This window comes from Vicugna pacos, chromosome 14, assembly GCF_048564905.1.
Source record: "Vicugna pacos chromosome 14, VicPac4, whole genome shotgun sequence".
Taxonomy (NCBI): Eukaryota; Metazoa; Chordata; class Mammalia; order Artiodactyla; family Camelidae; genus Vicugna; species Vicugna pacos.
In genome coordinates, this window is record NC_133000.1 from 53819371 (window position 1) to 53891459 (window position 72089).

The following is a 72089-nucleotide window of genomic DNA, read 5'->3' on the forward strand; positions in this document are numbered from 1 at the left end:
TCTCAGGATCAAAAAGAAGCAGCCCAGCCTTGGCTTCTGATTTCTGTGCATTTCTCCTGTTGAGAAGTCCCTTTATGAAACAGCTATGGTTCAGAAGGGATTTGAGGGAAATACAGAACATTTGTTTTAACACAAGCACTTAGCCTGACACACTTGACTAGCCCTGAGGGACTGAAGAGTCAACAAATGGAGGAACTTCACAAAGTGAGTTACTTAGGGAGGCTTAGAATGTAACACAGAGGACAGAAATCATTTCAGCTTTACTGAAGTCCTGCTTTACACCAAAATACTTTCTATCATCTGGGTAAAAAAAACAGTTGAAAGTGAGTCAAGGAGAGGGCAGTAAACAGACAAACAGAGTAAAAGGCTCAGGAAAGCATATCCAACACAGGGTAGGATAGAAAACCCAGTATGTGTGCCAGTATGGCCCTCTGAGTCTCAGTGAAGAAATGTCTAACTTAGGTCAGCAGTTCCATCAGTGGTTTCTATTTTTCCTCTGGTCACAGGCTACCAGACATAAATGCAGTGAAGTTCGTCAAACAGTCTAGGAAATGTAACATTTTGAAAGAGAGAACCGGCAAAAATTTTATGAAACTTCATTTTGCAGGTGGATTTAAAAAGTCTGAACAGGGGTTGCAGGTAATCCTACAATGCTGCATCAAAAAGCTTAAACAGGTGAAGGGGAAACACTTCGATTTGAGACTAAAATGGAATCACTGCTGATGTGCTGGTTATTTAACGTTTTCTCCAATATAAATCATTTAAACTAATTTGCATTTGGTTACTCCTAAAATTCACTGCATTGAATTAAAAAAATGGGAGAGAGACAGAGAGCATCCACTGGTATTGCTTTATTTCTTGTTGTTTTCGCCGTTCCTCATATATATGATGTGTGAAAATGTTACAGTTTTCAGTATTCCAAAACTCCTTCTTCTTTTCCCACCCTTTTTTCTTATCTGAATGATATAAAATATTGAAGCCAATGTTTGCATTGCTTAGTTAATCAAATGATTTACCTTTAATTTCCATTTAATTTTTTTTAAACGGAGGATTGAAATCAAGGATCAGCTGAAATGACCCTCATTCCCAATTTGAAGACTCTTATTGACAAAGCTACAACCACAAATATTTCTGTTACAAAATTTTGCAACATCACATAATTAAATACCTATAAAATTCTGATTTATTGACATAGCCTAATTCTAACACTCCTTACATCCTTGTTAAGATAATACATTTTATATTTCACAACCCCTTAAACTTCCATAGTGTGTGTTCCAGATGAGTAATATATGCTCAGCTAGAATTATTGTAAAGGCCAGTTCTACTTTCTTTTGAAAGATTAAAAAAGAAAATTCATGTTTTTAAATTAATCAGTTGTTAGTTAACCTCTGTAAGATGTCTCTATTTTGCAATGCATTACAATAATGTCTGTGAAGAGCTCATTTCAAATAATTATTATCAGGAAAATCTCAGAAGGACACTGAGTCTCATAGTTCTTTAACTATCACTAGATGAAAGGAAAAAAGTGCCATATTATCCTTTGGGTTCTTCCTTACTTTTTGTTGCTATTGTTGATTGGATTTTTGTTTTTGTGGCTTTAGGCACGGTGAACCTTGTTAATTTCAAAAAAAGTACTCCTTGGTGATTCAGGTGACTCAAGTGAAGTGACTCAAGGAAGTGAAAATGTTCATGTTGTGTTTGATGCCTTTGAAATTTTCTACGTCAAGATGGTTTGCCCAAAGACATTTTCCCACTTTCAGTAAGTTGTTTTGCCACACCTGCCAACTTATTCCTTAGACACATTTCTTTTTATGGTGCTTTTTCAAAATGCTTTGCCTAGTTCAGTTGAAGCTTGTTAAACCTCTTACATTTTTTAAAGCAATCACCTTAAACTTGATTTTGTTTTAGAGTCAAAACTGATATGTCACTTGATATATTTCAGATGTTATCAAGCAAAAATTCTGTACTTCCCTCATGACCATGTAAGTTCACTCATCTAATCATTGCATTTGGAAAAAGTAAGTGATTATCGTAAGTTTTTCTTTCTCCCTTTCTGTTTTTTAAATTTTACCCTTAAGAGATCTAGGTCAATTATCTTTTAAGTTTTTAAGAATTAGTAAAGTGTACTTTATTTTCTGTGGTAAGAGAGTGTTTTCTTATCATGTCTTTCATACACATCACACATTTTTACTGTATAAGAGAAAGTATAGCTTTTATTTGCTGCCTACTCTATGACAGGCACTATAAATGACTTAAAATATACATTTTCATTAAATCCTAAGGACATCATTCCAATATATTAAGCCTATTTAATAATTAGAAATGGAAGGTATTGAACATGTAAGCCAATTTTTCAAAATCACAAAATTAGTCATCGTCAAGGATAAATCTTTACCTAAACTTTACATAACTGCCAAAAGTATATTATTTTCTTACTTTTATATTATTATTTATGTGGTTCAACCTTGATCATAACTTAGTAGGAAATGACCACATAAGAACATTTCCTGAGCTCCAAGACGCAAAGGGAGATAGGTACTTAGTGCTGACATAGAGAAGTGATATGCCTTGAAGTAACTTTTCTCAGCTTAGACAAAAATGAGAAACTGATTCTTCTCATTAAAATGTCACTGAAATATTTTCTTATGCCAAATCACCACAAAGAAGACATACATGTAAATGTCAAGTAGGCACAGAAAAGAAAGCATTTAGATAAAGCAGAATTCAATTTCTAAGTAAGCAGTCATTCCAGGGATAGTAAGTAAAACAAGTAAAGAGGACCCTCACTGTTCATGGAGTCTGTATCTGAGAAATCCCCTTTTTACTAAAATTTATGTGTGACTCTCCCTTCACTCTTCCCCCCAGTGTGCTTTTCTGGTCATTTTTGGACATGTACAGAATGTCAAAAAGTTCTAATTAACCAACACCCGACACTCGTTTCTGGCTGACGTCAAATAAGATGATGGCTTACCTTCTCGTTTTACCTCTCATCCTGCAAGCAAGTGTCCTTTCTGTGGTCTGTTTAAGTGCCACAGTTCTTCCACTTTTGTGCCTTTTGTTGATGATTTTACTTTTCTAAATTGCCCCACGTCTCGTGCCGAAGTGCTATCCATTGTCTCTGAGCAGAAGAAAGCTCTGATGTACCTTGTGGAGAAAATACATGTGTTAGACAAGCTTCATTCAGGCATGAGTTATAGTACTGTTGGTTGTGAGTTCAGTGTTAATAAATCGATAACCGTATTAAATAGAATGTTTTTAAAAGAAACACACATAAAACAAAGTTTTGTGTTGATTCATTGACAAAGATGTTATGACAGGAAGCTTGTAGGAAACTAATTCTGAATTTCTCCTAGGAATGATGGTTTCGTGTTCACTAATTCATTTTTTGCAGAGACTTTATAGAACATAACTACAGAGAATAACAAAATTTGACTATAGTTGGCATTCTTCAAAAACATCAGAGTGTGTAAATCTAGATTTAAATGTACTAAAACAAAGAACTAGAACTTTTGAGATTATGCATCCTTTCAGTCCCCAAACAAGTACATTCTATCAGCTGCAATTCAGTCAAGAAAGAGAAACCAACACACTATTTAAAACAAACAAAACAAAAACAATAAAGATCAGCAGAACTTGAATCAGGAAAATTCCAATCCAGAACAGTAACTAATGATACCATGACCTTATCACAAAGTCTTCTCCCTTCTATCTTCTTTTTCCCCTCATCCTCTATTCTTTATCTCCATCTCATAGCATTAGTATTCATCAGAACTTGTTGATTATTCCTTTGTAATGTTCCCTTTTTTTATACTTCATCTTACTATATATAAGCTAGTCTTTATTATTTCATACCCACGTTATTAAAATTGTTTCTTGCCTTAAATATTCACTTAAAATTATCCTTCATCTCATCTTAAATTATTTGTTAGTGTGCGTAAGAAACTTAAATGTCTTGAACCTGATTTTTTGAGGACATATACAAAAACCTAATATGTGTATCTTTATATAATTGTAAAATGCCACTTTGTATATGTTACCTATTTGATAAGAAATCTCAGTGATTTACCACTGCATTCAGAATGATCCCCAAGTCCGCTGAATGCGTGTGTCAAATGCAGAATAAATTGGGTCCTTGGTGCTGATGAACCAGATTCTCCAAGTGGTGGCCTATGCTGTATGGAAACTCCTGTGTGGTATCATTGTGTGATGTCAGGAAGCCACAATTACCTAGAGGGGAGCCCTGTGCTCACATGGGTAGAAACTAATTAAATGGCAACTATCTTTTAATATGAAAGACTAGAAACACTTGGCCAAAATCAAAATTAGCTTAGATAATCTGTTATGAAATATAAACTGAAATAATCTGAGTCAAAATTGAAAATTCAGTCCTTCATCAAGGTATTTCTTAATTTACCTCATCTCTCCCAGTCCCTACCACCTGCAAACTAAAGCATTGCAAGTGAGAAACACATATTTTATGAGTCATACAAACCCAAAACTAAATAAAAGACTAAGTGAAATATATTAGAAGTCCAGTTCCCACTGGCAGTGATTAGCCTGTTTGCCCATTTCTCCCAGGGAGATATACTGAATATTGTGATTATTCACAACAGTCACATCTTACATGAACTACTGGGTTTTTTTCCCATTTAATCTTTAACGTAACTCAGTTAAACATACATTTTAAAGATTTGGAAGCCCAGGTTTAGAGGCGTTTAGTGACATGGCTGGTAAGAGGCACATTTACAAATGATTAAACTCAGCGTAGTTGCTACCATGGATCACTATTTACAAAGCTCCTTTTCCAAAGTAGATGGTAACATTTCTGAAGCCTAGTAGTATAATGAAAAACCATATGACCCTAGATTACCCCACAGATGACACCGTATCTTGAAAAACATGTGTTTGAACGTCTTTCACCCTTTGCTTTCAGAAGCATACATTATCATACGATTAAAATGGTGAACTATATTAAACACTAAGGCCTATTTTTCTTTATAATAGATAACACAAAGTATGAGTGAGAGAGTGTTTTGCATTTATATTTATGTTATATACTTCTTAGGAAACTCTATAACCCTTTTGTAAGATCAAGGTTGCTATTTCCTTTCCATGCTTGATACAATTTTCACAGTTAAACATTGAGTAATTAGAATTCTGTTTTTTTTAAATAGTTTTTTTTTAAGATGCAGTAAAGCAAGCTCATGCAATCAAAATACTGGATAAAATTAAAACCAGATATGATATTGTTCTGAGTACATTTTTAACATAAAATGTTTCTCAAGGATGAATTTCTGTTTTACTACTTGTAAAAAAAGGGCACAAAAATAAGAAACTTTTCTAATCACATTATCAGTTAGCATATGCACAATATATAAACAGTAATTAAAAGTCAGAGATAGAAAAGTATGAAAATATGGCTATGGCTTTTGGACTTGCTTACTCAAAATATTTTAAATGTTCATTTTTTGTATCTTTCAAAATTATTTGTTTACAATTTTACAACAGGAATTGGTATTCATTTCATATTTTTTTGTATTCAGGTTGATATTCTTTAAATATACATATTAGCTTAATGGTGTGGTTTGGTAACATGTAACTATTGATAGTGTCTCATTTATCAGATAATCTGATCTCCACTCCATATCCATAATCCATTTTTCCCAAATAAAATTCCTCATTATTATTTTTATTAGATTGATGCTCTGTTCAGCATGACATGTTTATAACAACTGTTATTTACCATTAGACCAAATGGACCCAACTTCTGTATCTCTGTTTATGATCTAGTCTCAAATTACATGGTGTCTTACTCTTTTAATGGAAGCAGTCACAAAGGCCCTCTCAGATTCGCCAAGAGGAGACATAGATTCTTCATCTAGATAAGAGGGTGGTAAGATTCTTAAAGTTCATGTGGAATACAGCCATTTTTGGAAAATACATTCTGCTGTAGTTGTCTGTCTACAACTGGGACCACAGAGATCAGCTGTAATTGAATAAGGGTATCTAACTGTTACTGTTTTCCCTTTTTTGTTTTTTTGGTTTTTTTTTTAATGGTTCTTTGTTACTAGCTCTTGGGCCATAGCATATTTTCTTCCTTTGCTCTCTCCTAGCATTTTCCTTTCTGTGGGGCTGACTTTCAAACCTCCTGTATTCTAGAATTAAATTAAAAGTTACTACATATTTGAAAGTTCAACATGACTACTTAAAAAAACATTCTCAATCAGGGTATAACTCTCACCATTTTGCGTCTATGTAATTTAATCAATACAGGCTTTAACTTTTCAAGGATTTTTCCATATTTAGTATAATCTATAATCTACTACAAATTATTTTCTTAAAATTGCTGTATGTTGTTTGACAAATGTGGCCACATTATATAGAAAAAGCACATGATTATTGATAGTAAGTATACCTGAATATATCATTTAACCAGTCCATTAAATTAACAGATTATTAAAAGTATTAATATACCAAGCTAGCTGCAAACTGTTGCCTCGCCAGTTAATAGTAGGGAAAAAAAAGCATTAATTAAGTGCCTATTTTGTTACAGGGTCTGTGCTACATACTGTGAACATAAATAATATATAAATACTCTTTCCTTCCTTCCTTTTCTTTCCCTCCTTCCTTCCCTCTTTTCCTTCCTTTCTTCCTTCCTTCTTTCTTTCTTCTCTCTTTCTTTCTTTCTTTCAACAAGTACTTGTCTGCTGCATACTATGAAACAAGCATTCTCCTCGGCATTGAGAATACAGCAATTGATAATATACACAATATTTTCTGTTCAAATGGAGTTTATGCATTTTAACAAATTAGAAAAGTACATATTTTTCATAAGTGCCATGTGGTAAATGGAATAACACGAAATAGAAGATGAGCATGTGAGCACTAGGATATGGGGGGACAATGGGGATTTTTATCCTTATGAAGCTTATGTTCTTAAGGGAACAAACACATGATAGATACTTTCTGTGCACCATGGTTGGTGTAGATATATTTGATTTGTCACAGAAGCATACAAGAGACACAAAATGCTAATTATCCTGTTTTATATGTTAATTTTTCTTAGCTTCAGTGTGTTTATCTGTAAAATAATATATCTATTCTAAGTTTCCATAATAAAATTCTATTCAGAATGTATATATTTAATTCTAAAATAATTATTTGATATTTAAGTTGTTCTTAAAATGTAAAGTCTTAAGGATCAATGCCTTTGATACTAGCTTTTGGTGCAAGGTAGCTTAAAATCATCAGCACTTTGTATTTTTTTTAAATGATAAATTATATTTTATTTAGTTGCAAGAAATCACAATACAACCTTTTCTATTGTTTACTAGAAATAAGGTCATTCTGAATTTCTAATTGCACTTAATGTTAACATCTAAAATCACTTCCTGAATATCAAATCAGTTCTTTTCTAAAGGCAGGAGTATACTACTATACTAAAAAAAAAAAAAAATGAAATTTTACTCTGTCACCCCTCTTTGGAAGATTTTCTTGTACTAGAAAAAATAAGCAATCATAAGTATAATTTTCTATAAGCATAATGTAGGTGATAATGTAAGTACCTTTAAGTCTTCAATTTTAGATATTGATTATATTCTCAGTTATATGATATGGTGCTATGTGAAATTATTTTTATATATACCTTTATAATAATAAAACTTTAAACAAAAATAGTAAATTAACATAAGCATCGATATATAAAAAGGTAATTATCAGTCTATGCATCCATGAGAGAAAATGTTCATTAATGCTTCCCTTGCAGATCATAATTGAAGAAGATAAGAAAAATCAATAACATATTTTCCTCTAGTTCTGCTGGTGAAACAAAATATTTAGGGCAAATCTACATGTGCAGCACTAGTGCAATTTTAGATAAGTTAGTCTGGATCTATTTAGGTAATTATATTATATTTACCATCTATTTATTCTCGGTTCTCTTCAGTATGTTACACAAAATTGACCAAAAAAAAGGATTAGTTCACTGCTTGCAGAAGGTTAAACTATTGTTTGGAAACTTGAATCATGAAAGAAAAAATATTTGGACAAATGATAAATGCGTACAGGGACTTTACAAAATTTATGTACAAGGATCATTTATCTAATAATTCCACTGTTTTGAACAGTCACAAATAGTTGTTTCATATTCTCTATGTTTAAGACCTGAGGGAAATAGAGAAAGATATATACATTTTTTCCCATTTAAGGTGTGAATTCTCTAGTTGATGTAAGGCCTAGTACAACATTATTAGCAAGACTTTTACAGTTAGCGAGATCTACAAAGAATCAAGTTTCAGGAAAGTCACTTCACGTCTCTGAATCTTTGTTCCTTCATCTATAAACTGGAGATAATCATGATAAATATTACACAGTGCTAGGGGAAGCAAATTGATAATCACAAGGCCTAATATTTGATAATTGCTTAGAAAGTGTTTTATAAGTCACACTATTGTTGTTATCAATGCTGGATGCTCTTTAATCCAAAACAAATTTAAATTTAACATAATGCAGTTTTCCCATAAGAGGCAGAGATGACCATCAAATGTTGAGGGTTGAGCTGTGTATTAAAATGTAACCAGCTAAGAAGTCAACTGAAAATATCATTTTACATTATACACAAGTATTTGCAGTGATAATGATTATGATCATTTGGCCTAGAAATAAAACCAAAGATGGCTTTTAATATAGAAAAAAATGAAACATTTTTGGAGATTATTCTCTTTATCCATTATGGTTCTTTGATCATTTTGTATGTGTTTGTATGTTGGAAGAGAAAAAGAAAAGAAGAAATGTTGAAACGGGACAGAGAAAAGATAATTGTTCTTATATATTCTCAGAAACCACTGATTCAGGAAGGAACAGACTGATATACAGAGATGTAAGTAGAATATACTCAATAATTCATTTCAGGAAAATCAGTAGTTAAACCTTTTTTTTAATCTTTCTGTATAGAAAGGAGTTTTTCAACTTATATAATTGATTACTGTCTCAAAAACAATGGAAGTACATAAGCTCCATCTTTCTACCTGTGAAGGAAAGTTGGCTAAGTTACTGTGGCATAAACATCTTTGACTGACAGGCTATTGCTATCCATGGGCATTATGAAACAATGAAATAATGACAAAGGAATAAAATAATAGATGTTATTACGTTGCTAAAAATGTTAATTGTTGCTAAAATGCAGTAGGTCTGGTTTGAGACCAGAAAATACACATTTTTCATAAGTTCCCAGTTGGTGCACATGCTGTAGTGAACCAACATTTTGATCAGTGAAAGCTGGGAGATACCATCCGGATCAGTCTGAGCCCTAGTATTCTTCTCCCATTCGAATACTTAGAATAAATAAATTCTTACTTTATCTTCATATTCTTATGTAAAATCACTTACAAATCTTTTTAGTTTTTCTATTTCTTGTTTAAAAAATAATGTGGCCTAAAGTTGGCAACCTCCTGGGTAATACTTGCTTAAGATAATGGTAAGTGAACCAAGTTACCAAGCACATGAATCAGGTGGATTTTAGAGTAAAAGATATATATAGTTGCCTCAAACACAATTTGGAATAAGCAGAATATTATGTCATAAACAGAGGTACTTGCCGCATTTTTAAATAATTCAAATACATGTTTCCACTCTATTATAAGAAAATCTGTGATGGTTTTTAAAGCCCTACTAATTGACAGAATTTGGAACAGTCAATGATACAGCTGAGCTGGAATTTGAGGAACGGCCATAAAAATAAGCAGTGATGTCCCAGAAGAAGCTACAGTTAATCTATATAATGAATGCTTGGTCCTAGTTCCCAACCAGACATTTCAATTCTAGGTCTTCTGCCAAATAGGCAAGTGACAGTAGGATTGTTTAGGTATTATTTTCTTCTTATTTTAGGACAAGGAAACCTAGGTTTAAATAGATTAAATCATTTGTCCAAGTTCCCAAAGCTAGCAAGAACAAAGTCAGGATTCAAATCTTGGCTAATTCCAAGTCCCTTATTCTTTTGAGAAATGTGCTTGTAGTCATTGGAAAGACCTCTAATGCACTGATGTATTGAATTAGGTAGCTTCCAATTTGATTTCTGTGAGGAATTTAGGGCCAATGTTTGTGCTTGTTTTAGTTTCCTAAAGTTTTGTCATCTGACACAACTCTTTATTTCTCTTACTTTGTGACTATTTAAATAATACAATTTATTTTTTACCAAAGCATTTTAATTTTACAGCCGTTTTATTGCATCCCACATCAAATCTTGGTAAATTTAATACTGGTAAGTAATTATTTCTTTTAAATTTTGTCTTTGCAAGCAATGTATAATAATAAATTTCCCTGACTTCTTGATCTCCTTTTTCACTATCCATAATAGATTAGTACTGATAACTTTTAACTTCAAAGAAAGTGAAAATCTTAAATGCATTTGGTTTCTTTATATTTCATAATACATTAGAACATATTTAAGGGGGAGGGTATAGCTCAGTTGTAGAGTGCATGCTTAGCATGCATGAGGTCCTGGGCTCAATCCCCAGTACCTCCATTAAAGACTGAAAAAAACAAAAACAAAAAATAATTTCTCTCCCCCAGAAAACACCTTTAGAGCCTTTTAAAGAAAATAACAATTCTTTTCTAAGGCTATTTTATCCCCCATGTAATATATATATATATATATTTCACATATCTTGAAGTAACAATAGTTTTCTTTCCCTTTTTATATCATATTAACAGTTATTGAATCAGAAATATGAATATTAAAATTCTACCTATTTACCAGTGCTAACAGTGATGGATTTTCCCTTCATTGCACAATGTAAAGAAATAGCGAAAGAGAAACTTTACTGCCATGCAACAGAGCTCCACTTTTAACCCCCTATTTGTTCAGAAGGGATTTTATTCAAAGATCTCATTCTCTAATGTGGAAAGGAAGAATATTATATAATAGTTATTTCCCACGTATCTGACCAAGAGAATTAAAAAGTTGATTTTCAGTGTGCAGTTAGGAAAAGAAAAAAATCCGTAGTCATCAGCAAAGCCAAAACCATTCAGAATTAATGCGTCTTTACATGGTAATTGGAGTCGTGACCTTAGCATAGAGTAAGAGATAAATATATTGACTTTCATCCATGGAAAGTGTTGGCTTCTAAGATAGACTATTTCTAAGTACGTCTGTGCTATATATAAGCGCCTGCTTTTCTCTAGCAGCAGCATTAGGCCTGCTAGAAGTGTTCCTTAATGTGGTCTAATTGACCGTCTGAATGTGAGGCCGAGCCACCTCATCGCCCCTTATGCTCACCATCCAGGCCACTGTCCCTGGACAGAGAACAGTTGATGGTTTCAATTATGCCGGGGTCATAAGATCATTGGCTGGTTACCTTTTAAATGATCACAATCATGTTTCCAAAGGTTCATTCTTATCGCTTTATATGGGAAGTCATCACTTACATATGAGAGTAAAACAAGGAAGAACTTAAGTCTTTTTATAAAGCTAAAAGTCTCTAGAGAAATTAAGAATTTGACGGACTTATCTGAAAAAACAGGAATCATATAAGTTATTGCCATGTATTTGGGGCAGCACACAACTATATTTGATTATGAAAGCATATTTTAACTATAGTACTTTTACTTTTGTCATATCCATATTATTTGTATATCTATTTATGAATAAAAATAATTTTTAAGAAACAAGGCATCTTTTTAAAAGATAGGTAATCTCTTTACAGAAATAAGGGATACTTTAACAATGTTTATATTGTTGGATATGTACATATAAGTTAAGCCCTAAAATTAAACATTTAAACAGAAAGTGAAAAATTTATGAGAAATATTTTAAAACAACCTTCATATTCTCTTTATAGTCCAGTCTTTTTATCATATTATCTTGGCAAACATTTTTAAGTTGTTTTAATTAAGTACAGTAGGTTTTCTTAGTTATCACTGATGGATAGTAGAGGAAATCTCAACTTTGTATGTGGGGAGGGAGGGGGATAATTTGTTTATTTCATATGATAAATTCTTCTTTATAAAACATGTATTTTTAGTTGAAAAACATATATCACAGTCTAAATTTAGAGTGCCATCTAGTGATGAACAAGAGTTTCATCAGCTACAGAATTCAAGAAATTTTAATGCTCCCATATTAACTTCAATATATATATTCTGTCTTAACCTGGGCGATATGACAGGATATTCAATGTGAATCTAGTAGAAAACATAATAACTTGATAAACTTTATTTAAATTGTAAGACACTTTGAACTTTAAAAAGAGTTAAAACTCATGCAATATGTTTAATCTTAGCAGCAGAGAAGTTATTTTCATGTAGATTAAGAACCAAACAGATTGCAATGGTGTTTGTGTTAAAATATTTGCAGTTAATTGAGACTAACTGCCCATATTCAGGGTCACAAATAGTCCCCAAAAATGTTTGTTGATGGATTAAATCAGAGAATGAATAAAGGATAAGTGTTTCAAAACATATTGTTTCAAATGTCAATATAAAGCAGAAACAATGACAATTTAAAAAAATAAAACTTCTCTTTTATAAAATTTGTCAGCTTTGAGTATCTGCTCCCTTTACTGAGTGATTAAATGATTTTTCTCTGAAGTTTTAAACTAAACATTGTCTTTGAAATTGAACATAATAATTGATGAAAAGGAAAGCAAGGAACATAAGGGTTAGCAAAGGAATGGAAAAGGAAAAAGGGGAAATGAGAATGAAATAAAGATCAAGGAAAATAGAGCAGGAAAAGGCAGGGAGGGGAAGATAGCTTTATTGATGATCTGCTCTGTGCCAGGTATTCTTACAGATGCTGTAACACATATGACCCCATTTCCTCCCACCCCATTTTAGTAGGATGCTTAGGTCAAGTAACCCACTCAACTGTTTCAAAATTTAATTTTTTATATTAATTTTAATAGTCTTTGCAAGTAAGTGTTAAATAATGCTCATTGTCAAAATCTATACCATAAATGTTTTAACAAAGCAGTTGTAGCAGCATTTTGTAAGTTTTTACTTATTTAGAGGTCTAGATTAAGTTCCAGAAGATCTACATTCAGATCATGAAAAATAACAAAGATGAAAATTTTCAATCTTGAGCCCCCTTCAGATCTAGTTTATTATGTTAAATTAGTATTAACGCTCACTGTGGTCTGGCTGATCTCATGTTGCTTGATTATTATACTTTCTCTGTCTGCAAACAAAGGGATTCTTTTGCTATAGATTAAAATCAATGAACCAACTAAGAAATAAACAAACAAAAAATCACATGAACCATCCTGGAAAGAGTCAGGACCAATTGGTCTTTAAGATCTATAGGGTCCTCCACTATCCAGTGTCTTCCCTCTATAATCACTCAGGTTATTACGTGGTGAAAGAGCAACAGGTTTCAGAGGACTTCTGTTGGTCTCAGGGACACTGTGGCCACTTAACCCCAAATGACCCAGTGGCTGTGTCCTAAATTAATATTCTGCCACAGCCACTGGTTTGAATGCTCTCCAGTTATGCTTATTCATGGATTCTGTCCATGGTAAGAAGTCATTTTTCTCCATCAAATTAACATTTAAAAAAAATTTTAAAAAACCCATGGGATTCACATAATGTCCTAAATGAAAGAATAACTTCTCTTTTATTTGTAAAGAGTTCCTTTATCTGACCAACTTTCTAGAAGAATAATACAGTTGATGCTTTGGGGGCAGTTTCTTGAAGGGTACTGATATGAAATCTATTATATGCTAGACAAATGGCTTCAACTCCTATCAAGCGAAATCGCATTGTTCTAATTTAGTACCAACTTCAACATGATGATATTTCTGTGGAGATTTGCCAATAACCTGCTGTCATCATAGGAAGTGACTTTGGCTCAGGCATTTAGTCAGTGAGCAAGTCATGGGGTACATTCCAAAATGAGCAAGGCAGTCCCTGCCTTCAAGGATGTGGAAGATTTTCTGTGGACTATTACTTTATCTCACCTTGAGAAAAGGAAAAAGGAAGGTCACACTAAATATGTTTTGTCTTAGAATAAACTGTTTTTAGTAAATGAATTAGGGACAGCTTTGTACTTGTCAGTAGAAACTGGCCTTGAGCAAATTTTATTCCCTAGTAATAGCTGATATTTGTTGTTTTCCAGTTCACATTTCTAACTCTAATTTTCTTTTGGGGAATCACTGCTTCCCAATTTGTGTAACCTTGATAGAGTTATAAATCTAGGTGCTTGTCCTCACAATGAGGAGTCTTAGGGGAGTCTCCAGAGGGTGCCTCCACTGGATCAACGTTTTTTCCCAACCCTTTCATCCATTTCTAGGTGATAATTAATAGTTAGTCAATCAGATGCTCTACCTAAGGATCTTAAATGTTTACCATGTAATCATGAACAGAGAAAAGGAAATGGCTTTGAGGTCATTCTTTGCAAACAAGAAACTCTGAGCAAGCCTTCTGTCTCAACTGTATTATCATGACTCCTTGCTAATCATACAGTGTTAACATGAAGACTGAGCCTTGGGAATGATGCTTTATGCTTTATGTTTAATCAGAAAATGACTCACTGGAACCTATGGAACCTCACTCTGAATAATTTATGGAGTTCCCAGAAGTAGGCAATACACCTTCTAAGGGGAAGGGAACAGATATTAAAAAGAAAGCCATTTCAGAGAGGCAGTCTTAAGAATTTCCTGCCAAATATTTCTGATTTCTGGACTCCAAAAACATGATATGACTGTACTCCTTGACCCCTTAGAGTTGAATGGGGCTTTGTGACTAAGTAAGACTGAGTGTGAGCAGAAGAGATAAGTGCCATTTCTGGGCCACAATATTTAATTGCTAATCAAGATCCTCTAGGACATCCTTTGCCTGTTACATAGCAACCAGATAGTAACCAGTAAAGCTAAAATGGTAGCTTTTCTGACATTCAGGGAACTATGCTGAGCAGTCATCTGACATCCCATGAAGGATGTGTTAACTGGGTCAGGAGTCCACTTTTGTTGTTTTGGCTACTGAGATTTAGGGGTTGGTATTCAGTATAAAACATCATAACATAACATAGTATATCCTGACAAATACAATCAGCTATTGTCACTGCTAACGTGTGTGAGGGGCTCAGCTGAGCTGGATAGAAAGACCTGAGTTGTCAGCTGTCAATGAAAACATGCCATTTGCAGCAACATGGATGGACCTAGAGATTATCATACTAAGTGAGGTAAACCAGACAGAGAAAGACAACTATCGTATGATATCACTTATATGTGGAATCTAAAAAAAATGGTATGAGTAGACTTAGGCACAAAACAGAAACAGACTCACAGACAAGGAATTCAAACTTATTGTTACTAAAGGGAATGTGGGGGAGGGATAACTTATGAATTTGGGATTAGCAGATAGAAACTACCATATACAAGGTAGATAAACAACAAAATCCTAGTATATAGCACACGGTACAATATTAAATAGCTTGTAATAATCTATAATGGAAAACAATATAAAAATAATAAATGTATGTGTAACTGAATCACTATGCTATATATTAGAAACTAATACAACATTGTAAATCAACTACACTACAATCAAAACTAAACAAGACAAAAAGCAATAAGCCACAATGAAAGTAGCACTCAAGACTTTAATTAATTATCATGATAGTATATCAGGAGCTTAAACCAGAGAAAGCACCAACCCCTTGACTTCCATTTTCCCCTTGTGGAGGGTTTGTTGGATCAGCCCATAATATCACCAACAAGGGAGCCTGAAACAAAAGGCTCCTTTAGTTTTATCAACCCAGTGACGAGGGACAGAGAAGCAATGGCTAGGAGTGGAAAATTATTGAGTCAGAGTAGAGAAAAGTGTGTCTAAGTTTTCCCTCCCTCTCCCCTGTCAGAAGGTCTCAGCAGAGGCGCACCTAAGGAAGGCTTTGGCCTAAGGCCCCAGATAAAGAGGCCTCTGATTAAGGCAACTGGATTAGGAATGCAGATACACATAAGAGTATGACTGACCAGGAGGTCTGAGTCCTTGACTAAACTCCCTTCAGAGACTGCAGTGCACTAGCTGTGCACCAAGCCTGGTGTGGGGAGGGCAGCTGTCAGGTAAAGACTTTGTAATTGTCTATCATCAGACCTGAAAAATCACACACTGGGTTTTTGGCCAGGAGCTGAACTCCTCATTATATACTTATAAGACCAAAAATGCATCTGTTTTGACATTAGAAATAGAGATTTTGTAATTATTATTATTTTTTTAATGACCAGAGTTGTTTTTAACCAATCAACTTATTTCAGTTATCTATGGCTGTGTAACAAAATGCCCCAAAACCTAGAAGCTTAAACAATCATTTTAGTTGCTCATAATTTGAGGGTGAGGAATTTGGAATGAGCTAACCTGAGTAGTTTATCTGTGATCCTTTTGGTATCGGCTGGGGTAGTTGTGACTGAAGGATGTGCCCTTCCAAAATAGCTTCTCCATTCACATATCTGTTGCCTCAATGTTTGTTAATCTCTTTCTCTCTCTCTCTCTGAAAATTAAATCCCATATTTATGATGTCTCATCTTCCAGGGTGCTTTGCATATTCTAGGCTCTCCAGGTTTCTCACAGCCTGGTGACTCCAGGGTAGTTACATTTGTTTTATGGTGGCTGTCTTCCAAGAGATAGAAAGTAGAAGCTAACAAGTCAGTAAAGCAGGAGACAGAACTAACATAGAATCATGCCTGCCTTTTTTTTTTTTTTTTGTCAGTGTGGTCACAAGGCCCACCCAGTTTTGAGTGAGTAGAGAATTAAATTCTACCTCTTTCTGGAAAAATGGAAAATCACATTGTAGCAGCACATATGGAATGGGAGATATTGTTGTGGTTACCTTTGGAAAACAAATCTGCCGTGTATCCCATGTTGGTGAGTTTAGGAAGAATGAAATACTAACTAGCTCAAAGAACATCTGTAGCAAAGCATTTATATGTCCTAAGAGTAAAAGTATATATACAAATTACCATAAAGCAACATATACAAAGGGTATGTTGTATAAGAAGAAATAGGAAAAAAATGTTTACTTTGAAGGGATAATGTTTATTTCTAAGGGAGGCTTTATTTTAGTTTTCTATTACTGCTATAACAAATTCTTACAAATTTAGGGGTCAATAACATCTATTTTTTATCTCACAAATCTTTAGCTTAAAAGTCTAGGTGAGTTTAGCTGGTTTCTCTGCTCCAGGTCTTATAAGGCCAAAACCAAATGCCTTCTAGGTGTTGGGAAAGGATCTTTTTCCAAGCTCATGTGGGTGGTGAACTGAATTCTGTTTTTCGGTATTGTCAGATTGAAGTCCCTGTTTTCTTGTCTGCTGTTAATGAAGCCAGATTTTGCTGCCAGAAAACACACACATTCCACATACTTTCTGTGGGGTCCCCTCCAGCAATGAGGAGATGAGTCACTGTTATCCCCTGACTTATTCTCGTGACATCTCTCTTCAGTTTCAGGTGGAGATGTGCTTGCTTTTTAAGGGCTCATGTGATTATAGTGCACCCACCCAGGTAGTCCAGTATAATCTCATTATTTTAAGGTCTGTAAGTGTTAAGTATGCTTGCAAAACTCCTTTTGCCATGTAATATAACATATTCTTAGGTTGCAGGGGTTAGGGCATGGACACGGGGGATGTTCTATGTACCACAGAGATAACGAAAAACATTTGATATGTGTCTTGACAGATGAAGAAGATATTTTAGTGCTATAGAAGTTGAAGATATGGCAGAATGTGGACTGTCTTGAATTTATGCAAAGAAGTTGGAATTAAATCTGTTTTGACTACAGTTATATCAATGGTATTGGAGTAGAAAATAATATAATTTCTTCCTGTTTTTTAGAGTTGAATTTATTGCAGATGTGGAAGAATCTTTAGAGGAAACTGGTTCAAGACTTAAATATCAGGAAGAAATAATAATGTTATATACTGTGGCTTACTTATAAGATTGATTCAGAAAAAGAACCATTTCAAGAGGGTATGAATGAAAGTATTTGGTGATCAACTTATTCTGAGTTTATAAAAGGATCTTGATTGACTTACACATTTTGTTAAGTTTATCTAAAAAGATGAATAGGTCATGGAAAAATAACACTTTTGGTTGAAATTATAATGATTTTGAGATGTTTTGGGGCTATCTTTAAAGAGATATCCTTAAGGTAACTAGATGTATTAATAGGTCCTGAATTTAAGAGAGAGAGAAAATATGCAGACGGACTTGTAATTTTCTATTTCCTTTAAAATAATATAAATAATAAGTACATTAATATTTAGAGGACCCATGTATTCTAGAAGTCTACAAGGAAACATTGGAGAGCATTTCCCACCTTGTCTTAGTCCATTTGGGTTCCTATAAGGAAATGCCACAGAATGGATGACTTACAAACAACAGGAATTCTTTTCTCACAGTTCTAGACACTGGAAAATCCAAGATCAGGGTGGCAGCACAGCCAGGTGAGGGCCCCCTTCCTGGTCCACAGCCAGCACATTTTCCCTGTGTCCACAAGGAGGGAGGGCAAGAGAGTTCTGCAGGATCTTCTTCTCCTTCTTTTTTTTTTTTTTTTAAAGTACAAATCCCACTTATGAGAGCTCCACCCTCATGAACAAACAGCTTCCCAAAGGCCTCACCTACAACTATCCTCACCTTTGGGGGTTAGGATTTCAAAATATGCATTTTGAGGAGCCATAAACATTCAGACCATAGCGTAATTTTCCCCCAACATACCCTTAGTGGCATATTACACACTTTTTCTTCCTATAATAATTGTGTTTCCTTCTAATTGGCTGGTTTTAATAATGCTTAAGCACAAGTATGCCTTGAGGGTTTTATAATTTACCTTTTTAGCCTTTAAATCCCTTTCTTAATTAGAGACTAAGATTTTGGTTATGAAATTAACAATGTCTCTAGATGTCTTATTTTACAGCATAAATGGAACTTGTTGTCTATTAGAATTTATTACAAAATGGAAAAAGCACTGTTAAGTGGGATGAGGCAGGATCCTCAGTAGAGTTAAAGGGTAAGAAAAAATATTAAGAAATGAAATAAAGTTTGATATTTATACTTAGAAACATACAAACACACACACACATCCCTCACTTCAGTTTAAAATTATGAAGATGTAATAAAAAGAGGTCACAGAAATAATGAAAAGCCCAACATATTTATGTAGTCAATAGAATTTTGCAGTGGGGAAATTCTTTTAACCCTTCTCAAATTGTCCTCTGACATCAGGGTTATTCTGGCATAGATGTTCATAAGGTAAATTTCTAAGAAAGCTGTTGCACTTTTATAAGTAATAATATTGTTTCCATGTCCCATTATTCTGTTTGCCTGCTTCCACATTTATGGAGCAATTATTTTATGACTTTGTTAAACTTTTCTACAAGACTTTCTTTCTGAAAGAATGTATTGAATAGGAAAAAATGTCTATGTTCTAAGACCTAATATGTATGTATATATGTATATATATATATATATATGGAAATATATATAGAAATAAAGATTTGAACCATTATTGAATAGTTTTATCTCAGAAAACAGATAAATTTAAATATGAAATGTTCTAAAATATGCATTATATTTATACTTGGAGGGGAGAAATGCTATTCGTAGAAACCCAAGAGTAGAAGTACAGGTGGGATAACTGTTTAAATCACTTTCACTCTGTGACCTTGGCAATGAAAAGACAGACTCCGATGATGTAATGCTTAAGGTTCCCTTGGTCACTTGAATGTGATGACAAGCATTAGAGAGATGGTGAAACTAGTGTATTTTGCAACCTGCAACACCAGGCCTATTCATGCACCCCTAGACCAACAAGTGGATTAATCAAATGCACAAAGAGAAGATGTTTGCAGTAGGCTCCAAGACTGGGCTTAGGATACAACTTCCCAATGAGCAGCTGGCCCAAAGAGGCTCTTCAATAAAAGTCTCCTGTGCCAAGTTTGGGATTAACAGATACACTCTACTATATATAAAATAGATAAACAACAGGGGCCTACTGTATACCACAGAGAAATACAGTCAGTATCTTGTAGTAACCTATAATGGAAAAGAATTTGTAAAGAAAAAAAAATATGTATATATATGAATGCATATGTATAACTGAATTGTTCTGCTGTACACCTGAAACTAACATTGCAAATCAACTCCACTTCAATAAAAAATAAAATTAAAAAAAAATGGGTTATTATGGGGATTGTTTTTATAGTGGGCACTTTTGATTTCTTTTTATCCCTGCTTTGTTTTGGTGAATTCTAATTTTATTTATTTATTATTTGTGGGGTTTTTTTGTATGTTTTTATTTTGGAGAATTGATACTTTGCAATGTGAAGAATTTCAAAAATAATATTATAAAGTTTATAAACAACAGTAAATTGCTTGGTATTCATTTCAAGTATCTGACAAGTTAAATTAATACTTGTAAAATTAAGACTTAATAGGTAACTTCTCTAGAGGCCCAGAAGAAAACCAATATGGGTATCATTTACCATTAAACCCATTATTGTTGACACTGCAGTTTGCTAAATGTCTCCAAATCTTAGGAATACCTAGAACAGACCTTGGCCTTGGTATACACCCAGGTATTTCCATAAGAACTATTGTAATATGCTTATATTGATTAACAACAATTATTTGGCATAGAATAATATCAATTTTGGACTCATTGCATGCCCTTCCTATGTTGTTTTCACATAATGCCATCTAATTTTGACTGCAGATTTGCAGTTATTGATCAAATGTTGACTGATTCTATATCTACCTTCAAAATTTTCTTAAATTTTATTCTTTAATATTAATGTCTATTTTTGCTCTTATTTTCTGAAATAAGGGAAAAAAAGATTAAAAACTAAGTACCTTATTTTTGCTAACCAGGTAATCCTGCTTCATGTTTTCATTCTTTGAATAAACTTCACTTATTTACAGAAGTTTCTTAATCTCCTGCAAAAAAGAAAGAGGCCAAAGGCAGAACTTGATTTGCATTATATTGATATATTAATGACACACTTGACATATGACAGTTTGTTTGGTTTACAAATGGATACAAACAATAACATCAAAATGCAGAGTGAAAAATATTGGCAATATTGGCTATTATTTATACTGAACAACCATGTTATTTAGAAGTTAAGAAAAAATCAATATATTACTTGGAATTCAGTAGAATACATTAAATCTCTTTTTGTTTATTTTGGCAATAAAAGTAAGTTGCAGAATAAAGGAAAAAAAGCCCTGCAGTCAAACACTAATCCACTTTCTATCTAAGCTTATACATATGCATTTACACAGGCACACAAATCAGTCACACATGTAAGTTATCTAATGATTTTCTGTTGCTTCAAAGCTAGACTCTTATGTAAATCATAGAACATTAGAGCTGGGGGAACCTTAAGCATTACATCATCGGAGCCTGTCTTTTCATTGCCAAGGTCACAGGGTGAAAGTGATTTAAACTAGAGTCAATTCATCTTCCAAGCCCAGATTCCATTTTACTATCACACTTTATCCCATCTGTCTAGAGAACTCAGAAAGAATGTAATAAAAGCACATTTCTGAAATCTCACATCATTTTAAGAGATAATGTCTTCTCCTTCACATTCCAGAAGCTTGTTATCCGATTTTTGATTCTCAACATATTAGAGGCTTTGCTGTCGGCTCTTCCCAGTGCTCAATCACCCAATATGAGAAAATTTCTCCCTTTAGTGTATGAATAAGCTCAAAGTTTGAGTCTGGAGACTTAAGTGAATTTGATGAGAGTGACATTAATTTTTTATACATTTAATATAGACAAATATATCTGCATTTAATTTAAAGGAATAGGGTTAGAAAAAAAAGGAATCCTATAATGCTAAAGGAAAACAAATAATGAACAAACTGAGGCTCCATTCAAGAGCATTATACTTAAAACAAGTGTGAAAGAAATCCATAAGACTTTTAAATTCCCTCATGATGTATTTTGAGTAAATTTAACTTTGTTAGATGAGCTCTGTTTTCAATCACTCTAAAATTCATTATGACTTAATTTATTATTTTATTCAACACAAACTTTTGAGTACCTTCTATATGCCTGACAATTTTATAGGTTATTTTTATCTATTGAACAAAACAACTAAATTCTCTCCCATTGAGGATTCTGTTTCTATGTCTTAGAAACTTGAAAATACAGTCTTTGTAAACTGATCAAAAGCTAGGTAAATCTGCAAATAAAAAATATATTTAGTCAATTTACTTTTTTTTTCTCAATAGGGTATTCCATTTGGTATAGACAGGGAGTATAAATGAATGTGAGTTACAAGACAATGTACAGTTGAGGGGACACAGTGTGGGGAAATTAGAAATTAATCTGCTTGGGTTCAAATTCAAGGTCTGCCATTCCAGCTGTGGGCAAGATATGATGTGGCGCATAAAGGAAGAGGCCAGTTGACTTAATATGTTATCATAAACTTACTTGACTATTAAACAAATGAAGCACTTTAATTTGTAGCATTTTGTAGATAGAACTGAATTTTGATTTAAAATAATTGTGTGGAAACTGTTTTTTAAATAGGAGCATATTTTAGGCAGAGAAACTAGTTCAGACTTTTGTAATAGCCTAAGATAATTCATGAGAGTTAAAGTAAAAATAAAAAAAATGTAACTGGAAAACACTAACATGTTTTGAGCCAATTTTACTGAAACTATATATGTATAGATTCACTGAATCTACCCTATAAGGTATGAATTACTGTTATTTCCTGTTGTAAAAGAACAAGGTAGAGCTTGGAGATTAGATTAGACAGGGTTCTCCACAAAAACAATAGGAGATTGTCTATCTATCATCTATATTACTATCATAATTCCGTCTATCTAGCTGTCTATCTATCAAGATAGTTTAAGGAATTAGCTCACTTGAATGGAGGCTGACAAGTCCCAAGATCCTCAGGAGTTTGAAGAGTCAGAAGAACAGATGGTATCATTCCAATATGGAAGCCAGTAAGCTTGAGACTCAGAAATAGCAGTGATTCAATGGTGTCTTCACTCAAAGCCAGTCAGGCAGTCAAAAAGAATAAATTCTCTCTTATTTGACATTTTTGTTCTCATCAGGCCTTCAACTGATTGGATGAAGCCCATCTACATTAGGGAGGGCAATCTGCTCTACTCAGTCTACCAATTCAAATGTTAATCTCATTCAGAAACATCCTCACGGACACATCCAGTATAATATTTGACCAACTATCTGGGCCTCGTGGTCGGTCCAGTCAAGTTGACCCATAAAATTAACCAAGTTTAGACGCTTGTCTAATATCACATAGTCTCTAAGTGGTAGAGCTCAATTTTATATCCAAGTCTATTTGACCTAATAAATAGCTTCCTTGTCCTTATAATTATTAACTTATATAAAGTAACAGTAGTAGATATTTATTGGATTGATTTATGTGCTGATAAGAATAAAGACACAAAGATGAATAAGGGCTCTCCAGTCAATGGTAGTGGGATTAGGAGACGAGGAATAGACTGAGTTTATCCAACATGAAAGAGATGGTTGATTACCTTTGGCATATGGTAATTCTTAGCTAGGCAGCTAGGTACTTAAGAGCTAGGGAGCTCCTGGATGTCCAGGAAAGGATGTCAAGAATACAGTTGAATATACATGTGTAAAGCCCCCAGTGAAGTGTGAGCAAGAAATAGAGATTATGAGCTTAAGATGCACACAGAGTACAAGCAAAAACAAAAATTAAACAAAATTGTCAAAAAGGTACCAGGATAATCTGGGCAAACAAAGGGAGCAGAACCCTCCAAGGGGCTAGAGCTCAGCAGTGCTGATGGTACCATAGCGTCATACAGCCATACAAGGATAGAAATGCTTTTCATTAAATTTAGTATCTGGGAGGCTTTTAATTTCTTGAGAGAGAATAGTTTACATTCAGGCATGGAGGAATTGTTGGATTTTAAAATGTCAGTAGCAAATGAGATCCAGGAAATTGGACTCATAAAATATAGAAAAAATTTTCTGTAATTTTAATGAGAAGTAAAATAGAAAGGGAGTTAAGGGTCAGTAGCACAAGCAGAGAAATTTATTCTACATTGTTGTTTTTGTTGTTACTGAAATGGATACACACATAAAAAATTGAAAGAGGATGAGTATCTAATAGAGATAGGAACCTTTCCCTGGAGCAAATCCATGAGGAGACAGGTAGTAAAACTATCAAAAGCATGTGCATCCGGAATAGGCTAATAGACCAAGGGGCCAATATTCGAAAGCACGTAAAATTTTAACTTCTGGATCTATTCTTTTCAGTGCTTAACATAATTATCATTTCATAGATAAAATTCATTTCCCATCAGACTATAAATCCTTCAGATTCTCACTCTCCTTATGACATTGAATGTCTTGTCCAGAGCCTTGCTTGTGCATTTAAATTTCATTCAGCTTTTAAGAAAATATTACCATAACCTTCTAGGCAATTAAAAAAATTCTATAAAACCATAATTTCCCTCATCTTAATATCAGGCATTTTCTGAATTTTTCCTGTTTTAGCTCTCTTTACAACAACAACAAAAAATTGGGTGTTACTCAATCCTCTAAATAAAAATATGATCTTAAGTCTTCTAAAGATGATAGGGGATAGGCTTTGAATGCATTCTCACTGAAAGTATTTGTGACATAATTTCTAAAAAACAAAATGGCTAAGTATTCTCTCTCTTTATCTCAATTAAAAAACAATTTCAGAAGACAAACCATGTGACAAGCTTGAAATGTCCCAAGGATCAGTCCAAGGACCTCCTTCTCTCTCTATCAGCATTCACTTTAGTTAAGGTACTGCTATCCGCCTTAAATAAATTCTGATTTCTCAGAGGTTTCACAAGAGATCTTGCTGGATATTTGGAAAGTAAAAGTAGAGCAGAGACCATTTAGTAGCTCAAACATATTGTCCCTTATCTGCTGACCTCACTGGCATGTTGGCTGGGCCTGGAATGCCTTCACGTTCCTTTCGATCCTTTCTTAGCCTCACATAGTCTTGAGTCCAGTGGGAGTGTTTATCACTATTACAAAGGACCCAGTTTCAACCCTCCTGCATCAAGGTCAGAGGTAACAAAAACTGAAAACAAGTTTCAGTCCATCTGCATGGGAGTCCAGCTCATGCTTGTGGGTTCTAGCCTGAGTTTGCATGCTCTCTTCCACTTTAACATCCAGTTTCCCTTCTTCACTTGCCTGTCCTGTTTACTTCTATTTCCAGCATTCCAGACTTGATTAGAAGAGCCTTCTAAACTAGTTTCTAAAATTGCTTAAAGTCAAAGTCCTGTAACCAAAAAAACCAAAACCAAAACCAAAAACAAAAAAAAAAAAACCAAAAAACAAAAAAAAAACAAACCAAACCAAACAAAAAAACAAAAAACCACCAGACAAATGAATGAGTGCTATGTGTATATATGCTAATAGATCTGCTTCTCTAATTAAGCCTTGATTAATATCCCCAGTTTTTATCTTTAACATGAATTCTTCTCTATAATTTACACTGATATACAACCTGCTTACTCCAATCAACACTTTAAATTTATCATATGCAGGACAAAACTTTTAAATTTTACTCCAAAATCACTGTTTCACATACCTGCTCCTGTCAATAAAGGGATATTATAGTCTCTTCAGTTGCTTAGGTTTGGGGACATCCTTGATTTTGCTCTTTTACTCACACTCACCATCCACCTATGACTTCTCTAACAAATAAAATTTTAAGTTCATCCACTTAGTTATTTCACTTTACATACTGGTGAAACAATAGATTGATTAATGTGATGCATAATATTTGACTGCCGAAGAATCTTGCAAGATTACAGTTATATTTTTTAAATTATACAATGGAATATTTCTCTTCTGCAGCTTTAAAATCTAAATGTAGAAGGAAAAAAAATCCAACTAATAACAGCAATAACTACAGACCTTTGCAAGACTGGTTATGAGTAAGTTAAAAATGAGGCAGAAGGAGGAAGAAGAGGAGGAGGAGAGGAAAAGAAGATAAGGGAGAAGAAAAAAGATTTCTGACACACTGACACAGAGTCAGTTGTGTAAATAGATACGGGCTGGAGTTTTAGAGGAACGGTGAACTGTGAATTGTGAGCCAAACCTTAAAGAACAGATACGGTTTGGATGAAAAGAAAAATGGGAAGGACATGCCAATCTGAAGTGCACAGAGTAAAAATGCAAGAATAGCAAGGAATTCCAAAGGTTATAGATGGTGTGCAAGATTAACTGATCTTGTTAATATAATACAGTTAATACAATCAGGGTGCCAACAAGTACTTCAGTTAAAGATGACCTTTACTTACAACCCCATATACCATTAAGTTGATCTGATTGTAGAAGGAATTATATATTAAAATTCATTTTATTCTTTGTTCTAAATTAACTTCTATTGATCAGTATACCTCATTTAATTTTATTTTTAAAAGAGTATGTTAATACTCTTAAGATAATGCTTACATTGGTCATTCCAGATAGAGTAAACATAATTATTTGGTCATTTTGATATATTTTAGATGTTAGGAATTTAGATATTGAAATACAATAGAAAAGATTTTGAAATTTATAAATGAATGCATAAGACTGTACATAAAGGGTGAGTTAAGCTGATAAATTTGCTGATAAAAAGTATTTATATGTAAAGCTGATTCACAGAATGTTTGCTGAAGAATTATTTTTAAAAATTCATAAACTTATGCCGCAATAAGTTAGGAAACTGAATACCAATAACAAAGTATTTCAACAAACTTCTTTCACACATACAGTTTCATTAACCCAAAGTTCACTTCACTAGTTTACAAGAAGATGACTTGAGTTTTCCCAAATCTTTTACTCAAAAATACGAAAGTGAAGATTTGGAATTGTTTCATTGGACGAAAAAAATCCAATATCAGAAGACTTCTAAGAAATGTTGTTTTCTTCCTATGGACAAATAAGGAATTTGTACTTTTATGTTGGCTCTGTGATTCTAGATTTCATTAAATGCTTAGCTTTTGACCAGGGCTAGCAAGGATTCTGATTTCTGTCTTAGGCTGTATAACGCTTGTTTAGTGTGCCCACCAAGTGGTGGCCGAAGTTGGGCTAGCAAAATTGGTAGACTGTGACTAACTGGGCAGAGCCTTCTTGGCTTTGAGAAAGCTGGGCTTTCATTAAAAATATGTTGTTAAGTATTTCTCAGGAATTTTATTTTATTTATATATATTTGTGAGAAATAAATCATCCATTCAAAATTTGATTTGTGAATTTCTGCTCAAGTTGTCAGTAAAAATTTTGATTTTTTAAAGTTTTTTCCTTCACAATAAATCTTTATAACACAGACGGATGAGACAAGAAAGAAGATGTATAATCTAACAATAATTTAAGGTCAATTAAATTACAACCAATAAGGGAAGTAGAAAAATCCTCAATAATTCAAATAAAATATCAGACTACAGCTTTTTATATTAATAATGGGAGATGATGTGAAGGAAGAAAGTAATTGCTGACTTGTGACACAGGAGAGAAGTTCTATATCTTGAGTTCTTGATATGTGCCAGACACTTTATGTATCATTTCTCATATTTATTATATTGATCTTTAAGTGTACACATAATTATAAAGTGGGAATTCAAAATAACTATGACAAAACAGCTAGATAACAGCAGAGCTTAAATCTAAATTGATTTGTTTGATGCAACTATAATATTCTGAAGGATACTCAGTGAACACACTAGAGGGTGCTTAAGAGAAAATGGAAACAGAAAATGTATTTTCAACAAATTAGGAAAACAGAATCAAAACCATAAACGGAAAGATGAAAAGAGTATCTCTCTTTATTCTAGTCTATCCAAAATACTTCTAACATGTGGACTGGACTAAAAACCACAATCAAAATATCAAATACATAGCATATATAGATAAACATATATGAAATGTATGTATGGATGCATGTGTATCTGTGTGTGCATGTTCCTGTCTGAGAATTTAGGCAGGATGGTTGATATATTCAATGTTTCAATAAGTTCTAATCATGTGGAATCAATTTAAAATTATGCTTGCAAAGCATGAGCTGAAATATTTAAACTAGTGTTTAGCATGTTTTCTGTTTTACTAGGCAGCAGTTTCTCAATGAGCAATTAATATAGTGCTGATATGCAGCTGAACACATTATTATGAATCATTTCAACCAAGTACTTCATGCACGATGATGAAGACTATAAGCCTGACTCAATCACTTCAAATAGAAAATGCTTTGACCTAAAATACAGAATAGTGTTTTGTACAATGAATTTCTCTCTCGCTCTCTCTTTTTTTCTCTCTTTTTTTTTTTTCCCTGCAATATCTCTAGTGCTTTGGGCTCACACATTTAACACTATATAAACAATAAGTTTCTTCTGTATAGCTCAGGGAACTATATTCAATATCTTGTAGTAACCTATAATGAAAAAGGAATATGAAAATGAGTGTATGTATGCATATGTATGGCTGAAACATTAAATGAAGTACACCAGACGCTGACACATTGTAAACTGACTATACTTCAATAAAAAACAAACAAAAAAACTGCTCCACTAATGATGAAAGATTTGGAAAATTAGGAATTGAGTAATAGTCATTTGAAATAATATTTTTCCCAGTACAAAAATATTTACAAATATTTTACTAGTGCTACTTAAACATATTAAATATACATTTCTGAATTTTTATGTAGCTTTTAAGGGGGGGAGGATTGCACTTGGATATCTTTATCTACAGTCAGATTTAAGACATGATATTATAGTTGCTACAGAATTACTGTAAGAAAATACCTGACAAAAATTTTTGACTTAGATCTGAAGGTATCTGTCAAGGACAACACATCTGAGAGAAGTAAGGTCAGGAGAATATTAGCACATTTACTGAGTGTTTACTATGTTGTAGCTAGCTACTCACACACTCTATATATTTAACTCATTTTAATTTCAGAAATACAGAAATGGAGGCAAAGATGGGTTTGTAACTTCTTTAAATCAAAGTCACAAAGTCACAAAGTAATAAATGCTGGAAACTGGATTAAAATCCAATCTCCAATGTACATATACTGCAGTGATTGCCTTTCAAGAGGCATGTGGTGAGCACACATGGGTATAGTATCAGCCAGTTGAAGATGGTACTGTCTTCATATTTCTTTGTACTCCCTGCTGTCACTTTCCCCAGTCCCTGCTTCCTGTTTTTATGCTGTCTTTCAAATTCACTAGGTATATTAGCAACTAAAAATTGAGTGCAGGGACAGCATCTTCAGAGTTCTCTTTTTATATCTCCTAGAACTGTGAAAGTTACCAGTCCAATGAATACTTTAGTAGAATTCAGGATGAAAAGGAATAAAAAATAGAAGTTTTGAAAGATATTGATTTCTCCCAATGAACATAAACTGTGGCAGGAAATAACAGGACATCACCATTCTCTGCATTGTCAATATCTAAGTGGGGAGGAGTGTTTAAGTAAAAACAAGGCCAGTCCTTGTCAGATCTTCAATATGGCAAACTGCCAGTACTTTTAGGATCTTGAAGTTCAGACATTTAACAACCTGCTCTCCATTTAGGTAATTTAGTCTTTGTGAAAGGAAGATTGGCAGGGAGGAAGAAAGTAAAGCACTCTGTTTATCCAAAGAAAAATAGATTCTGGGCACTAAATGCACAATCTTCTACCATGTTACCCTGACAAGACACTTTTCTTTATACATGTGAAGAATCATTCACAGGACAAAGGGTAATTGAGATATTGACCTTAACCACTCCTTGATCTTAGGAACCTGTCCACTTGCTGTATAATGCCCATGGTGGCTGTGGCTATTGTTCCTTCAAAAAATAAAAAGTTCCCTCTGTATTGTCAAAGATTGTCTACATAATATAAAATTCATAAATATATACTTAAGATATATTCTAAATTTACTGATGACAGGCTTTTAACACATTTAATAGGTATTGGAAATGAAGTAATAGCAACACGGAGTTGCTATTTGTAAAGAATTTATTATCAGCTGATCCTTTACTGATCCTTCCATTCATGTTTTTGACCTTAAGCTAACAAAGAAAGTGCAAAACCAGTCCCAGGTGGAAGTCCTTAAGAATAATTTAAAGATTGTGGGCCACTCTAAAGCCATATAACATTTAATTTTCAACCCTGAGCAACACTCTACAGTATTAAAAATAGATCTCTTTATTGTTAAGTGACCATTAGGTTGGAAGGAAAGAAAACATGTATTTACTCTTTAAATATTAGACAGTATGTTCCTTTCTACGAAAAACAAAAACATAGATTTGAGATAGACATAGTAACTTGAAAGCTTTCTTTAAAAATCTGTAGAGAAAGCTTTTTATAACAAAGATAACAATTATTTGTGTAATATTTTTTAAAAGACTAAATAACGTGTGCATATGTATGTGTGTGTTTGGGTGTGACGAGGGGAAAAGGTTAATATGCATGTGGTTGTGGTTAATATAAATACAGTGGCAAAGGAAAACTATTGATTGAGACTTTCATCATGTGCTAAGAACTTGAAGGTAATTCTACATAGTTTTTTTCTTAGTAAATCCTCACAGAAGACCCATAGGGGACTGTTTATTATCTGACTTTTATTAATGAGAAAAATGAGTCTGAAAGATTAAATATATTTTTACACATCAAAGATCACTGAAATTCAAAACAGGTTTTTCATTTTAAAGCTTATATTTTCTGAGTCATGTATTGTTATCTGAGCCATGTATTTTCATACCACTGCTGCAGCCATATCCTTACATCATTGTTTAGCTAGTCCAAAACTTTGAATTACTATGTTACAAATATCAGTGAATATCAATATCCATTTCTCTTATTGTAAAATGGAATTAATTATCCATAGCATGTCAATATCACATCTCTTTAAATAACAGTTGTGATAACAGTATGAGAAAGTTTTAGAACTTTAGAAATTCTAAGATGATACAATGTGCAAGATGTTATCATACTTAAATTGTCTGTATTTGTTTGTTGTCACACTTGAAATTGTTTTTATTCTTTAACAGAATTACACAAATGTCTGACTTGTATTTCTGATTAAGGCTCATACAAATCTTCTTTGGGTAAGACATTGCCCACTACATAATAATCATAACAACAAGGCAATACAGAAGAAAATTGTTATCTGCTATCATCAACACATACTAAATACTTTAAATCTCTTATTTAGATATATGTCTTTAACTTACACTCCAACATGTCATAATAAGAATAAAGATAATGACTTTTTCTGCCTTTTCCCAATATATGAATATTTCTAGTTGTGATAATCCTCTTTACGGTTAGATTTCTGTTCTATTGCATGTAATTTGAAGGGCATTTTAAATCTCACTTCCTCAAAGGGTAAAACTCAAAACTCCTTTTGCTGATAGCATTTCTCACTTTACAAAGGAAAGTAGCATATGTCATATAGTGATATCAATGTTTCTGGAATCCCAGCTTTACATGTTTTAATTTATATTTCATTGGCTTCAACAGTTATTTTGAATATTTTTGAATAATATACTCTTACTCCAAAATTTGACCTGTCTTCCAAGTAGTTGTAATAACCATGTAATAATAACAAATAATAGTAACCATATAATAATAATAATAATAATAATAATAATAATATATGGGAGTGTTTAAGGTTGCTTTATATCCATTATTTTTGGGGAATGAGGAGCTGTGTGACACAAGATGATGAAGATTGTTTTATTGTGATTTCTTTCTACATCTGTTCAAATTTAGAGTTATTTGTACATTTAGAGATGAGAAAAATAAATTAATAGAGAGATTTTGGTGATATTCTGATAATGGGTGATGGAACTAGCATGGTGGGGGAATCTTAGTGTAAGCCTTTACATGAAGGACCACAAGTGACAAAATTCTATACAGTATCAGAGAGAAAGTCATTCTTCCTACCTCTCCATAAAAGTTATCAATGTTTGAGTCCAAGAATACTTAGAAATTTACATAGCATCAGGAAAAAGTAGACTGCACATGAGAGCTAGATGCCAATAATGAACAGTGTAAACAAAGAGGCTTCTAAAATAACATTGTGAGCAGTAGACACAAATAAATGCAGTCAAAATTAGAAAGGAGGAAGAAAACAGACTTTAAAATGAATAGAAATGACAGGCTGTTTTCTTTGCACATACATGAGACACTTCAATGTGAGCTCTCATAAGAATTGGAAGAACACATTAAAGAATGTCTAATTCCCAAAAATACAGTTCCTGAGGCCACTGTAATTTGGGTACAAAAAGGACAGATGACCTTGCTTTGTGGTCAAGCAACATTCTAGTTAAAAGTGTAATAATGGTAGTTACAACATTCATTAAAGGAATTATTGAGGCACTATTCATAAGACTCAGCATACACTTTCTTAAGATTCAACATATACTTTCATCTAGATATTAATCATGAAATACATATTACTATCATTGTTTTACAGATGTAGAATTTGAAATTCAGAGATGTCAATTTGTTCATTGCAAACAAATGGTAGTGAGGATTGAAATCAGTTGCTTTTATTCTAAACACTGTCTTTTTAATTAGCATTGCTACAAAATTTGGACTCACTCGGTGCATTTTAACACATGAAAAATACTTGCTTTGTGTATCAGTACTTTTGAGACTAAAGCGACTGACAAAACTGATAAAATGGAGCCTGAAGTTAGAAAAAAGTAGAATATAAAAAGAATATGTATGTGTATATCCTCTCTCATTAGAAACTGTTTGATCATCTAAAATAAAAGTAAGTAATAAAATGAAGATTTTCACTTGAAGCTCTAACCAGCTTATATTTCGTTGTCCAGAACTGCATCATATGCACACTTACACATGCAAAGAGGAATGGGAAATGTATTTTCTTCCATTTGGCCATACCGGCAGCTAGCATTCTCCGCCACATAGTGCAAAAAAAAAGAGGGCAGGGGAAATTAAGATAGGTAAATACCTAGGTAGATGCATCAATAGAGGTAGATTTGGGGGCTATGAAATATGAATGCTTAATTAAAATATATAAAAATAGAAATAAAGTAAAATAATTAAAATAATGACATATTTTTCTCTTATTAAATTGCACAGCCTTTATTTTTTGCTGTTGTTGCTATTGTTGTTTGCTTCCTAAACTGTTACTTGCTTGTTTAGAATATCCAATACTGGGTAACATTTAAGGAATAATATTTCATACATCATTGATGAGAACATGATGTGGGACTAGCTTGGTCATTTTGGGAATTTGACAGTGTGTATCAAAAGCATACATCATTCTCCATGGGATATAATGGGTATAGAAATCCTGGCAGTATCCGTCAGTGAGCTGAAATGAATACCAGCCTGAATACAGTTGGCCCTCTGTATCTGTGGGTTCCACATCCATGGATTTAATCAATCACAAATCAAAAATATTTGAAAAAAGAAAAACATACATATATATAAAGTTCCAAAAAACAAAACTTTAATTTGCTTCATGCTTGCAACCATTTACGTAGCATTTACGTTGTACTGACAACTATTTACATAGTATTTACATTGTATTAGGTATTATAATCTAGAGATGACAAAATTTACAGGAAAGCAAGCATAGGGCTCGTACATACTATTTTATATAAGTGACTTGAACATTCAGGGATTAAGGTATCTGAGGAGATCCCCGAAGAAGACACTGGGAAATGACTGTACACACATTCACTAAATGTTCTTTGAATGAATGAACTGAATGTCCTAATTTTAGTAATTTTGATAGTAGAAAAGCAGCCTAAGGAATAAAACAGCTTTGCATAAAATATATATAAAAGAGTGCTAAATTTGGCCTTATTTCCAATACTGAAAATAGAAACTACATATTCCAAAATATCAGAATGTTTGGCTAAATTATGTTTTCTTTATACAATAAGTGTAGTAGAGATTTATTAAAAACAATGATATTTAGAAATATAGGGAAAGTTTCTTGCTAGAGGAAAGAGCTGTTTCCAAATGAGTTTATAGAGGTAAAAACACTCTTACTTTATATTGCTAATATAAAGTGAATGCAAACAGTATTCTGAGGTTAATTTCATTCTCACAACTAATTAATTAATTTAATCTTAGACATCTTCAAGCTTATGAGGTCACTATTGCTAATAAAGTGTTAATTATTTTAAATCTCACATCAGCTCTATGAGGTCAATATGATTTGGTTCTCCTGGAGGCTGAATCACAGAAAGCTTAATTACCTTGCTTTGGAATGCATCTTAAGGGATGGCAGAGACAGAGTTTGAACCCAGGGAATCAGGCTCCAGAACCATTCATCCTCAGCCTTCTGCTCTATGCCTGAATCTATACGCATTATAATTTATTTGGGTTTCATCTTGTGTGTCAAATTATAAAATATTTATTTTTATAATGAACATACATTACTTTTACAACAGGAAAACCAAAGCAATATTATAGAGGGTTGTTGAGAAATGTTTGCTTAAATAAATAGGAAGTGAAAAAGAAAAAAGGCAGTAATATGGAGATGTTTAGGGCAGAAGATGAATAGTTTGCAAAATGGACTACAATGGTCAAGGAATCACCATGCTTAGTAACATTATTTGAGTCTGAGATTGTCTGTGGTGTCAAATTGTGTAGTATCAGGCGGAACTGTGTTAAGGAACATGAGTGAGACGAACCCTTACTACATCTGTGAACTCTTATTCTGTGGTTAATGTTTCAAGCTGTGGTTTCCCTGACACTTTGTGATCGCTCCTCTTCACCTCAGATAGATGCCAATTGGCATATGGACATGAATTTCAGATAACAGGATCAGAACTTAAATTTTATTTGATTTTAATGTAATTTTTAAAATAAAGTGAATAATTCATTCATGGGTAAAAATTTGAAAATTGCCTTGCTGAATTAAAAAAGATACAAAAAAAATTGGGAAATATTATGTCTGCTGAAATTTTACCTAAAAATGGTGATACTAGAATGCAAAATGCATAATTGAATTAGCTCAATACCTTCTACATTTAATAAAAAGTCAGATTAAATGTCCTTTATATTTCCTTACAGCCTGCAGTTGTCATTATTAACTTTAATTTTCTATAAAAGCACCCTATATAAGGAACAGGCAAATGTTTTATAAAAATATTGCATATTCAAAAACTAGATTTCTAAAGAATATTTATCAATGTTTGCATTAACAATAAATTCAACACTGATATTTATAATGAGTTATTTTGAAACCCAAATATCAGTGACTGGTTAATATTTACGTTCTTATTTTGAAGTTGAATTCCAATAAAAATATACTGTATTTGGAAATAAAATGCATATGATTTAAAAGAAAAAGAATCACTAGTTCTGAAATTAGGATACAGTTTATTTTAATTGACATGCGTACAGTTATTTTATTAGAGGCTCTTTCCAAATGCAGTGTACAGAATTGTCTTTATATTTTATAATAATTAAAATGATTGTATAAAGCAAAATCTTTTCAAATTTGTAACTTAAATAATGTCTCAGAGTTGACATAGAATATAAAAGAAAGACAAGATACCTCAGCAATTGAGAAAGGCATTTTCAGGTTTCACTTACTCATTTATATCTGTATGTATTTCCAAAGGGTTTACATATTTACAAATACATATATATATATACACATATGTGTATATAAATGATTGAGTGAAACCTAAAACATATCTTGATATATATCCTTCAAAATCCCCAAAAATGTTATAGTTACTTCTACTCCTCCAGTGCAATGACAAGGAAGAAAAGCTATTCTCAGCTATTAAGTGATTGCAAAGAGCACTTTGCCCAGATCTCAGTTGGGGGAGTGTGAAATTCTTTAATACTAGGTTTGCAACAGCAGAGCAACATCATATCTTGACAGTAGTAACTGAGAACATAGAAAGAGAACATTTTGCACTCTAAATTATATCTATTTCAAACAGAAAGATTGAGAATTAAAGGAGGAATTCTCATTCTTATGAGGAGAGAGAATAACCTAGAACAAATTTAGGAGAAATAAGCAGGCCATTAGAAGGAAAAGAAAAAAAAAAATCAGAGCCCTTTCTTGCAGCCATATGTGGTTAAAATTTTCATGATGAGCTCATAATGAGCTTTGTGTTGTGACTATAATCATTATATTTTCTTAAGTTTAAATGTTGCCGTAAATAGTAATGGTACAATAAATACCAAAAATTAATACAACACAATTCCTTTATCCATTCATCATTTAGTTGTTCACAGTCCGCTACGGTAAAAATTGCTTCCTTGAACATTTGTTTATGATTGTGGTGAACAAGTATAAGGAACCAAAATTTTGATCTCAGGATATAGTTACACTTTTAAAAATTATTAAAAATTTCCCTTAAATTTTGTTTATGTGGTCTATATTTATCAATAATTACTCTATTAGAAATTAAAATTAAGATATTTCAAAATATTTATTTATTAATATTTTTATAATAATAATAATTATAATCATATACCCATTATATGCTAATACATTTTATTGAAAACAGCACATTATTTAAAACAATTAGTGAGAAAAGTACCATTGTACACATTTGGGACCTAATTAAACTTAAAAGCTTATGCACCGTAAAGGAAACCATAAACAAAAGGAAAAGACAACCTACAGAATGGAGAAAATATTTGCAAATGATGAGACTGACAAGGATTTAATTTCCAAAATATACAAACAGCTCATACAGCTCACTATCAGTAAAAGAAACAGCCCAATTAAAAAATTAGCAGAAGACCTAAACAGACATTTCTTCAAAGAAGGCTTACAGATGGACAACATGCACATGAAAAGATACTCAACATCAGTAATTAGATTAGTTAAAAGATTTAAGTGATATTAAAATTTGGAGCCTGGAGAGGACCATTGATAGCACCTTTGTGAAATGTCTGAAGGACGGTGGGTAAGAATTTAGCTTTAGTTCCCTTAAAAAAACTTGAGATTCATAGGTCTTTTGGACTTTCCCAGCTATGGGGACTCACTGACAGAGTTTAAAATACTTAACAAATATTCATTATTTAGCTATGAACTAGATAAAATTCCATAATTAAAACAGAAGTGTGTAAAATCATAATTTAATTTTCAAAAAAACCCCAAATATTATTTCATGCTCTAATTTGCTGGACCCACTAACATAATACAATCACTAAGATTATGTCAATGAATTGAATAATTTTTCAAACATATGCTGTTTTATCACAGTAAATAAAGGCTTCTATTTTCCACATGTTACCCACCTATTTCCCCTATGATTTCTCAGTTCCGTGTGAGAGCATTCAGATTTAACATCCAGATTTAGGTGGGGAACATGTAGTAGAAGGGAATAGGAAGAAGAAGAAACTTACATGGTCTATTTATCTGAAAGCATTTCTGAAATACACTTAACCTCATATTGTGGTTCATCATATGCTTCCACATTTGTTGTATCTGATGAGAAGACTTTGGACCCACCAACCTTCTTATCACCTATTTAATTTAGATTATTTCAAGCACCAAGAGTTTTTCAGGACTGCTTGCTCTTTATCAGACAATTATTTACAGATGTTCAGATGAAGGTAAGAAATAATGCAAACTGAAATTCTCCCAAAAGTCTTTCTTGGGTGGGTCCTGAGACTTAGTGGGGAGGATGCCTTTTGCTGAGAAATATTCTTACTACCATTTCTACATTAAAGCTGTTTTACCATATTCAAATGGTGGATTTTTTTGTGTTTGGGGGGGTTTCATTGAGCTTGATCCCATTAGAAATGTACACACCATGGATAATCTTTAACAAGACTACAGGGGCAAGGAGATGCAGTACTCTGTTTCTTGTTCCTGCCTCTTATGTATGGTTAACATACTCAGCTTGGCGTCCTTCAAAGCTTAGTCTTTGGTTCTTTAAAATAACAGACTCTTGAAAATAAAAAGTCTTTCATTTTGAGTTTACTATCCCTGCCTTAAGTATAAAAATCTAATTTTTTGGAACACTAAGCTAATTGTTCTATTCTTTCTGAATTCATCTTGGTCCTCCTTTTACTGTATGTTCTTGAAAACAATGGATGTTGCTGATCCAGTTGCAGGAAGATAGAAGATGGAGGGGAAGAATAGATGTGTGAGTAAAAACTTGGTTTATAGGTCCAAATTTTATTACAGCATATATATATTTGCACAAATTTTCCTAGTTTTTTCAACATAAGCATAACACATATGTAGAGAGTTTTTAATATTTTAAGTCTACCTATATCATCCAAGTGAGGAAATGGCACATAACCAGTATGTCAAAAGCTGCCTGCATGTCCATAGTTAACTACTATTATGATTTCTAACAGATTAATCCATATTGTGGTTTTGTCTATGTTTGAAATTTATATAAGTTAATTGTATTGTCTGTAGTATTTCAGGTTTTGCTCCTTTTATATGACATTATGTTTGTGAGATTCATGCATGTTGTTCACTGTAGCTCTAATTACATCATTTTAATTTCTGTACATTATTCCATTGAGTAGATATATTGCAATTGATTGATAATCTGGGGTTGATACTTCAGTTTCCTAGTTTGGAACGTTTATAAATCATGTGTCCATTGATATTGTTGTATGTATCTTTTGGTATGCATGTGCATACAATTTGGGTTGAAAATTGTTTGTTTTCAACATCACTAGATGAGTCCAGAGAATTTTACAAAGGGTTATGCAAATTGATTCCTCCTTAAGAAATGTGTGAACACTACATCAATGCCAACATTTGGTATTGTTAGATGTTTTGTTTGGTTTTATTTTGTTTTAAAACACATTCTTTGACGGAAACATCTTCAAACTGATACAAAGCAACTGTGGAAATCCTATAGCTAATGTTATTTTTAATGGTAAATGACTGGATGCTTTTCAGCTAAAATCAGGAAATAGGCAAATATGTCGATCTACTATGCCTCTTCAACATTTTACTGGAAATTCTAGCCAGAACAATAAGACAGATAAATGAAATAAAATGTATTATAATCTACAGGGAAGAAGTATAACCATTTTATTTATAAACAAGATAATTTATGTAGAAAATGCTCTAGAATTTATAATAAAAGCTACAATAATTAATAAGTGCATTTAGCAAGTTTGCAGGAAACAAGGTCAATATACAAAAATCCCTAGGTATTCACCTTCATTCTTGAAGAGATACTCTACAGAGTACATAATTCTAAATTGAGACTTTTTTTTTCAGGAGCACTGAAACAGTGGGGAGGATCCAAATAATCAACCAAGACAGGAAGGTATGTTTTATCATTGACCATATTTAGAAATGCTATGCATGATGATAATAAAAAAAAAAGGATGGTTTCTATTCAGTTTTATTATGTACCTAAATTTATTACAGACAGTCAACCTACTATTGCCTATAATTGGGACAAAATACCCCGCCCACTTTCACATGGCATTCCATTACTATGAAGATATAATTCAATCACATCCAACTTCCAAAAGTTTTGCTTAAAAGCAACTGTTGTTCTTAATTATAAAATGTGATTGTTGCTTCTTTGAAGGTAAAATATACCACCTGCCCCCCATCTTACTGGGTGTTTTATAGATCTCTATTTGCGTTTGATTTTAGTATGTGTAAATTTCATTTCATATTTGTATTTTTCTCAGGTGTTTGTTATAGCAGCACTCCAATCCTGTTAGCAAAATCTGTATTAGTTTCTTAGGGCTGTCATAACAAAGTATCACAAATATAGTGGCTTAAAACAACAAAAAGTTTTTGTCATCTAGATTAGGAGGCTAAAAGTCTTCTGTAACAAACACCTAAAAAATGTGAAAGTGGATTTGAAATTGGGTAATGGGTAGAGAGTCTTGATAGAAAAGGCTAGATTACCTTGAAGAGATTGTTGATAGAAATAAAGCCATCAAATAAAATTCTGAGGAAGAATCAGAAAGTGAAGAGAGTGGCATACAAAGCTTCTGTTTCTTAGACAATGCATATATTGTGAATGGAATGTTACTAGAGATATGAACATTAAGGGTACGTCTGGTGGTCTGTGATGGAAATGAGGAATGTGTCTTGGAAACTGGAGGAAAGGTGATTCTTATAATAAAGTGGCAGAGAGCATGGTTGAATTATGTGCTACTATTTTGTGGAAAGTAGAGCTTGTAAGGGATGACCTTGGATATTTAGCTGACGGTACTTGCTGGCAAAATGTGGAATGCGTGACCTGGATTCTCCTTGCTGCTTATAGTAAGATGCAGGAGGTAAGAGAAAAGTTGAGGAATCAACTGTTACACTAAAAGAAAACAGCACCTGATGACTTAGAAAATTCTCATCCTATCCAGATAGTTCATACTTGTTCTGGAAACAGGCCTAAGAATGTGGCTAGACAATCATTTGCTACTGAGACAGGTTATGTGACTTGTGGATCCAATGAGCTTTTTCAGAGGATCCCATTATTCAGGAAAGATATGGAGGACTTTCCTGTTTGATGGTTTTGGAACAGAAATGTCTATCTAATGAGTGTTCCAACATTGTATTTTATAAACTTATAAATTATTTCCAATTTCACAAGTCTGTAGATGATAAGAAATTGTCTCCAAATGGACATTACCCAGTGTCTCATCCATACCTGATTTAGGTGAGTTTGAGTTTATTATATTTGGATGAGATTTTGGATATTGAGTTGAACTGGAATGGATGAAAACTTTTGGGGATGTTGTGATGGAGTGAATATATTTTGCACATGGGAAAGACCTGAATTTTGGGGAGGGCAGAGGGTGGACTCTTATGGGTTGAATTGCATTCCCCCAAAAAGATACATTGAAGTCTTCAGATTAAAATATACTCATGTACAAGCAGAAAAGCTTGCCTAATAACTACCTACAAAATGATTTTTGTTTTAAATTTAAATTTGCATGACCAACAGGTACAATCAGTGATAATCAGTTTGTTTTTTAATGTAAATCAGATTGCTATGGAGGCTTGTCCATGTCTATACTGTTTATAATATTTTCCCACTCCCAGGATAACCTTTGATTATAATAATTTATTAACATAATTAAATAATAGTTTATAAACATAAATATTCAGTTTGATCACCATAGCAAAGATAAATTGGCTGAAATGTTAAAATCACTGTACCTGGGATAATTTTACTCAAAAATACTTAGGATGTTTCAGGCAAATGACCCATCTGCCAGATTTATAATCCAGGAAGACCCGAAAAAGACGGGTATAAGAAAAAACAAAATCCTCAAGATCTATTGAAATGTAAAAATGGAGTTTTGCAACCACCTCCTTCAAATGGATATAAATATATTTTTACTAATTATTTTCTGGATGTCCATAAGATTTTTTCTGCCAAATGACAACTACATTAACACTAGAAAACAAAGATGAGACAAAACAAACAAACAATAACAATCAGCTTCCTAGGCTTTGCATTTTGAACTTGGTGTGTTATCAACCTTTTTAACCAAGAAATAGAAGTGCCTGTTTTACAATAGCTCGACCTGGTGCCTCTCATCATCCAGAAACTCCATTGTCTTTATCATCCTCTACCAGTAGTGAAAGACAAATGAACAAATAAAGCTTGGCAAATTATTTCAAGTATTAGCTGCCATGACCTAAGGTATCATCCTTAACTTCTTTGACTATCAAAAATTCACTGACCAGAAATCGTATGTTGTTATTCCCAACTCTCACCTGCTGAGATGAGCAATTACATAGCCAATAACTGGCTGTCATTTTTCAAAAGCTTATTGAAAAATGCAACAATTTATATTCAACAGATCTAGGCAGCTTTACCAAAGGAAAACCTCAGAAACAATGTGAGAATACTCTTAAACTGCATTAGAAAAGATCATATCAGGTTCTATTAACCCAGCAATTATCTCTGAAAGCACAGATTCCTGGATTTATATTTCCAAACTTACAAGGCATCACCTACGTGACACAACTGTCCTCAATGCTCGGAAATATAAAACTGACACTCTTTGGGGATTCTTTAAAAGCAGATGGTGTCATAAAGAATTCAGCTTTCCCCAAAATTTTAGATCACATATCTGACTTTCAGATTTCTAAGATTTTTAGACACAAGACTGAATGCAGTGAGCTCCTGACTGTTCTCTCTTTCAACTTTTTTGTTATAAGTATCTTCAAACCATGTGTTGTAGTTTAAAATTTTAATTATCAAGGATGGAAAATTTCACATTTTTCCCTTTTTTTCTAAAACTGTTTTTTCAACAGCTAATCCTTGGTATTTGACAACACTTGACTGATAGAATGAAGAACTAAACAGAAACAAAGGAAAAGTTGGAAACCAGGCCACTGTGGCACTTATCAAATTGGGGAATTCAGATTGATGATTTGTTTTTCTAGCTAGGATTAAGTATTTCTAAAGGAAGCACTTCAAGGTGTATTGATGATTCACTTCCTGTGTTCCTTAGCATTTCAATTCTATATTATATCTTATCCAGAGCAGTAAGTGTTCTTATGTAGCCACTATCTGAGGAGTGAATTCACCAGAAAAAAAAAAAAATACAGGAAACTGATCATCTACTTGAAACTCAAACATTTACTATGCTCACAGACTTTGTTTGTTCTTCAGACTTGGAAATCGGTTTAGAGGTGAGAATCTGGACTCTGACATTCAGCATAAGGATTTTTCCCCTGAGGCAAATGCTAGTAAAGAGAAATAACTATAAAAGTCCCTGTTTCACTATGACCCTTGGAAAGTATGTCTCCAACTATTCCTCCCCATCAAAATTTTGCTGAACTAAAATTGATCAAACAGTAGCTGTTAAACTGCAACCACAATTTTGCTGCTCTTTCTGTCCCATAATTAATGTAACATAAGTTTCCACAAATATTGATAATTTCCATAGTGAACATTCTCTGAACAAAACTGTATTTTGACTGGTCTTCTTCCATCTGTCATATATTTAACCGTCTTGCTTAACTCTCTAACATGTCACAGTTAGCCTCATTTAGCAATATTTAATATAAACTTGAGCTAATGCCTTGGCTTGTTTTCTCTCCTTTCACAATAGGTAATGAACGTTAGGGTTGGTAAAGGAAAAAAATAGAAAAATAAACAAACAGAAATGTGAGGTATACAGCAAGGCAAAAGTTCCATTTCCAATCCTCCAAAGTATATTGCCTAAAGATACATTCAGAAAGTACATTCTGTTTCTTCAGTTTTAGCAAGGAAATCAAACAGAAATCCAGGGTACATTGGGGTGGTTTGGGGTTTATTGTAGGTAACAGGCCAGGGCATTGGGTTTGCCTGATGCAGAGTTGCAAAAATACATATTTACAAAACAAGGAGAGAATGTGAGGGTGGATGAAATTTTTATTGTCGATATATTTAGGGCCAAATCATTGACAAAATAGTGTGACATTAAGGATTATGTATTTTTTCTCATAAGCAATTGAAAACACTAAGCTATTTACAGAGATAAAACTTACAAACTTCAATTATAGAAATGATTTTAGAAATATGATTTTAGAAATTTTAGAGTGTATGATAGTTTGGAAATACATTGGAAGAAGGTAGCTTAAGGGAAGGTATGAACACATCCTCAGAGTAGTGTTTCAGTGAATTGACAGTTTCTTATACTCTAAATTTGAGAGCTAGCAAAGATCAGGAAAAAAAAAAAACCAAAGTATGCCAGCATTATGGCTGGGGATAGTCCCTTCTCTTTGGAGAAGGGTTTACCCTTTTTAAAGGAATAACCATGAGAGCAAAGCAAACTAGTTCTCATATTTCAGGCAAGTGTTTGTCAGAATCCTGGGGTAAGCTGCAAATCCAGCCCTCATTCTCACACCTATGTGATATAGAGGAGTTGTTTAGAACCGTCAAAGGAATCTAGTGCAATTTTTGTGTGCATGAAATCTTTGCCACACACCAAACTGTAAAGTTAGAAAATCTATCCCTATTGCTATCACTTCTGTTGTCACTGCACCCAATAAATTCACCATGCTTAGTTACCTTCTGTAGGTTAATCAGAACCTTCCACTCATTTGCTTCATTTATGCAAATTTAATGGTCTCAGGCAATGACTATTTAGCCAGGAAATAAGTTATAAGTAGGGTCTGTTTTCAAAGGAAGAAAAGAGGAGATGAAACAGCTCTAAGCAACAGATATTGGCTAAAACATTCAAGGTAGTATATAACTTATCTGGAAAAATAATGTGGTTTATTTGTTAATGAATAAACTTAGAAAATACTTCACCCTTAAATCAAACCACTACTCTTAAATCGTGTGTACATAATGCAATATTCAACCTTAGATTTTATTCCAGGATTATACTTACTAGATTTGAGATCACAATCAGTAATTGGGTAATTTATCTCAAACAGTTTCATCCTTTAAAATATGGGAATAATTTTATATGTATGTGTGCATTTATATATAGAATCATTTATCAAAAAGTTGTGGTAATGGACACTAAAGTATGTTTAAATGGTTTACTATGTCTTTCTTAAAATTTTTGCATATACCTGATCTCACTGCAATAAGCTTTTGCAACAATATAGAAAAATACTGTAGTCTCTAAACTGAGAAGAATTCATGTGTCAGCTTTAACGAGGTTCCATTATATACTACAATATACTATATCTGGAATTATAAATAGCCAATTGATCATATTCAGAAAAAATAACTCCATGTATATATTTGCTCAAACTACTCCTTAAATATAAATCTAAATTTTCATTTGGGTTTGTAGGGGTTTTTTGTTGTTGTTGTTGTTAATTTAGGATATTTTATCTTTATATGTGCAATTTTTAATAGCATAAGTTTTATACATATGTATTCACCATCTGTATTCTTCTCAGTTCCTAAAATATTACTGACATATCTCAAAGTTACTGTCTTCATGACTACTTGGGAATTCAGGTCATGTTGCTTCTTTTTGCCTTTGGGTGTTGTTTTATACACAAAACTTGCACTGAAAAAAATTTAGTCTCAGTGCTCTGCAAAGGTCCTGTATAAATTTCATGCTGTGATATTCTTTTAAAGTTATAGCTAAGACACATGATATACTGAAAGTATTAAGACAATTATTTATTCAAGACATATCAGTAATTAAAGAGAATTGGAAGAATAATAAAAAATAAAAAAATTAACCTTATCACATTTTTGAATAATGTTTCATACACATGGCAAAATAACAAAATAAACAGTTTAATGAATAATCATGATGTGAACACCTATGTACACACCACCCTAGTCAAGAAATCATAAAATATTACCACCTGCAACTCACAATCCTCTCCTCTCTCTCATTATTTTTTTCCAATCACAAACTTACCTATTTTCCAGAGGTCACCATTATAGTGTGTCTCGTGATACTCATTTTCTTACTTGCTTCTATGGTTTTCCTACATATACATCCTCAAAATAGTACAGTTTAATATTGCCTTTTATTGAACATTTTACAAGTAGAATTCATAATCAAGGCGATTTTTCTTTGTTCTTTCACCAGATAATGTTTTTTTAACCTCCTTCAGTTATTTTATGTAACTGTAGTTTATTTTCATTGAAATATAGTCTCGCTTTCTTATTTTTAAGTATCTTGACATTTATGAATTAATCACTATTTATATATTCATTCTACTGACCATTTTCTCTACTATTGAGAATGATTATTTTTGTACATGCATCCTGGTACCGTTGATTCTGCAGTTTATTCTGAGGAATAGAATAGCTTGGTCTTAGGGAATTTGTATGTTCATCTTTCCTATTTATAGCCAAACTGTTTTCTAAAACACATTTCCACCATTAGTGCATACATGCTAAAATATTTCTACTTCTTACTATTTCTGGGCTTGTCAGTCTTTTAAAATTGTTACCACACTAATGTATACGAGAAAGAATCTTCTGGTTTTGGCTTGCATTTCTCTGATTATTAATATGGTTTAAGTACTTCTTCTGATATTTATTTGGCAATTTGGATCTTTTTTATTTCAGAAATCCCTATTCAAACTGCTGCCCATTTTCCTATTGGATTGACAGTGTTTTTCTTAAAGACTTATAGCAGCATTTTTTCCAGTATTTTTGTGGCAAAGTATGCATGTTATAAAATTTGCTTTCTTAAGCATTTTAAGTTCACAGTTCAGAGGTAGTAAGTACATTCATATTTTTGTGTGACAATCACCACTATCCATATCCAGAAATCTTTCATCTTGCAAAACTGAAACTCTCTACCATTAAATAATAACTCTCCATTCTCCTCTCCCCACAGACACTGGAGACCACTATTCTATTTTCTGTCTCTGATTTTGACTATTTTAATTATTTTGTATAAGTGGAGTCACACAGCATTTGTCTTTTTTGACTAGCTTAGCATCATGTCCTCAAGGTTGATTTATCTTGTAGCATTTGTCAGAATTTCCTTTCTTTTTAATGCTGCATAATATTCCATTGTAACTGTATACCATATTTCACGTATCATTCATCTGTCATTAGGCACCTAGTTTGCTTCCACATTTTAGCTATTGTGAATGATGCTGCTATGAACATAGGTGTACAAATCTACATAGGTGTACAAATATCTCTTCAATACCTTGCTTTCAGTACTTTGAATTATACATGTGGAAGTGGAGTTGCTGGATAATATGATAATTTTATTTTTAATTTTCTGAGGGGCTGCCATTTTGTTTTCTCCAGGGGCTATTCCATTTTACATTTCCACTATAATGCTTAAGAGTTCTAATTTATCCATATACTTGGCAATATTTGTTATTTTAAAAAAAATTTTTGAACCATCTAATGTGTGTGAGGTGGTATATCATTGTAGTTTTGATTTGCATTTCCATAATGGTTAGTGATGTTTAGTATCTTCTAAGGTGCGTGTTGGTCATTCGTATATCTTCTTTAGAGAAATGTCTATTCAAGTCATTTGCCCATTTTTAAATTTAATTTCTTCCCTGAATTTTAAGAGTCCTCTCTTTATATTTTAGAGCAACTGCATTGAATCTGTAGATCACTTCAGGTAGTATTGATATGTCAACAAATTAAGTTTTCTCATAATTAACACAAGATGTCTTTCCATTTATTTATTTCTTCTTCATTTCAGAAATTTTGTAGTTTTCATTGTACAAGTCTTTCACCTTCTTGGTAGTTAACTATGAAGTATTTTATTCTTTTTGATGCTCTTGTAAGTAAAATTGGTTTTATTAATTTTCTTGAGGAGTATTCATTGTTAGTACATAGAAATAAAAGTAACTTTTGTGTATGGAGTTCATATCCTGTTACTTTCCTGAATTTGTGGTATCACTAGGATTTTTTACATATAAGAGTATATCATCAGGGGACTGAGATGATTTTACTTCTTTTTTTACAAACTAGATGCCTCTTATTTCTTTTTTGCCTAATTGCTCTGGCTGCATCTTCCTATGTTGAATAGACATGACAAAAGCAAATATCCTTTCCTTGTTCCTGATCTTAGAGGAAAGCTTTCAGTCTTTAGCCACTAGGCATTAGGTTCACTATGGGATTTTCATGTATGGCTTTTATTGAGGTAGCATTTTGTTTTTCCTATTCTTAGTTTGTTGAGTGCTTTTATCAAGAAAAGCTGTTGAATTCTGTTGAATGCTTTTTTCTGCCTCAGTTGAGATGATCATGTGTCTTTTTTTTCTTTGTTATGTTAACTTGGTCCATTACATTTATCAATTTTCATGTATTGAATTGTCCTTGCCTTCCTAGGAGAAATCTCACTTGGTCATGTTGTCTTATCCTTTTAGTAGACTAATGAATTCATATTGCTAGTATTTTGTTGAGGATTTTTGCGTAAGTGTTTAAAAGGTATATTGGTCTGTAGTTTTCTACTTTCTGTCTTTAAAATCAATGGAATGATGGACTCAAATAATGAGTTAGGAAGTGATTTAATTTAATTTTTTGAAAGCTTTGAGAATGACTGTTGTTAGTTCCTCTTTAAATATTTGGTAGAATTCACCATTGAAGCCATTAGGTTCAGGGCTTTTTTCCTGTTGTTCAGAGATTTTTGATTATTCATTCATTCCCTCTACTAGTTATAGGCCCCTCATTCAGATTTTACATTTCATCATGGTTCAGTCTTAATGGGTTTTGTGTTTCTAGAAATTTGTCTATTTTGTCTATCTATTGTCTGGCATACAATTATTCATAGTAATGTCTTATATAATCCACTTTATTTCTGTAGAACTGATAATAATTACATTTATTTTTGTTTTAGTAAATTGAATCTTTTCTCTTTTTTTTCAATCCATCAAGCTAAATGTTTGTCATCTTTTCAAATAACTTAGTTCTGTTTGCATTGATTTTCTCTATTGCTTCTCTATTATTTTATCTCAGCTCTAATCTTATTACTTCCTTCCTTCTGCTAACTTTAGATTTAGTTTTTTTCTTCTTTATCTAATTCTTTAAGTTGCAAAATTAGGTTGCTGATGATCTTCCTTATCTTTTAATGTGTTTATAGTTATAAGTCTACTCATTATCAGTACTTTCACGGTATCCTCATACATTTGGAATGCTGTGTTTTCTTTTCTATAGATTTCTAAGTATTTTCTAAATCATCTTGAGGTTTCTTTGATTCATTGAGTCTTTAAAATACATTGTTTAACTTCCATATATTTATGGGATTTTCAGTTTTCATTCTGTTATTGATTTCTAATTTCATCTTATGTGGTTGGAGTAGACATTTCACATGGTACCTAAACTTTATAACCTCTTGAGACTTAATTTGTGGCCCAATAGATAGTCTATCCTGGAAAATGTCCCTCGTGGATTTGAGAAGTGTTATTCTATTTTTGTTGGATGGAGTGTTCTGTATCTATCTTTTAGGTCTAGTTCATTGTGTTGTTCAAGTCTTCTAATTCCTGACTTATCTTATGTCTGATTAGTCTCTCCATTATTAAGAGTAGATTATTAAAATCTTGAACTATTTTTATATGTGTCTATTTTTCAATTGAATTCTGTCCATTTTTGCTTCACATGCTTTGATGATCTCTTATTAGGTATGTAAATATTTATAATTATAACATCTTCCTGCTATTGAAATTTTATTAATATAAAATGTTTTTCTTTGTCTCTTCCAAACTTTATTTTTAAAGCCATTATGTCTGATATTAGTATAAACACCTTTACTCTCTTTTGGTTATTATTTGCATCTATTTTCCATCCTTTTACTTTCAATCTATCTGTGCCTTTGGATCTACAGTGAGTCTCTTGCAGGTAGCATATAGTTGGATCATGTTTTTTGTCTTGTTTCCATTCTGCCAATTTTGCCTTTTTATTGGTGAGTTTATATTTAAATAATTACTTATAAGGAGAAACTTAATTCTGTCATTTTTCTATTGAGTTTCAATATGCCTCATAGCTTTTTGTCCCTTATTTCCCACATTACTGTCTCCTTCTGTGCTTAGCTAATTTTTGGCAGTGAAAGGTTTTAATTTTCTTCTCAATTTCTCATGTATATATTACAGGAATTACATTTTAACATCCAAAAGCGATATAATTCTAATTTGAATTTATACTAGCTTAAGTTCAATTATCTGTTTAAAACTCTGCTTCTTTATAGCTTCTTATACTCCACTTTCAGTTACCAATTTACATCTTGGATTATTTTCCTTTTTCCCTTTAATGCTAACCAGCCAGTAATAAACACCTCTCTTCTTAAAGATAACTTTGTGTCACATAGAAGTACAATTCAAAAATGATCATCTTTCAATACACTAAATGTATTATTCCACTCTCTTTTTTTCCCTTTTTTACTACAGAGAAGTCAATGTAGTTGGTACTCTTGCAATCGTTTTTAAAAAATTCTTTGGTTTAATTTTTTTTAATCTGTTTTTGGGTTTTTAGACCACTTGCACTCTGAAAATTATGTGCATTTTATTGGAAAAGCCATTTAACAATGAGCTGATAGTCAAGCTATTTGATGGAAATTCCATGCTTCCCACTATCTGCAGACATCTGGTATTAATGTTGGAACAGTTTCTTTATAAATTAATTTAAACATATTTCTACTTCACCTCTTCTTATTACCTCATTAGAGTAATTTGGTCATAGAATATAACTCTTTTCAGAAAAAGATCATTCTCTCTTAGAGATAGATGAGTGGATTCTCCTCCCACCCCTTTCATTCCTAGAGACAATGCATCTTTCTTTATCTTACTAGCAACCTCTAGCCAGCTTGGTTGACATACTCTTCATGTGACAATACAGTCAATAGAAGGCAAATGGGATTCAAACTTACTTCCAATTAAATTTTATGGAAATGCACAGTGTTCTACCTGATCCTTTTGTTATAAAGGTTTAGCTATGAGCAGTTTGTTGGGGAAAAATTATAGATACTGAGATCTGACACACCAATGCTACCCAGCAGGTGTCTTAAATAAACAGGACAGATTGGATTCAATGCCCTCAGGCAATCCCACTAAAAACAAGAAATGCGTTCAGTTATTTAAACTGATGAATTGTATCATAAAGTTCATCAATCATCTGGGAGGCTATGCTGAAGGCACTATCAGCCTGTGCCCTGAAGCTGATTAAATTCCAACAAAAGCAAACATTTTCTTTCCATAGTACCATATGCACCTTGGAATCATACTTCTTTTGTGGAAACCAAGCATTAACTTGACTCCTTTCCCAAAACACAATGATTTTCATCTAAGAGATGTCCTTAAAAGATCCCAAATATTTAAGAAAATCCTACCAGTAGATCATTTATCCCTCAATTGGCTGGGCAATCTATAGAGAATATGGCTTCTTTTGGTTATTTGAGGAGATTTCCTGGAAAGATAACTGATTAATGGTTTGTGTGCAGCCTGTGGGCAGTTATTTCCTACAATGGAGTCAACCAACTAGAAAAAATGGTACAAAATCTGTCCCATACTATAGCTGAAGTGATCAATGACAAGAGTTGGGCCATTGAAGGCATGCAGGTCAACTTCAAATCACTGGCCAGGGTTCTGTTGAGTGATAGAATTGCCCTAGACTTTCTCCTTGAAGGCCAAAGTGGAGTTTGCACAGTCACAAATATATTCTGCTGCATCTTGCCAAATGTCCCAGGCCAAGTCGAAAGATCAATACAGAAACTTAAGGAAAAGGATAACTGGCTTTCTAGGGTAGATGATGGTAGTTTATGAGAGTTCAGCTGTCTGTGCATTGTTATGCTTTTTTTTAACATTTCTGGAAAATCTTAGTCTTTTCTAATATTACGTCTGTTCCTTTCTTTTCTCCTACAGCTCTCATTAAGCAATATTATACCTCCTCACTGTGTCCTCCATGTTTTCATTACTGCTATAACATACCTTCTACTGCTTTGAGTCTGAATGCTCTAACTAGATAATTTATTTTGACCTAACTTCTAGTATTTTCTTTTTTTTTCACTCTGCTGTGAAACTTATCCACTGAGTCTTGATTTGGTCACTGATTTTCTTTAAACTTCCACAAGTTTGTTTTTTTTTTTTTGAATATTTTTCAAATCACCTAATTAATGTAACAATTTCTTGTTCTCTTTAGATATGCCCAAAGCTTATATTTTTTAGCAGCATAAAATTTATTTTTTTAATAATCTGTGTCTAATACTTCCAGTATGTATGATGACTGTGTGTGTGCATTTTCACTGCCTATTTCTTTCTGTTTGTTCATTCTTTAGTTACTTGTGCAATTTGGTTTTTGACTTTATATTAGTCACTATACTTGAAAAATAATTTTGGGGCTTCTGAGTAGCTGAAATGAGTGTGTGTCCCTGAGAGAAATTTTGTGTTTGCTCTGCCAGATACTTGTGGTACTGTGATTTATACACCTCCTGGATCATATTCAATAGTTGAATTCCCTTGGTCCTCACAAAATGTGTCCTTAGGGGATTAAATCACATTTGAGTCTGTATTTGTCTTTAAGTTTCTGAGGCTGGTTCAAGTTTACCCTAAGAAAGCAGCCTTAATTTAGAGAATTTGCATTTGGATTAGTCACTTTACACAGCCTTCTGCTTTTACTTCTATCTTTCTATCCCTACTAGATTCTCAAAAGCAAGAGCCCAATTTCATAAGATTTGCATATGAATTTAGGCTTATGTTTCTGCCAGATAATTCCCTATTATTTAATTATCTCTTCGATATTTTCCGTAAGATTTGTGAAGATATTTTATCCAGCATCTTTAGCTATTTTCAATGGAAAAAGTTATTCTGAATAATGTTGAGTGCCATTAGAGGAACAGTTTGCTGGAAAATGTTGTACTTTTGTTTTGTTTTATTATTGGTTTTAGTTTACAGTTACTGGGCATTTATCACACACCAGACATTGTGTAAAGCAGATTTCTGTTTTTAATCCTTGCAAAAACCCTGTGGTATGTATATATTTGAAATAGAGGCTTGCCCACTGTTGCTATATGCACAAAAAAGAAAAAATCTATGTGCAAGAAATATATTAGCATATGAAGTATGAAAACATTCTTCATTTAGACTTCTCAGTTACCCAATTATCAAAAGGATATATATGTATATATATCTCCTTATATATACAAAACCACTACACATAGTACACTTTTATGATGACTCCTTTCTTTCAGTCATCTGGAAAAAAGTAATACTTGGAACTTTACCTATTACAACAAGTGAAATAGCATATTCATATATAACAGTAATGGAGGTGGTAAGAAATAACAAAATGCGATATGTAGACAGAGCGTGAAATTGGGAGTCACATTGCACTAAATTGAATCCCAGCTCCATTGTGCACTTGGCTGTGGAGCTTCATTAAAATTACATAACCTCTGTGTACCCATTTTATCAACTACAAAAAGACAATAATAATACTGGCTTTGTGTATTGTTATATAGATAAAATGCTCATATGGTAGACATGAATATAAAACAGATCTGGGCATATTATAGTAGATAATCTGGCCATTAATGTTGTTACAGTGCTATTTTATTTATGAAATGAGAATGAGTTCAGATCCTTGTACTTACAGTTAATTTTGTCCCAAACAGTGTCAATGTCAAAATGAATGTTTAATAATGACTCTGGGGCAAGAGTAGTGGGGGTACTCTCTTAACCAATTGAGCCTGGCTTACTACTTCTGAAAAGTTCTTTAAAATCTGACTGATACTCAAGTTGAGGCAATCATAAACCAGCAAAAATTATAATTTACATAAACTGAAGGTGGGGGACTTATATGAACAAGCATAACAAATGGCTTCTGTTGAAATGAAACTAATGGAAAAATTTCCTAAAAATACAATAACTATCAAAGAAATGCAATTCAAACACAAAACCACTTTGTATAACTGAAGAAACATAATTTAATTAAAAAAAATTAAATAGACAATTTGAAGACAACGGACACTGCTATGAAACAGATTACTGTTCCAGAAGAGCAAAGGAAGAAGTGGTTGTCAAAAGAATTAAACAAATAAACGACAATAACACTCACACAATCCTGAAGCATGAGTTCAAGGACATGGAAATCATGGGCAAAACAAACAATTAAAAATCACTTGAAGTGTAGATCCAACAGATGAATCATGTGAATAAAAGGAATTTCACAAGACAGGTGGATATAATTGGAGTAATTATTCTACAGAAAGACCTTAAATTTGGTAACTGAATGGATTAACCAAGTCTCTAGCAAAACTAATGACAGTAAGATAGAGGCACATACATATGTCCTTTTAAATTCCTAAAGATACAGGTTAAAGTAGGAAAGAAAAAGTATTTTCCACTTTTTTTAAAAACCTTGTTATAGAAAGAGAAATCAGCATTTTCTACTCAGAATCCACATTGGTAGCAAGGGAAAAGAGAAATCAATGGAACGATGCTTAAAATATAAAAGTAACTGATTTTCAAGTTATTGTTCATGTTGACTGATAATATCTTGACAATAATGCTGGAATTCATAGTATGATTTAAACTCATGTGCCTGATCTGAGGACAGTACTTGGCATGTTATGCTAAACAAAGGACTATTGAGAGAGAGTAGACATTTTAAGAGAGAGAAGATAAAATTTCCCTGGAGCAGGAAACAACAGTTAGTTCTGACTGTAGATGATATTTTTTATAAATGAGAACATACACACACACATACACACTGAATTCTTGACACACAGAAATATAAAAGAAATTTTTATTAACCTAAAATTAAGGCTTAAAAATCATGACAGCATAACCTAGGGTTTGAATAAGGGTTAGAGTAGGAAGGTGAGTGCCCTCTAGACTCTCCAGCCTAGCAACCGCCTCACAGAAGATGCCAAATAAGTTATAGCTATAAAAAAAAGCAATTTCAAAAATTTCTGTGTGGCAATAAGAGAGATACCATTTCCCGGGTAAAGCAGGTGATTGGAGAATATATTGTAGGCAGAGAGAACTCTTTATTGTCTTTTACTTTATGAGAAGTGATGTCTACTGCTATATACTTGATGTCTGACATTTTTAGCTAATTTAGACAGAGATCCTAAATTTTTTTTTTAATATCAGTACTGAATTTGATGACCTAACAACAAGGGCAACAAGAAATGTATCAGTAGACAATGGGGAGTCTAGATTGCAAAAATTCAATTTCAGATTGTTTTTGTGTGAATTCACAAAGATACATTTGTATGCCACTAGCTAAACATTGCATTGACCAAACCCATGCCATATATTTGTAAAATTTGTAAGATATATTTCCATGTATGTACACATACATGTAAGTTTTACAACACACAAACATACATTTTACCTACAATATATATATATCAAGTGACCATATAAAGAGAAAGAACTTTCTCCTGTTGACCTATGATGTATTTAGCCTCTTTTGAAAAAATCATCAAGAATTCTTACCTAATGAACACAGACAATGAAGAATATTTTAGGTTAAAGAAAGTCAAATTTAAATATTTAAACATTTTCTGGCACAAATAGCTTTGGAATTATGATGATTCAATTGAAAAAGTTACATCATATTAAAATTCAGCTAAAACATGACTTATCAAAGAGTCAGAGTTAACAATTAGATCATCTGAGCAGTTTGGGAAGAACTATGATTGCAAATACTTTCATATCAGAGTTAAGAGTAAAGAGGTTGCAAGTATGTTTCAATTGCTATGTGAGAATATTACCTCATTCCCTTTCCTCCCCTTCCTTCCTTCCTTCCTTCCTTCCTTCCTTCCTTTCTTTCTTTCTTTCTTTCTTTCTTTCTTTCTTTCTTTCTTTCTTTCTTTCCTTCCTTCCTTCCTTCCTTCTTTCTTTCTTTCTTTCTTTCTTTCTTTCTTTCTTTCTTTCTTTCTTTCTTTCTTTCTTTCTTTCTTTCTTTCTTTCTTTCTTATATATATCTATGGTTTGGTTTCTGACAAATTTTCACATTTTTAATAAGGAAGATGATTGTCCTATGGGATTCTTCTGTTATACTTTCATTCTGTACAATGTATATAACATTAAAAGCAAGATTATTTAAAAAGAATAAAGTCATAAGCAGCTCATACAACTCAGTAAGAAAAAAATAAACCCAATCCAAAAATGGGGCAGAAGACCTAAACAAGCAATTCTCCAAGGAAGACATACAAATGATCAATAGGCACATGAAAAAATGCTCAATATCACTAATTATCAGAGAAATGCAAATCAAAACTACAATGAGGTATCACCTCACACCAGTCAGAATGGTCATCATTCAAAAATCCACAAATGAAAAATGCTGGAGAGGCTGTGGAGAAAAGGGAGCCTTCCTTCACTGCTGGTGGGAATGCAGTTTGGTGCAGCCACTGTGGAAAACAGTATGGAGATTCCTCAAAAGACTAGGAATAGACTTACCATATGACCCAGGAATCCCACTCTTGGGCATATATCCAGAAGGAACCCTACTTCAGGATGACACCTGCACCCCAATGTTCACAGCAGCATTATTTACAATAGCCAAGACATGGAAACAGCCTAAATGTCCATCAACAGGTGACTGGATAAAGAAGAGGTGGTATATTTATACAATGGAATACTACTCAGCAATAAAAACCGACAACATAATGCCATTTGCAGCAACATGGATGCTCCTGGAGAATGTCATTCTAAGTGAAGTAAGCCAGAAAGAGAAAGAAAAATACCATATGAGATCGCTCATATGTGGAATCTAAAAAAAAAAAAAAGCATAAATACAAAACAGAAATAGACTCACAGACATAGAGAATATAAACTTGTGGTTGCCAAGGGATCAGGGGGTGGGAAGAGATAGACTGGGATTTCAAAATTTTAGAATAGATAAACAAGATTATACTGTATAGCACAAGGAAATATATACAAGGTTTTATGGTAGCTCACAGAGAAAAAAATGTGACAATGAATATATATGTGTTCATGTATAACTGAAAAATTGTGCTCTACACTGGAATTTGACACAACATTGTAAAATGATTATAAATCAATAAAAAATGTTAAAAAAATAAAAATAATGAAATCTTTATAACTGTTACCTTTTCTATAAATATAAAACCTATATGGCACCAATAAAATTGTGTTGCAAGCATTATTATACACATCCATTACTCTTTTAGCAAAAAGATACATGGTTCTAGATTAGTCTCATCCCACCTGACCCCATTACAAAGTCAGTGTGACAGATCTAAGCATAAAGATCTGCAACATTAGTATTGGATTGGAAAGATTAGATAACCACATAGGGACAGAACAAGTGAGGTTTTTATAGTTCCTAATATGTTTTCTTATTGAATTTGCACCTGCTTAAAGCTCAGCCAAATTATGGTACATGGGCCAGTTCTATTTTCCATTTTCTTTGTGAATTAAAAGTAAAATAAATGTGCAGTTGAGCCTAGACAGCAGATGGTCTGCAATAGGTATAAACATATTGTACCATATGCCTGAATGGTACTTTCAGAAAGTACTTGGCACTGCTAAGATATTTCATTTTCAATAGACATATGAAAATACATACACTACTACAACTAAAGATAAAGTGACTGATTCACTTCTTAACATTTGGGAGAAGAAGGGCTTAGGAATAGATCATGTACTCCATCTGGGAAACAGCAATCTCCTTGATGGGATAGAGAAAAACAAAGCCAACCCAGGGTGGTAAGTGTGTGGAGAATCAGTAGCCTGTGTGCAGGTGATTATATACAAGTGAGGCTCCCTCTGGTTTTAAAACTGTCTCTGGAGTAGCTGGATATCCTGGGAAGAAAGCTGAATGTACCTGAAGCCCTTCTTTTTCTCTCTTCTGATTAGCATTTATCTTATTCCCAGATACTTTCTATTCTTCATTGCAAAGTAGAAAAATAAGGAACTTCTGAAGTGAAAAAATTTAGTCATACTTTAACAGAGGGGAAAACTGAAGTTTGGAAGTATTACCTGCCTTAATTCATAGTACATACCATGGTAGACAACAGCTGATCCAGGTTTTTAATTCCATATTCAGAATGACACATATGCTAGGCATGCATTTAAAAAATATATATAACATATAGCTTATCTCTATAAAGAGTTTTATTTTTATTCTTTAAGATGATAAATGAATGCATACATATTAGTTCCTTCTCTTTTTTGTAATTTTCTCCTGGGTGAGCTTAACTAAGGAAATTGCTTCAGATGTCACCTCTATCCAATCATCACTCATCCAAGATCCAGACCCAAATTTTCAAGTAGAAGTTATACATTCAAGTATGAGTGTGCCACCAGCGCATGTCACTAAGCCAACACGAAAACACAGAGCATTTTACTACCAGAGTGTCCTAACGAACCTTATTTTAATCTAGGCTTCCACACTATATATTTTGCTCCAATATGTGCACAAATCATGAATAAAACTTTAGTCATCTTTGTCATTTACCTCTTTTCCAACTGGCAGTTCAATTTATGGATAATTCTGTAACTGGTAAAGCCCACTGGGGTCCCCAGGAAAAATAAAATGGAATCCGGGTGATATGATAAAGTTTAACCTCTTCCTTTGGGCTTAGTCTAGTCTTACTTGCCTGTAGTGTGTCCTGTGCAGAAACCTTGCAGATAACACATCGAATTAGAGTTCCAGCAAAGAACAGTCGCTCCTGACACCCTAACTTGACATGTGTTGTAGAGAGGCAAGCTAGAGTGCAAGCTCCCACCTCTTCATTTTTTGATCAAATAATAAAGCTTCCCTTTGTTCTGAACTGAACTTGGTTTCACTCTGATGGTTTAAAGGATACCTGGCAGAAGAATTTTTGTTGGGGACCCATTCGAAAGAGTGGGTAACAGTTCCTTCTGATACTACTGTAATGGCCTTCTAATGTTTATTTTCCTTAGCACTCTCACAGTTCTAGTTTCCAGCCTTGTCCTAAAACTTTCTACTCTTTATTATTAAATACCTAATTAACCTCCTAAATGTTTAATGATATTTTTACATACCATTTATGCTTTTACAATAGGCTCTTGCTAAGTTAACTTTTGTCTCCAAATTACATAAATAGCACATTAAAATAGGATATAAAATGTGAAAAATACAAGATAATAAAGTATTGTAATTGATAATAAATACTGTATATTTCTTCAGACATTTTTAAACTCTTGGAGGGAGGAAGTTCAAATTGGTGACATAGGAGGATCTTGGGCTCCCCACTTCCCAAGGACACAACAAATCTGCAGCAAAACATGGAACAATTTCCTCTGGGTGGGGGGAAACCAAATATCTATCAGTGACTCCTACACTTGGGGACATTGAGAGAAGGCTTGCATCAAAGTGGATAGGAGAAGCTGGGACACAATTCTCCACAATCTCATCTCTGGCACAGCAACCCACAATCGGGAGGGAATTCCAAACCCGGAACCTCTCCTTGAGGAGTGAAAGCATTGAACCCCACATCTGACACTCCAACTTTTAAGGCCTGCACCTATTAGATGAGCCCCCAAAATATCTAGCTTTGAAAACCCATGGGGCTCAAGTCCACAAGACCATAAGACCGAAAATGGGCTCTTAAAGGGCTCATCAGGTCAGGCTCCCTGATCAAGGGCACAGTTCAGTCAGCAGGTGGAGAAAACATTGGCCTAAGGGGTGGCAACTGATTTAACACCCATTTAGAGACTGGAGGGCACCATCTTGATGGTCTTCCTCTGTCTCATCACAGCTCACAGATATTTCCTACAAAGGAACTTAAACACTCATCTGGGGCCCCAATTTTAACACCTAAGAATCTCCAGATTGCCTGGCTCTGGTAGCCAGCATGGCTTGGCTTACACTTGTAGTTCCACAGGACTGTATATATTTACATACTATAAAAGCTGCTGCCTGTGGTCTGGCTTCCTATCAAGCTGAATCTAGGTACTGACTGAGATCCTCCCTGTTGGGACACTGAAGGGTCTTGGCATACCCTCAACTACTGGGGGTCATTAGAAATAAAATAGGCTATTTGGACAGTCACAAAGATTCGAGAGACAACCAAGAGCTAGGGCAGGGTTAAATGACAAATCTTATTTCCTTCATGAGGCCACTCCTTCAAGACTGAGAGAGACAGCTTTTTATCTAATGACTAAAAATCAACAGAGTCAAGAAAAATGAAGAAGTGAAGAAATATGTTCCAAATAAAATAAAAAGATAAACTATTTTTTTGTAGAACTAAACAGTATCAGGCAATAAATATGTATTCTGTGACCATCTTCAGTCAACTAACATTATATCCCAAGAGATGTTTTCATCATAATATATAAACCACATAACTTAGAAATATTAAAAAAATTAAGAAAAAGTTAGGTATGTCAATGAATGCATAAAATGTATGTTGATACCATTCTATCCCTGTATAGGCATAAGATGAGTATTGTTTATTATAAAATTAACAATGTGTTAGTTTTCTTACTGTCTTATAACTGCTTTCAAAGAATTTCATTATCTTACAGTATGCTTCTCTTTCTCGTAATTGGAGGAACTGTATATCAGCCTATCACCACAGGTAAATGTTTTTTCTTCTTTAAATGTAACAATTTTCCCAATACTATATTATGAATATGACTGTAGTGATGTATGCCATAAACATTTTATAATGACTCATTCATTATTGTATAGGCTAGTCTGCCGTGAAGCAATCGTATCGATTACGCCAGGCTACCATAAAGCCATCCTATTGCTGCTTCTTTGTTATCAATGCATAAATCGCTACACTTATAAAACATATTTATTTTCACATTATCTTTTTATTTTTGATGCCTAGTAGTCATAATGCACATATTGTCTACAGTGTTTGGTATCATATAAGGCAATATTGATGTAGGTAACAACAGACAATTCATCTTGTAAACAGATGATGTAAACTTATGGTATGGATAAATACAGTACTGTGAACATATTTTCTCTTCTCTATGATTTTCTTAATAACATTTTCCCTCTGGTATACTTTATTGTAAGAAAAAATAAAAAATATATGTTAATCGACTGTTTATGTTATTGGCAAGACTCCTGTTCAACAGTAGGCTCTTAGTTAAAATTTGGGGGTCTCAAAAGTTATACATGAATTTTTTACTGTGTAGGGAGTCAGTGCTTCTAACCTCTCTGTTGTTCAAGTGTCAACTGTACTTGATAGATATTAATACAGTACTACTTTTTTCCTTTTGTAGAAAATAAATTTGACCAGTGGAAGCATTGAGTCATGGCTGGGCAGCTCCTATCAGACCACACTTCTCATATATAAAACCAATAAATTCTGGTAAAAAAAAAATGTACCTGAGGGTGCTAAGCATAACCAAAAGTCCACAGATAATGAAAAATGAAAATCAAACTTGGAAATAAAAATAACACTAAGTCAAATTCCTTTTTTAAATAGATAATTTCCTGATGTTCAACCCCAGTCTTCTTCATCAGGGATAATTCAAATTCTATTACATGTGAAAAAAAATTAAACATTGAGGAAACAGAAGACAGAGTTTGTACTATCAAAGCCAAGGAAAAGTGAGAAGGTAAATCCTCGAAATGAGAAGACCAGAGATGGAGAGACCTAAATCTATTTATAAAATTTGCCAGGGTTTTTGACTGATCCCTGAACATGAATTATTGGGGTCTATTCCAAGCACCACAGAAAAGGCTAAAATAATAAATAAATTGAGATATGAGTTTCTATCCCCACAGGAGTGACAAAACTGTGGTTCAGTCAAGTTGAATGATTGCTTAAAAAAAAAACAAAATCAATATTCATAAAAGGAACATACAGAACCTAGAGTAGATATTCTAAAAATATCTGAAATAAAAAATCCATCACTCATGTACAAGACAGAAGTCAAAATTACTCAGCAAATGAAAATATAAGAAAATATGACTAATTGTCTAGGAAATAAGACAACTCTCACAAAGGCTGAACTAAGATGACCCAGTTAGGAAATTACAGCAGAGAAAAATATATAAATAAGAAAAGAAATTACAATTCTAGAATGGAAAAATATCCAAAAGAAAAAAAATAATCTTCACTGGATGGACTTAAGAAATTAACAGAAATTACAGAATAAAGATTCAGTGACCTAAATATAGACCAATGGAAATCATTCTTTCTGAAGAACAAGGAGAAAAAATAGCTTAAAAAAACTAAACACTAAATAAAACCTCTCAAGAAAATATGAGATAGTATGTAATGAACTGAATTGTGTCCCCAAAATTTGTGTATTGAAGCCCTAACAAATAGATCAGTAGAAAAATATTAGAAATGGATCCGCTCAAATCCCTTACATAGATTAATATTACAAAAATGATTTTATCTTCTAATAAATGCAAAAGTTAAAGCAATTGTGATTGAGTTTTGAACAAGAATTTTATGGACCAAGGCACAATGATTCTTAATTCTGTTAAGAAAAAATATATAAGTACAGTCAGGAAAACTCAGAAAATGTTGAACAATAGAAACTCCTGACATCAATTTTTAAGATACAACTAATTATGAGTATGATGTTAATGCAGGAATAAAGAAGCATGTACTTATAATAAGATAAGAAAATGAAAGAAACATAAAATTAAAAGCAATTAGGTTTTGTTTAAGCTCATGTCAAGTAAATGAAGGTAGATGAAGAATTTAAATACAAATCGTAAGGATAATTAGATACACATTTTTGAAGAAAACAAAGTTTGATTCCCACAAGTAACTCTACTTGATGTCTCATTTAATTCAGGCACTATAACAAAATAACATAGACTGGGTGACTTATAAACAACAGACGTTTATTTCTCATAGTTCTGGAGGCTGAGAAAACCAAGAACAAGGTGCCAGGCATATTCATCAGTATGTGGTTAGAGCTCAATTTCTGGTTCATAGATGGCTGGTTTTGCTGTGTCCTCACATAGCGAAAGGGGCAAGTCAGACTTCTAGGTCTCTCTTTCTCTTTTTAATTTCCCTGGGCTATACAGTAAGTCCCAGTTGTTTATCTATCTTATATATAGTAGTGTGTATCTTTTAACCCCAGATTCCCAATTTATCTCTGCCCCACCTTCCCCTTTTGTAACCAGAGTTTGTTTTCTAGGTCTATGAGTCTAATTCTGCCATGTAAATAAGTCAATCTGTATCACTTTTTTTTAGATTCCATATATAAGTGATATCATGTAGTATCTGTCTTTCTCTGACTTACTTTTAGTAGTATGATAATCTCTGGGTCTAACCTTGTTGTTGTAAATGCCATTATTTCTGGTTTTTTTTTTAGCTGAGTAACATTCCATTGTACGCAAGTGCACACACACACATATTATGTATATCTCACATCTTTTTTATCCATTTACCTGTTTATGGACATTTATGTTGCTTTCATGTCTTAGCTATTGTAAATAGTGCTGCTATAAACATCAGGGAGCATGTATCTTTTTGAATTAGTTTTCATCTTTTCTGGATATATACCCAAGAGTAGGATTGCTGGATCATATGGTAATTCTATTTCTAGTTTTTAAGAAACTTCCATACTATTCTCCATAGTGGCTGTACCAATTTGCTTTCCCACCAATGGTGTAGGAGTTTTCCCTTTTTTCCATATCCTCTCCAAAATGTATTGTTTGTAGACTTTTTTGATGATGGCCATTCTGATGAGTTTGACCTGGTAACTCATTATAGTTTTGAATTGCATTTCTCTAATAATTAATGGTGTTGAGCATCTTTTCATGTGCTTGTTGGCCATCTGTAAGTCTTCTTTGGAAGAAATATCTACTTAGGTCTTCTGCCCATTTTTGATTAGGTTGATGTCTCTCTATAAAATCACTAATATCATTCATGAAGACTCCAGCTCCATGATCTAATTATATCCTAAAGGACCCCACCTCCTAATATCATCACCTTGAGGGTGAGGGCTTCAACATATAAATTTGTGGGGGAAGTGAGGGAGACACATTCAGACCACAGACAGCACTTGACTAAAACAGAATTGTTTTAACAATATCAAATTGGGAAAGTAATTATAAATACATTTTTCTAGTATTTAATTATTTTTGCATCTATCTATCCATTTGGTCTGGTTTATGTGTTCTTTTTTTCATACTTCTCATGTTCCTTTTTTAAAATTGAATATTATATAAAATATAATTACTTGGGGAGTTTCTCATCTTTTAAAAAAATTATATAAATTAAAATTATCTAGGAAGTGATTTATAGTGAAATTAATAAAACCATTTTCATTCATGTATTATGTATACACATGTAGATTGTTTGTTGTTTGTGTTCATGTTATTTGCAGCCCCGTGTTGGTATTTCCCTTTTTTATTAGTCATTATTTTATTTATAAAAATACCATTCACATGATTATCCTTAATGAAAGAGTTCCAAAAACCTTTTTAAATAAGTTTACAGAGTGACATATTCACAGAGGAATTATGAATGTTTTAAAAAATGACAAATTCAAAAACACTTGAGGATTAATTCCTGTAACAGCAAAGGGTAAATGTCAGAACACAGAAGAAAAGTTGGTTCCATCGATGTCATAATATTAAATTACTACAGTACAATGAAATAGTTATATTAGTGATAATGAATCATTAACTTTAAAGACCAGATGAACTGACATCAATTTTAATATCTGTACTAGTACTTTCTTGATAATTGGAATCAATTTGTTAAGGCTTTTTTTGTGGAGAGAATTTTACGTTATTATATAAAGTAAGACAAATTTTGCTTAGCAAATACTCAAAAGGTAGACTTCATTATAAATATTATTTGACATCCAAAATAACTTCCTATGTGAATTTTCTGTTTTTAAAATTATTTTACAAATTTATTTTATGCGTCAATATTTTCACAACTATTGATAAACATATCACTTAAGTCTACTTGAAGGATGGAAAGTCAGTTGGAAAAGTCTTTAATAACTTTCCCAAATCAGAATAATCTAAATGTGTGGCTGAATTTTGGTTATTCTGCTCTGTGGTGTTTTTGGAACTGCCAGGGTGCATATAGCTTCTCCATGTAACCCGGCACTGAGTTGCAGCTTTATAAATTGGAGGAAATAAAACTAGTAATTGTTCCCTTTTTTGCCAGTATCTAACATCTGAAACATTTGAGGCTTTTAATATTTTTGTCAAAGCTATAAGGGGTTCTGTGACTTGCAGACAGAATCTAAATAGTTAATAATAATTAAAAAATAATAAAAATAACCTGTGTCTTCTGTATAGTTTTTTCCTCTGTGTCAAACAAGCTGTTTACTTTCTTAGGCTTTCACATTTTGTTCATTTCTCCAAAAGTTGTTTTTTACTATGTTTGAAATTATTCTGCAATTTCTGATAAGTGCACTTGGAAAACAGGGCAGCTTTTACACTTCTGTAGATATGCATTCAATTTCACTTGGTTATTTTTTAGGTTGTATTTTTTTAATCCACATTTCTGTCTATACGTATTACTTGGACTCAGTTCTTCCATGGGCCTTTCTAGGCCATACTACATTTTGTAGGGTTCTTCTGCTTTGATGAAGTGGCAATATATTTTAGTGTAGTAAACTAAATTGGCCGGAAGACCTAATTCTAATCCTCAAATACTACTTGCACTCAGATATCGAGCATAGTATTCTAGTTCTTCTTTGTCTCATATGCATACATCATATATACATATGAGCATCTCTAAGGTATCTTCCAACTCTAACTTAAACTACTGGTAAATCTATATGTATCTAGAAGCAGGTCCACTCTATTTCAACTTTTACTAAAGGGAAGATTCAGCATTCAGCAATCACAAGGGGATGCATATTTCAGATGAGTCGCAGAACAAGGTAAGAACACATCTGTTTTTATCTTCTGTTTTAATCTGACTGTAATTTTGAGTAGAGTGTTCAATGACTTTTCCTACCTCTGTAACTATTTTTGTCTTGTAAGTAAATCTATATTCTAGGTTTTTATGAATAAATAACATATTTTGGTGTTTTTATTTTTATTTTATTATTCATAAATCTGCTCATGAAAGACACAAGGAGCAAAAACTTCAGGAGAGGTAATTCAATAACTCAGCAATCTCAATAATGTCATGAAAACCCCAGCTTCTTTCAGTCTCTGCTTGGGCAACCACCTTGTATACTGACTACATCCTCAAACTGGCTTCTTATTCACATACAAGAGGGCTGCCATTGGCACCTGTGGTTAGATGACAATTCATTCTTATTCATCAAAACTAAGAGATTGAGTTATTACAGATTTCTTTTAAGAAATAAAATTAAACAGAAGCTTGATTTTCAGAAGCCCTAATGAGACTTCACTCATCTCTTATTGGTTGATATTTTTCTTACATGCAAAAATCTCCAGATAATTATAATTGTTTTAGACCAGTCAGGTAGAGATAACAGATGTCAAGAAGTCAATCAAATTATTTTTATTAAAACCATCACAAAATATTTATGGTGATGAAGTTGTTTTTTCTTTCTAGCGAAGCATAGTACCATTACCTGCCTTGGTTTCTATAAACTCTAGAGCTTTAGTCATTGGACATAAACAACATCCTTTAATTTATTTTCAAAAATATTTCTGATATATTTTAAAATCATCTTTTTTCTAAAATATTTTGTTATAATATTATCCATCAAGAGCCTAGATCAAGTATGTACTCAATTGTGTAAATTTCAAATAAAGTGGGAACAGGCTATCAAATTTTATTTTAATCTAAGGGAAACTTGGGTAGTTGAAAAACAAATAAAGAAACAAAATCTGAATTTTGGTCCTAAATCTCATATCATTTAACTGTATGGTTTTAAATTTTACTTGCTATTTAACTTTTGTGAATCCTTTTATTTAACTGATATATTTGGAGTTTCACTATAAATTTACTTCCAGTTCTAAAACTCTCTGGCTCTCTAAACATGTTGTGGCTATCTCCCTGGCTTTGTATGGGTACAGAAAATCACTCATCTTTTAGATATGAAAGACTGCTATGAAGGTGTTTTTCACCCAGGCTATGTGTTATAAATATCTTCATTTAAAATTGTATTTGTTATCTGGTAATGCCAAAGAGACTGGGAGACCCACACAAGAAAAAACTTCCAACTGTCATAAGGCATGCATGCTTTTTTCAATCAGAAACAAATCCATGTGTATACATAAACATAGTAAAAACTTAAAATAGTAAGATATAAAACCTAAGTACTATTTACAGAAGCATATAGACTATAAGAATTTTAGATTACTGAGAGATCATTTTCAATATTTCTATCATGTTAAAATACTTCATAAAGAATTTGCGCATGCTTTATTTCATTTTGCCCCTGTTAACTTGGTGATTTATAATAAGATAAGTGTATATATATTTTTCCACATAAGAAATGATTTTCGGATTGATGTGGTGAATAAATAAATATCCTGATTCTAATGACTGAGTTAATATATTAATTGTTATACATTGATTTATATAGTCTCACAATTGATTTTTTACATATATACTTATACTGGTATGAACTTATAAATTCTTATTTAGTCAATGAGTGATAATCTACTACAATCTTTTTGTATGTTTGTGTCTGCTTTTAGTTGCCTCAGATTTGTCCAGTGGGAGCCTCTTAAAATTAGAACTCCCACACTTTTGTCATGTCTCTCTCATTCTTTGAGAATTTGCTTATTTTCTGACACAACAGAGTATTCCTGGTTTATCTTATTATTTGTTTTTCCAAGATTTGTATTGGTCATTTCTTCAAAGAATCTGTATTCATTGTGGTACAGAAAAATATTTGGAAATATTTCTAAATATTTAGAAGTACAAGTTGTGAGTACCAGATCTGCTCATTATTACAGGGATGTCACTGCTTCCAGGCTTTTTCAGAGAAAAGACCCCCAAATATATGAATGTTTATCTATGTATAAACACACACACACACATTCCACACATGCACACCTGTTTCTTTCTATACATATCTCTATACTGAAAACTTAGTTCACACCAAAAACTCCTTTTTAATTCTGACACCAATTATTACAGTTTATGTTCCCTTTGACTCTTCCCCTCTTTATAACTCTCTTCTCTGACAGTGAGAAACCTCATTTTATTTTAGTCCAAAACCTTTACTTTTTGGCTCAGTCCTTCTGTATATCCCAATCTGCAAGCCTATTCTTCACTTAGACCTAACAGTCATGCTGTTTTTCATTGGGCTGTCTGTAACACTGGTGGGGCCTCAAACATGCTGGGCCATGGACTTGCAGCTCTGAACCAGTAGGGCACCTTCAAAATATATTGTGGAATAAGCTATAATGGATTTTTGCTCCACTTTTTTTTTTGGGTAGCTATTACTTTTGACATTATTGTCCTTAAGGTTTGGTTCATCTTTATTGTGATAGTGGTGGTTTTATAGACAGAGACAGAAAAAAATTGCTAACAAAGAAGACAGCATTAGGAAGACATAATATATGTTATAAGAAGTTGGCATATATTTGTTTATTGAACTAATGTGTATATATATAACATTATAGATATATTTCATACAAGAAATATAATATATAATTATACACATATACATATGCCTGTATGTAAATATATATGTATGTGTATATAAATGATCTATCTATCTATATATATGCATATATATTTACACACACACATATAGTGATGTAAGTGTATACTTATGTGTGTATGTATATTTTATATATAAACATATGTCTATATACACATATATAGAGAGACAGAAAGAGCCATATAGACCATGTTCTATTTTACATGTTAAGGCTTATAAAAGAATACATATTGTGCCTACAATCAAAGAGCTAAAGAACAATCTACTTATATTCAATATAGATATCATATCTTAACTACTACTCTATAATGGTTGAGTGTTTTTATATTTTATTATAATATTTTAAAACATTTTATAATATTATTATAATATTTATTTAATATTATACTATTATAATATTTATATCTTATTATACCTAAATTAATTCCTGGGATCACTTTAAAATTGCATGTAAAATTACTTCACCACCCAAATGTATTTGATTTTTTACGTGTTTGGTTTAAAAAAGGGTAAATAGAGGAACAGAATTACTGTCTACTATTGAGACAAAGTAAAATAATAATGACAATGATAATGACAGTGATAATAATAAAACCTTTAAACAGGTTCTCTATGTATGTATTAATTGAATTGACCATGGTTATCTTGTGATCTACTGAACACCATGGGGTAAGAACATTCTAAGAATAGCTTATTGCCTTTCTGATTGTTAATTTCCTCTCTGAAGAGGCAGAAAATTGTTTTCAGTATAGAACTCTGTCTTTGAAGATAATTTTAATCACCAATCACACATATAGTTTGTAAATTACCCAGAAGTACAATTCCACAGTACATAAGAATTAAATAGAACTCACAAAGGCAGGTCCTTAGTGTCAGCTAAACTGCAGTACTTTCAGATGAAATTATTTTCCAAGCCATAGTTGAGGAAAGTGTAAGCAATTTTCTACAATTATTATTGACTACTCTGATGGTAGCATGATGTTAAAGAGAAATTTATTACTCTATTTTAGGTTTCTGAATTTTCAGTTTATAGTCTAACACCATGCCTATATCTGATTTCCATTAAGCTGGGAGATGAAGGGGATTGTATGTTTTCAGAGACCATTAAATAGGAGTTTATTTTTTGTTGTTAATTCAGGATTGATGCATTATAATACATATTTAAGAAAGGTAATTTATTTAGAATGCTTTTTATATTTTTTGTCTTATTTTTAATTTGGAGGGATTATGTTTTTTAATTATTAATCTGATATAATTGTGTAGTTTTCATTTTAATTAAGTGATTAATTTAATGCCACAGAATAACTAGATTTTATAGTCAACCTTACTCATAGAAGTTTGAAATTCTTAGTTTGAAGACTGAACTGTGATCTAGAAATTTATCACAGTTTATATAAGTTGTCTCTTATGAATACAGCTTTGATTTGCAAGTTATATAATAGAATATGATAACCAGCAATAAATAAATGAGTAGCATTTATTGATTATTTATAATGCATGAGGCACCATTCTAGCCTTTTCATAAGCATTTTGCTCATTTTGTAAAAAAGGAATCTCAGGCACACAATTGGTAAATGATTTGTCTAAGGTCACATGACTAGATTTAGTGTTGCTGGGATTCAAAAATAATCTGGCAACATGATTAAACATTATACAATATATACTTGTTTAACATTCAGTAAGTACAGGAATATTTTTACATGTATACTTATTGCTCAGGATAAAGCTTTTTATTTAAGTTTTTGTTCTAGATAAAAATTACATTTCTAAATCTTTTTATTCCACTTACAAGGACTTTTTCTGATATTAGTTATCTGTTGCTGCTGTGAAATACTGCTACAAACTAGTGGCTTAAAATAATGCAAATGTATTAATATTTTCTTTCATAGTTACAGTTTTGGAGGACAAAAATCTTAAATGGTATTTATTGGGCTAAAATCTAGGGGTTCCTTTGAAAGGCTCCAGGAGAGAGTCTGTTCCCTTGCTTTCTCCAGCTTCTAGAGGCTGACCGTAACCTGTCTGTGGCATGCGATTCGTTTCTCATCTACAAGACAGCAGCTATATCTCTCAGCTTTATACTTCCTCTGCTCTGTTTTTCCATCTTCTATGACTTTGACCCTCCTGCTTTCATCTTATTAGGTTACTATAATTATTACACAGAGCTCACCTGAATTATTCAATATAATCTCCCCATTTCAAGATGTTTAATTTATCTGCAAAGTCCTTCATTTGTAACAGTAGGAGGGCAGCAAGTGATATCATTGCAATGTGTTAATTCAAAGTACATGATAACAAATACCTATGATGGAGTTCATATATTTTCTAAATGTTCAAAGATTGAAACATTTAAAAATGTGAGTCAAACAAATCATGATAAATTCATTCTTTTCCAAAGAAACACAGAGAAAATCTTTATTCTCTTAGAATTTTTGTTTTTTCTTTTAGAACTTAGAAATCAAATTTCCCTCTCCAGGAAAACTGAACGGTTTTGAGAATCACCACAATATATGCCAAATTCCCCAAAGAATACAGAACCAGTAATTCAAGGAAGAATATGAGAAGAGGTAGTTGTTGAAGGATTATTTAGTGTGAAAAACATAAAAGAAGTCCTGCATTTTATGCTATGTGTTCATCCCTATTCAGGGATGTAAGGTGGCTGAAGACTTTTACTATTTTGGTATTAAGTATACATCTATTCAGGAAATGCATGCATACAGCTAATCTACAATCATAGAGCCCTGTAATAAAATCTAATTTCATGGGATTAATGAATTAGGTAAGAGTATCCTATATTTCGAGTTATTACATTTTCTCTAAGTATTCTCTAACCGTTATAAATAGTTAAACCTGAATTCTGGTTATAGATAAATTACTTTTGAGGTTGTTGGTGTGAGGTCAGACATAGGTAATATAGTCATTCTCAATGTATTTAGAAATTAACTTTTTTGAGCCTAAAATCCTTAAAGCTAGGCTTTACAAATTTGTGAATTCATGATGTTAACACTTAGTAAATTAGCTAGGAGATGACTTCTCTTGACATCATCTATATCTTACCAGATACCATTTAACAAAAACCTATAACCTTTAACAAACATAATAGTGAAATACTGTTTATATGAATTTTAGGTAATTTCTCTGATTTTCTTTCTGCTGTTGTTCCAAGTTCATGCAATTAATAAGTGATGTTCAAAGAGTTGATGGAGAAGAATGAAGGAAATAGAACCATACCAAATTTTGTATTTTCTGTTTTAATTATTTGAGTTTTTAAGACCCAGTTCTTTTGATTATTAATATATTTCTATATTCCCTTGAAATTACAAGTAGCTTTACAATTAGTGTCATGCTAGGCTGTAGGTTCCATGGTACAGGCATTATATCTGCCTTCTGTGCACCATTGTGTATCTACATGTGAATAGCAGCTGCTCTATTAATAAGTGCTGAATAAAAATACATATATATATATTATTCAGATGTGTATTATATACTAGGTATACATGTAATTATATGTGTGTATAGTTTATATACATAAATATAATTTATATAATGTATATCTAATATAATATATATTAAATTATATACATAAAGTTAGTATTCAATGGTCATTTATTATTTGCTAATTTATACATCATTAATTATCCATTCATTCATTCATTTAGTAGTATATATGAATAAAAATGATTAAAAGAGAGTGTTTTCAATTGCAGACCATTCTCAGGAGAAAGTGATCTTTTGGGACAGATAGGGAGTGCATCTGCAAATTTATATCACTCTCTAATGCTCTGCGTCTATTCAAAATCCACCTAAATCATCAAATTTGGTTTCCATATAAATTTAAAATATTTATATTAATTGAAGGTTTTATGGGTTACATATAAATATAAAATATGCATACTGATTTGAGAGTCCTCAGTTCACTGCCAGCAGCATTCAATTTCAAAGGCTATAGCAATATTGCTTTGCAGTTATCAAAATAAGAAATTGGTATCTTTTAAAGTTTCTATTATGCGTCCTTGAACTAAAATCCTTCAAACTATTTAGGCATCTACATTACTGATCACACTTTGCTTATTAGGATAATTTTAGGAAGTGTGCTCTGTAGCTTGTTCTTTAGAACATTGGCATTTTTTGCGCAATTTATTTGACAACAAAGATTTCAGCTTTATGATCAATTGTATACTGATTCTTTAGGGTGTAACTTGAGTGGAAGTCAGAACACATAGAAGTAATAAAACTAAATAGACACATTAAATTTTTTATGGTTTAGCAGCATTTGTCAAAAAAAACTTAGTGGTG